Raw genomic sequence first — 72,089 nt, 5'->3', positions numbered from 1 at the left:
TCGGACTTCAGCCGAGGCCAAACGCAGCGATTGGCCACTAGCTTCTGTGTTGCCTTCACGCCGGGATGCGACAACGAATGAATGGCATCAAAAAGCGGCCTTCGTAGCGCCATCGGAACGAATGGGCGATGCGTTCCTGTGGACGTGTCGCAGACGATGGTGATGCATCCTGGGAACTCAACATCCTCTAGCTGGAGAGAGTTGTTTGATGTGCGGAGCTGCTGTAGCTCCTCGTCGGATGCCTGATGACGAGCCAGCAACGTGATGTCGAGTTGCGGAGCAGGCGAAGGTACGGCGTCAATTCGGCTCAGTACATCAGCGGGACGTTTGATTTCCCTTTGATATACCGGATGTCCGTCGTAAACTCCGACAAGAATGCCAGCTGGCGGATCTCTCGAGGGGTATAGACAGAGCTTTAGTTGCGGATGGCGTAGGTGAGTGGTTTATGGTCCGTCCAGATGACGAAGGGGCGACCTTCGACAAAGTGTCGAAAGTGCCGGACGGCCAAGTACGCTGCGAGCAGTTCTCTTCCAAAGACGCTGTAGCGGGTCTGGGCGGGCTTTAACTTCTTGGAAAAGAAAGCTAGGGGCTGCCATTCACCGTCCACCTGTTGTTGTAGGACCGCCCCAACAGCCGTAGCTGAAGCATCTGTCATGATCGAGGTTCTGGCATCGTGTTGTGGATGTCGCAGAAGTACAGCGTCTGCAAGTACACTCTTTACTTCACAGAAGGCTTGCTCCGCGTCTTCACCCCAAGGCAGGTTGGTAGTGGCACGTGCAGTCTTTGCTAGTAGAAAATCAAGAGGCTGGAGTAGCCTCGCGCAGTTCGGAATGAACCGGCGGTAAAAATTTACCAGGCCGAGGAACTGGCGAAGCTTTGTGATCGAGCTAGGTCTTGGAAAGTCCCTGATCACTTGCACTTTCGACGGCAAAGGTCTGATGCCGTGTCGGTCCAGTCGATGTCCCAGAAACTCGAGTTCTGATCTGCCAAACTCACAATTGCGGCGTTGATGATGATGCCGTGGTCTGAGAGTCTTTGGAAAAGAAGACGGAGGTGGTTGGCGTGCTCCTCCGTTGTCGAGCTAGCGACCAACATGTCTTCAACGTAGGCAAATACGAAGGGAAGCCCGCGCGTGACGGCGTCGATGAATCTCTGGAATGTTTGAGCCGCATTACTGAGGCCAAAGGGCATGCGGAGAAACTCAAACAGACCAAACGGAGTTGTAATAGCTGTCTTTGGGATATCTTCGTCAGCGACGGGGATCTCGTGGTACGCGCGGGTAAGGTCAACCTTCGAAAAAATGGTCGCGCCTTGGAGGTTGACAGTAAAGTCCTGAATGTTTGGGAGGGGGTATCTATCGGGCACTGTGCTCTTGTTCAGTGCGCGATAGTCGCCACACGGTCTCCAATCTCCGTTCTTCTTGGACACCATGTGTAGGGGAGACGCCCAGCTGCTTGACGAAGGTCGGATAATTCCAAGCTCGAGCATGTGCTCAAATTCTTCGCGAGCGATGCGGAGTTTCTCTGGAGCCAGACGACGGGGTCGGAAGTGAACCGGTGCGCCCGTTGTTTCGATGTGATGGTGGACATCGTGCGAAACCGGTCTGGTCCAGTCAGGAGCTCGCGTGAGGCTTGGAAAATCCTGGAGAGGAGGTCGGAATAGCCCGTCGATGCTAGAGCAGACTGACGCGATTCCTGCGGTGTCAGTTGTTGAGACGCCTTGCACGGAGAGCCGCGTTGTGGAGTCGAGCAGACGTCTCTTTTTGACGTCTACAAGGAGGCTGAGGTGTTGTAGGAAGTCAGCGCCAATGATCGCGTTGCCTACGTCTGCGACCAGGAATACCCATCGGTAGACTCGTCTGAGGCCAAGATTTATGGTGATGGACCGTTCCTTGTAGACGGGGATCGACGAGTTGTTCACAGCCCGAAGGTAGTAGATGGGCGTCTGTGATCGATCCGCGCGTTTTGCAGGAACAGCGCTTACCTACGCCCCGGTATCGACGAGATAACGATTTCCCGTAGTCCTGTTGGCGATGTAAAATAGGCGACTTCCTGGTAGGTTCTGACTACTCGTTGCCTCTATCGGTTTGCTCCAGGAGCAGGGACGAAGGCAGTGCCAGGCGTCGGAGCCAAAGCGACGATGGTATATGCAGACGTCCGCTGAACTTGCGGAGTGGGAACGGTCAGCATTTCTGCAACGAGATGTTGAACGTCCACGTTGTTGTTGAGTGCGTGGACGATCTCGCCGGTGAGTTGCCGCGGTAACACTCTCTTCCAACCGCTGGCAAAGCCGCTCGAGGTTGCCGTCAAACGATGGAGTGCATGGCGGGGCAGGCATAGCTTCACTTCCGTCTTCTGCCGCCGATGTAACGCTGGCGACGAGTGGAGTGGCAACTTCAATAACGGCGTCTGCCAGGGCTGCGAGGCCTGTGAGGTCGAGAGCCGTAGCGGTGGCCAACACCATCTGGACGTTGGTTGGGAGGCGCTGAATAAATAGCTCCCGCAGCAGAGCGTCGCCAATCGTGTTGGCGCGATCTCCAAGGAGCTGAGTCATTCGCCTTAGCAGCTGAGACGGACGTCGATCGCCGAGTTCTTCCGCCGATCGCCGAGTTCTTCCACCTTTCGTGAAACACCCTGTATATATCTCCCCGCCAAATCAACACTATGAGCTTTCCTATGGAGCAGCACTTGCTTGAAGGTAACTTAGCGTTGTATCGGCACTGTTCAATGACCTAGCGCAAAGTCAGCGCCGTCTCATGGCGAGGTCAGCTGTATTAACAACGCTGTTTGATGGCGCTGAAATCGAGCTGGGCGAGGCACGTGTCAGCGGATCTTTAGTTTTAAACGGCGGCAATATACAAGCCACCCTTTAAACCAAAGCCCAAGAAACGCGGTTTTGACTTGTGATCCTGCGTATCAATACTTTGAAAATATAGAATGCGTTATGTTTCCCTGTGGGAAAGGGTGCAATATTGAAATTGGTCGGTTAAAAATATATATAGACTACGATTAACAAAAAAATTAGGAAATTACATTTATTCTATTTAAATTACAGTAGCTACAAAATAGTCATTGTTTACCACTAAATAATTTTTTTATCATAGCAGGTTGATTAATCCGTCGGATCACTGATAGCAATGCGGAAGAAAACATTTCTGTAAATTTAAAGTACAGTTTAATTCACAATTTTTTATTAATTTAACCTTTGTCAGAATAGAACCAGATCAGCGTTATTTTTTTCCTTACATATGATTTTTCTTTCATTCTTTTTCGAGTTTTGATTCGATGCCAACATATTACTTTTCTAGTTCTAGTTTCTTTGTGCTGCGTTGTTATTTGGTGGCAATGTGACTTTAACCCTTTACCGCATCATGGGTCATATATGCGCTCCGTGCGGGAACCATAGAAGCCGCTTTGAAAAACGCGCGTAGCGCCACTAGCGGAGCAGCTGGCGTTCGACAGTGAGGCGCGTTCAGCAGCCTGCGGCGCCTTTTCGCATGCCAAGCTGTGGCGGCGGAAGCGCGCACGGACGAAACTTTTGCTTTTTGAGCCGATATGTTGAGGGTGACGTTACATGAGTGCTGGGGCAGAAGGGCATTTAGCTGTTCTCCACTTCTTATATATTGAGTTTGAATCGTTATTAGGGGTAATTTTTCTAGTTGCGGCCGAAAAAGGAGTTGGAGCAATTTTCCGAAAAGGAAGACGGCCGCCACCATAATTGCTCTGAGTGGGAAATTTATTTCGCTCGTCACTTAAGCGTAGGACTGTTGGAACGATGCTATTTGGAGGCAAGTGAGATGTTCACTAAGTTTGTGCGCGAAGAGTGCCAAGTCTCATTAAGGCAGCAGGTGTGAAAGTTATGTTTATAACGATTAAAGAAATAAAGCTGTACGGGATATCCAATATTGGACCCACAATGTTGTGTTATAACCAGGCTGTGCGCCAAACTGAAGATTTGGGCAAACAGGTGCTTGGACTTGATAGTAACATTACACAGCACGTATTATACCAAAAAGAGGTGGTTAGAGAAACCAGGTGGAAATTTGGTTTGGGTGGCGTAACTCAATGGAAACTGTTTTTGACCATGAAAGGGCTGTCAAGAGAATACCACTGGTCGTGGGAGGTGGAAACTTTACAGGTAGGAAGGGTCTAGTGGACTGCACTTCCAATTGAAACAACCTTACGAAAGGTGGTTCCAAAGTCAAGAAAACAAACTTGTCGTCCAACACACGGTTTGACCGTCAAGGCTTTTGCGGTCAGCTGTTGTGTATTAACCAGTTGCGCGAGGGCTGATTTTGGGCGCACAGGTACTTGGACATGACCGTAACTTGACACAACACTTATTATACTCAAAAGAGGTGGCATAGCGAAACCAGGTGGAAATTTAGTTTGGGCGGCGTAACTAAATGGGAACTGGTTTTGACCGTGTAAGGCTGTCAAGATAATACCACTCATCGTGGGAGGTGCACACTTTACAGGTAGGAAGGGACCAGTGGAAGGTACTTCCAGTTCGAACCTCTTTGCGATAGGTGGCTCTAAAACCGAGAAAAACAAATTGTTGTCTACAGAACTCGGGGTGTCAGCGTTTCCACATTCAAAAGGAGGCTGATCAAGAAAAAAAGCACACCACATAAACTTCCATACTCAAACGTCGATTCTCCAGTGTTTCCGTGTTTCATCGTACTGTTCCTTAGATTCATATTTGTCACTTTTTTTTTATTTTTACCGTTCGAATCTTTCTTGTCATACTTGTCCGGAAATATCATCGACACGTACGATGGGGACGAAACTTCTTTGGAGGGCATTCCTCCAACGAAATCGGCACTGCGTACCCGCGAGTGTGGGATGGCATTTCAGTTCGTCCCATCGGCGTTAACACATGTAGGCGTAACTGGTACGAAAACCAACGCAGAGCACAAAGTGGCAGTGTAGAATATGTCAGCCGTGCCGACACAGTGGCAGACATGATCCGGAGACCAAATTTCTCGCGTCGCACGGCACGGGTCCATCGTTGTCGCTGTCCCACAAAACATCGGCGAGGTGAAAACCTGTGAAACTTGGTCCCCACGATATACGATGCATAACTATTGAATCACTTAATGACGCAGCACAGGCAGCACTTTGTGCTGTGAACCAAGCGGAACCGCACCGCTCCGACTTCAATGCGTACCAACGTACGCGGCGTGGTTTCGGTTTCGTTTTCTCTGGGGTTCTCACTGCCTACCTTCGGTACCGGCCGCGCGGCGGCGCGCCAGTCACGTCGCACGGAGTGTATAGAACACACCTTTAACATTATACCGGGTGATTTTGCGAAGTCTTTCAAAAATCCTAAAAATCAGGGCGCTAAAAAAAAGAAACTGTCCTTGGGAACACACTAGCAGCCACGGCAGACGCCAGGAATTGCCAAAAACATACTAATTAGCCAGCTAATTAATAAGCATTTGTTAATTATCATTTCAATTGGTGGAAGTGGACATATGGTTTCAATTAGAAATTTGGTGAGCGTTATCGAAAACCACAAATTCAGCCAATTTCCGAAAGACGTTGAGCCCGTGAGAAGAGTAGTAGCGCACTAAAGTTACCACTCGTGGAGCAGGTACAAGGCTGGGGTTAGTTAAAAGGCGGAAAAATCCCGCGGGCGTCTTACCGCAACCGCTATCCTTGTACCTGCTCCACGAGTGGTAACTTTAGTGCTCTACTACTCTTCTCATGCGCTCAAATTCTTTCTGAAAATGACTGATTTAGTGATTTCCGATAACACTCGGCAACTTTCTAATCGGAACCATATGTCTATTTCCACGCATTAAACATTTAATTAAATTTTTTTATTAATTAGCTGACTAATTATTATATTTTCGGAAATTCCTGACGTCCGTCGTGGCTGATAGTTTGTTCCCGAAGTAAGTTTCTTTTTTTTTTTTTTCAAACGCCCTAATTTTTAGGATGTTCAAAATTCTTCGCAAATTTCACGGCATTTCATTTCAAGGCTGCCCTATTCTTCATAGCACCATCCATTTTCTTCTTCTTTTACCCTGTATGATATATTGCAGCTTTGGCTTGTGCTCAAAGTGCATGCGGATCCAGATACGGCACATACCTCCGCCTTGTATGCCAAGCTAGTAGTGCCATCTGTCGGTGACGTTTTGAACTGACAGCCGCATGGTTTCGGCTTTTCAACCTTCCGTGCAGGTTGGTTTGTTCTTTCGAAGTCATCGCACATACGGTACGTTCTTGACATGTGACTTCATTGAGTAATTCAGAAGTTGTTTCTAATCTGTTTAGCATACCCTAGACTCACGGACCTCATATTTTGTTTGGAAGACATGCTTTTAAGTTTGTGCCAGATGTGACACAACAAGCAGTCTGCTGTAGCGACAGTGAATATTGTAATTGAAGTATGTACGTGGTTTACGCTTCTTAGACCAATGGATTATCAAAACGTGTATGGCAAGGGACCATCTGGAAATGGATGTTAAAACGGGGGAAGTGAGCTGTCTGATGATGAAGACGACATTTACGTGCCACCAGGAAAATAAACTGTACCCCTGTCTGACCTCTCATCATCTGAGGCAGAGTCGGTCGATGATCCTGAGCTCCTGCCAGCCTCAAGAATTAAAAAGCAGAAGACTAACACCCCAACTTGGAAGAACAAAAAATCGTCTTCTATGATCCTGACGCCGGGAAATTTTCTGGTGATACCAAACTTCCACGAGGTGTTCCACCAGAAGTCACAGAAACCGAGACATCTCTTCAATACTTCGGATATTTTATTAGACCTGAGATTGTGGAGCACATAGTCGATCAGACAAACCTGTACTCAGTGTAGTGTTAACCAAACAAGACAGTGTAACTGGAGCAGAACTTGAACAGTTCTTTGGAACAATTCTTTTTATGTCCATTTTTAAGCTCTCAACGACGAGACTTTATTGAAGCAGTCGATAGGGGCAGCACGCTATCTCGGATATTTTATCGTGTAACCATTGGGAGAAGCTCATGCGTTTCCTCCATGTCAACGACAATACCAGATGTTTCCCCATTGGTGACCCATCTCACTACAAGCTGCACAAAATCAGACCACTTCTGGTCATGCTGAACGCGCGGCTGTACTTAATTCCAAAAGAGGGTATCTTACGGTATATTAGCGAACAATGCCGACAAAAGCAAGATGATCAATTAAACAGTATAACGCCAAAATCCGCACAAGTGGGGACATAAAGAATTTGTACTGAGTGGAATACCCGGATTCAGTTATGACACTGATGTGTTTGCTCTCACTCGGAACAACACCGTACTGGTTGGATGTCCGGACCTCGGCGCTAGCAGCAACGTAGTCTTGCGATTGTGCAAGACTGTTCCTCTACAAAGGAACCAGAAATTATTTTTGACAACTGCTTCCCCCCCCCCCCCCCCCCCCCCCCCCCCCCCCAGCAGGGTGCCACTTAGTTCAACACGCCAAGAAGGGCTTGCTTCCTTCTTGAGGAAGTGAAAGCAAACAGTGAGAGCAAACAGATTGCCTGGGTGCAACCTACCGAAAGAAGCAGAGCTGAAAGCCAACGAACGAGGCAGCTCGTAGGAGCTTCAACCGTCGACGGTGCCGATGTGTGTGTCGTGGCGTGGTGTGACAAAAAGGCGATGACCACGCTTACTAGCTAATTTGGAAGTGACCCAGTGGTTCAAGCTGAGAGGTATGACAGAAGAAAGGAACACACCCGATGGTTCCGTGACCGCAGTCGGTGAAAGTATACAACAGCAACGTGTGGGGTAAGGATCTGCTGGACTCAACGCAAGGGCTTTACAGAAATCAATTCAGATAAAAAAAATGGTATCTCAAGATATTTTTATGTGCTTGATTTGGCAGTAGAAAACTCTTGGCTCAAACGAAGGCGAAGGAACGGAAGGGGAATGCCGCTCGCTCACTTCAAGTCTGTAGCTGAAGGTCTCTGCAAAGCTAGAAAGCCTGCCGAGAAGAAACAAGGGCGATCGAGCAGGGAAGTAGAGGCTCAACTCATCGAGAAAAGGAGACGTGGCCCTGCAGCTGCAGTACCCTCGCAGGACGATCACCTCGACAAGACGGACCACTCTCCTCCTCTGGATGGAGACACTGGCAAGTTGCGTGTTGCGAAGTTGCCAGTCACAATCCTTCGTGTCATGCTAGAAATGTAATGTTCTTCTCTCTTTCAACAAAGAGATGAACTGTTTCTTGAAGTTTCACAAGTCTTAAATTTGTATGTATGTTTTGACACAAATCTGTCGAGAAATGTTTTTTCTAAGCAATAAATATTCTTTAATATATTGCCACAATTAGTATTGTCAAAATATGTTAAATAAAATGTTATCGTGGTATCAATAAAAATTACACATACTGCATACTGTGCCATATATCTAACAAAGCTAATTAAAAAAATCTCACATGTTTATATTATTTTTTTCAATATTTTATATAATAGTTTCATTTTCACCAGCTGCATGAAACGTATTTTTGTTAGAAAGGATTATACACGTAAAGACAGGGGATGGGACAACACAATACAGCACATCCCCTGTCTTTATGTATATAACTCTTTCTAAACTGACTTCATTACCAACGCGCTTACTAACAAGTATATTTTTCTTGTCGACGTAAAAAGAGTCATTCGGTAAATGTTTACCTAATTCCCAAATGAAGTGAAATCAAGGTGAACGCTTTGATTTGGTTGAAGAAGAACTTATGTTTGTTCATGTTCAGTCTTATATGAGCGTTGTTTGCTCATCTTTGATTTAAATAAAAAACAAATGCGCTGAAAAGAGAATAAAATGATATACTCATCGTAGTAAATATATTTGGTGATCGTTTTTTGGGAAAGGTTTTATTTAAATTATTAGAATGAGAGTGTCCCGATTTATGTAAATCATAATTTAAATCAGGAATTAATTGTCGATTTATATCATCTCGAGTTTTCTTCTCCCCTCTAATTCGAATGCAGTTTTGTAGTGCTTCTCACCCCGCCAAATAATGTCGAGTACCGGGCCGTTCACGCATGCGCAGCGTGTGATACTTTCCCCCTGCTGCGCTTGCTCAGAACGCGCTCCGCTGTCGAGCTTACAAATATGGTAGCCTGGAGATGGCGATTATTGGTATGATCCATAGCGCATTTACCAATGTGTGGCAGCGCACCAAGCCTCTCATGCTTAATTTCTTTTGCTCTGGTATGTTCCGTTCGGGTGTTTCATGGCAGGCAAGATGTAGATATCATCAAACAGGTAGAAGTTCCCCATCCAATAGTGTCGCACGCCTACAGCTGTAGAGAGTTTGAATGCAGCCTTATTGTATATGTTCTTTCGGTAAAATATCTAGGTATGCACTTCGACGGTGATTTCTCTTGGTGCACCCACATGACACATTTATCAGTCAATCAACCAACCCGAGCTCTATTGTGTCCCAAACAGCTTTAGGGCCTTATGAGAGTTACACTTGCACGAACTGAGACGAAACTAAAATTTACATGCTACACAGCCATTCTTAGTATAATAGTTGTCTTGAACTTTCCAAAGGAAGCAAAAAGGTCCACATCAGAGATAGAAAACTTATCGTGTATGGGCATGATCCGTGCCAGCGGAGGACTAAATTCTAAGTAAGAAGAATAAAAAAACGCGTTGATAATTTGTTTGGCTGTGCGACATGAATTAAGATTCTACTCAATAGAATCTGTGAATCAATGACAGCATTGAGTAACTTTTATAAAAACACCGTGTCGCGACCTAGTCATCTGACCGAAAGAGGCGATAGACAAAGGGTGTCCAAAAGAAGCTCATAATTATAAAAAGACACTCAGTTAAATCTGAGTCCAATTCTCACAAGTCTCTGCATACGCTCCAACCTGCGCGTCTGACTGACACATGTAAAGCTCCTTCTGTAAAAAATTAAGAAGCTTTTATTCTCTCTCTACAATATAAATATGCTTATGCCGTTCTTCGTTTGAAGAACTGAAGGTACAAGCTCTTGCGTGTAGTTACATACGTTACGAAATAATATTTTAGAGCACAGCTCTTAGGCGCCCGTTTCAGGCTTGAGCGGCGTTGCCGTCGCCATCGGCGTAACCGCGCGGTGCATTATGGGTAAATTTCCGCGCTAAATTTAGCGGAAAAATTTCCCTGCTAAATCTAACAGAAAAATTTCCCCACTAAATCTAGCGGAAAAATTTCCCCGCTAGATCTAGCGGAAAAATTTCCCCGCTAGATGTAGCGGGAAAATTTACCCATAATGCACCGCGCGGTTACGCCGATGGCGACGGCAACGCCCCTCAAGCCGGAAACGGGCGCCTAAGAGCTGTGCACGGGGGGTCACGTGACCCCCGAGGTCACGTGACACCCCCCTGGTCAATTGACCCCCCTCCAAGGTCACGTGACCCCCCACGTGACCTCGTGGGGGTCACGTGACCCACCCCTCAGTACCCTTCCCTACTCCCCTTCAAGAGCTGCGCTCTAATTCGGCGTTACAGGGAGTTGTAAGCGACTTGCACTTTTTTTTATTGTTCTTTGCTTCGGTGTACCAGAGTCAACTCGCTCTCTCTTGAAAAGTTACTTTGAAAAGCATGGCGTTTCGTAGACCTGAAATGTCAAGTAATGCATATTTAGCGCACCTTATCTGCCTTAATGTTTTGGACTTTTTAAAGGAAAGGTCACACGTAAACAATTCTGGAACTCTGATTTTAAAACGCCGCACATTGTTAGCGGCCACTGAAACTTTCAATTCGATATGATGTTCCGCGAATCAGAACAAAAGAAGGCGAACGTAGGCGAATGTATTATGTTCCACGTTTTTTAATGGTCTCTTAGACATCTCTTTTTCTATCTAGGCAGAAGCCCAGGAAATCGTAAAAAAATTGAAAGCTACAGGATGTCGTTTTATTTACATTATTTTTATTCTCCTTTTTAATCGCTTTGGATCAAATATCTTGTTTCATTTTGATAGTTTCGCATTATCTTTTTGTTATAATTTTCAATCTACCGAATTTTCGCCATCTGTCGAACTAGGCACACGCGCCCTTGAGGCTTCCGCCAGCTCGGCATTCTACTGTACAATAAGTTGTATGTTGCAAATAAAACTGTTACATTTTATTCTATTTTTATTTTATCTTTCTATCGTAACACAGTACAAACCTTCAAGTTTTAACTACGAGTGAGTTCAATAGCAAGAACATATAACCTTGTAAATTACATGAAAAAAATACAAATGCGCTTTAATGCAAACACACTGATTCTACTTCATTTCAAGACATGAGAATGCAACGTTTTTGGGTATCCTTGAATGTACATGATATGATTCCTAATTTATCCAACGACGGCGGGTGGAATTTTCTTGGCCCACGCACGAATCCTTTTGCCCCTTTTTCCGATGCCGTATTCCGAAGCCTCGTCGCCGTTAAGTGTCACATCCAGAGTGTTGCCCTTCTCGAGTGCGATGGCCAGTTTCTCCAGTAGAGCGCCAATCTCCTTCAGGTCCTTCGGGCCGAAATCTTCAGCGTCGTCTTCGTGACCGTTCTCGGCAGTGTAAAAGCGCCCCCTTCACAGCGGCCGCTTGCCGATCTTCCCAAGTGCGAATAGAAGGTCCCAACTGGTACCTTCGATTGGATATGATCTTCCGAGAATCAGAACAAAGTAAGTCGAACGTACGTGCCTGTATTAGGTACCACGTGTTTTCACTGACCTCCCAGACAACGTTTTTTTTTATTGCTTCCAGACAGAAGCTCCGGAAATGATTAAAACGTTTGAAGCGGTAAAACGTAGTTTTAGTTACTTTGTTTTTATTTCCCTAACTAATCGCTTTTAATATTGTTTGGTTTTGATAGTTTTGCATGGCATTTTTGCGATGTATCTGAAATTTCAATCTCTAGGTATGTTACTTTGAATGCGAACGCTTTACATAATTATCTATAATTGCCAATCTGCCGAATTTTTGTCGCCTGTCCAACATGCCACATGCGCCCTTGAGGAATCCGCCAGCTTGTTATTGGACTGTAGAAGATATATGTTTAGAGTAAAAGTATTATATTATATTATAATTGTATACTATGTTGTCGTAATATAAAACAAATCTTGTAGTTTCAACTCCTACCGACTTTATTAGCAAGAGCATATATCCTTCTAAGATACATATGAACAAAAATACATATTCCGCTGCTACAAACACCCGGATCCTTCTTTTTTCAGGACATGAGAAGGAGATTGTTTGGGTATCCTTGAATGTACATAATACGATTTTCAATTCATCCACCCATGGCGGGCGGAATTTGCTTGGCCCATCCACGAATCCTTTTGGCCCATTTTCCGATGCCATATTCCAAAGCCTCGTCGCCGTCAAGTGCCGCATCCAGCGTCTTGCCCTCCTCGAATGCGACGGACAGTTTCCCCAGTACACCACCAATCTCCCTCAGGTCCTTGGGGCTAATATCTTCATCGTCGTCCCCGTCACCGTCCTCGGCAGTGTGAAACCGTCCCCTTCGCTGCAGCCACTTGCGGATTTTTCCAAGTGTGGCACCAACGGGTTTTTTCAAGCGGTAGCTATCAATGCCATCTGAAACAAAAATTGTTAGGCAGGCCGCCCGTTAAGTGCAGACCAAAGGTTTATGAATAATTATTCAAATATCCAGCTCCGTGCTACACAGAGGAGCTACCAAGCGGACTCAATATGTACGGGGTTTTACAGATGCTGCGAAACTCAATTACGCAGTTGAGATTAGCACAAATATTTTAACGTAGCAGGGTGATTTCCTCTTAAATCGTGCAAGAAAAACTGATGGGTCCTCAAGAATTCTGGAAAAAATGTGTGTTGGTGGAAAATGTGTGACTAGAACAAAACGCAAATTAGAAATGCGTAAATTCTTCTTTTGATGAGTTTTGGGCTTCGAAGAGGCAGAAGGTGGGCAATTTATTTTTAAAGTTTTCAGTAGGGACATATTCTAGGGTCTCGCAACGTTTAGATTATCGTTTTCACAATAGTTATAACTTTTTTACTGCTCTAATACTTAGTGTATATTTGTTTTATCTTATACACCAAACATTAGTGAATCTCGCACTTTTGACAATATTGAGGCAGTTTGAAACGAGCTTGCTTTCGGTGTACATTTATTTAAGGCCTAAGAGACGTATCAAATAAAAGCTTTTACATAAGCCAATTTAAAAATGAGAATATTGTTAATTTAAGTATAGTTTATATTAATAAACCACTTTAAACATAATGAGAAGAGCTAAAAGTAGAAAATACAACTTCAATATAAAAAAACGTATTTTTTTATTTTTTCACTTTCTGATATAAAAATCATTCTATGTGATCTTACAGATACTATACAATGTGTATTTATATAGGGTATCGTCATATTAAGCAGTGCGTTTGAAAAGAAGACATTTGAAGAAGACAAAGAAGATATTTATGCCTACTTTCTACGACGCATATCTTTGTAATTTCGTTTTCACTTAAATATTTGTTATTTTGTAACATGACCATAGTCTTTAATGGTTCTCCAGTCTACACACAGTTTGGCAAAGCTTAAACATAGGTAGTATTTATAGCATAATATGGTAAGAGGTTCTTCCGCACGTTAAGTTGCTTAGACAGTGCAGACATCGAAATACTCTTTTATAATACTTAGGCGTTGTTATACAAGATTAACAAACATGTATAGGACGTCTTAAAATTTTTCCGTGAGTGGGGAAAAAATATTTAAAAGCGACGGCCCGCGGAGCACGTCAATAAGCGTGTATGAACTTTTTTTCTTTATTCTAACAACTTTCTTTACACGATAACTAAGCTAGGCTTGTTGAAACCCCCCAATCTCCGCCTTTACTAATGTCCCTTTTATGATTGCGAAACCAAATGTACGTTAGAACTTTCTAAGAATGATATGAACTGAAACTATTAGTTCTGATAGCATCGCGCCGTTTCGGCGCTTGCTTTCGTTTTACTTTAATGTGCGCGTCTTCCTTTTTACCTTTTTGAGTCTACCATCCCCTTCTTAGATAGCTGTCGCGATTGTCTATTTAGTAAAAACAGGGTCACTATGAACATTAGTAAGGACTATCATATGACGATTCCTGAACGTGATAGAAAAGAAAAAGCTATAGACAACCTGTGATTACGAGGAGGCTCTACCACAGTTAAAGCTTATGTGCCTCGGCCTTAGAGAGTAGCAGCCTTTACTTTTCGCTTTGCTTCGCTGGAAGGTTGTATGGTGTCTACATATCAAGTACTTCATCTCACTTTCTTAGACACAGTTAACCAAAACCGAGAGTGGGAGCAAGGACTTTTTCCCCGACAGCAATATTAAACGTGGGCGACCAAGTGTTCAGTCTTGAAGATATTAAAATACTTTACATGTGTGGTAACCCAACTAACGAGTGCGTTTCGCTGACCTGTAAGGTGTTTCCAAAAAGAAAGGGATTAACCCTAGAATTGTTGCCAATTAAGGAAGACGAATAAATCGAAGTAGCTTTTTGAAAGTTTAGCGAACTGCTAAAGAAACAGATTGGAAGTAACGCATTGTGCAATGAGCTCAGAAAGTGTGCAACAGTGTACTTCCCCCATTAATTCATTCTACAGGCTCGGCGGGCTATAAGCTAAAAAAAATCGCACCTCAAGGCTCAGCCTTTTTAGTTTTGAAAAAAAAAATGGAGCGTCGCTCTTCCGGAAGCGGTACAATACTTTCATTGGAAGAACCATATCGTGTATATTTTCACATGCGCCACTAAACGAGCGCAAAGTCAACAGCTTCGAAGTTGTCAGTGACGACATCGCGCCGAATACAGCACACGCATTGTTCGCTCTGTGCAAAGTTGAACAGTGGCTAGAAGAAAACATCTCGATATTTACAAAGATTATCCATATCTCCCACCTAGAAGCTAGTCATTTCAAAACTAGGTTTACACTGTACGTGATGGCAAAAAGACAAGAGGTGACGAAATTGTTTTTTTAAGCTATGGCACACCGCAAAAGTACGTCTAATGGCGTGGGGACAGTCCTCACGCACGAAGCCCCTATAGTACCTGAGGTCGTCAGAACGGAAAACCTCTGGAAGTGCTGATGATTTTTCTTTTGTAGAGGCCCCGAAAGTGCCTGGAATTGTGTTTCTCAAAAGTGAAGCAGCATGCCTCGCCCAATGCCGCGACACATTAAACAAGAATGGAATGTTTTAAGTCTCGTGAAAAACATTCAAACCTGCTACATCTAGACGGAGGCTCGAAATAGACACGGGTCTTTCGGGGTTGTGATAAAAAATTAAAAGGTGAATCCTCAAGAGTAATGTTAACCCCACTCCGAATCAATTTGTTTCTTAACACTCGGCCCCCTAGGTTTCTTAAAATAACTTACCTCGCCCCTTCATTGCCTGGCAGAGTTTTGCGAAACTTAATTTTTATGTTGTTAAATAGGAAAATACGTTTCAATAACTTTACTTAAATAAAAAGTTGTGAATCTTAGGATTTTATGTGAACAGGACTAGTGCATGCACTTCTTTTCTAATTATAACATACCAGTCATCGACAAGTGCTGAGTGTTGGGCAAGTTGGTATGGTACGTTAGAAAGCATGATTGTGCTTTGAAGACGGGGACATAGGAAGGACAGACACCACAGAGCGCTCTGTGGTGTCTGTCCTTCCTATGTCCCCGTCTTCAAAGCGCAATCATAATTTCTAACATACCAGTCATGCGACATTTTTACTAAATGGTACATGATGTATATCCCTAATACTATGGTCACGTTACAAGCATATATATATATATATATATATATATATACATATAATTACGTAAAATATTTGGCAACGGCCCATATCTTTATCTTTGAATGGAGGTAAAAATGTCTTATTTTCAAACGCATTGCTTAATATGACAAAACTATATATGTCGAGGAAATTTTAATGCATATATAAAACACATAAAAATCTTTTCATATAAAAAATAAAATAATAATATTAATAATAATACACTACATTTTGTATTTTTAGCATTTAATTTATGTTTACGGTGTTGTTTATTCCATATGAACTATATCTAAATTAACATATTCTTAAATTGGCTTAGATACAAGCTTTCATTTCAAAAGTATTTTTATGCTTTAAATAATTGTACATCGAAAGCTTGATTGATTCAAACGTTCCCTATTATTGTGAAACGTACAAGATTCAATCATTTTTATTTTATGAAATAAAATAAAAAAGACAGACTTCCAGGGAACTTAACACTTCTATAGGAAGCCTCAAAGGAGTAAAAAAGTTATAACTTGTGAAAATAAGAATAAATATTTCAACACTCCAAGTGGTGTCGCTCGTGAAAACTGCAAAAATCACAAGACCGCAAAAATTTTTATTTTTTGTTTTTGTTTTGAGTTTTGGGTTTTAGGAGGGCAGAAAGTACATGTGCCGTTTTGAAACCCAAAACAAACAAAAATTGTAGTTATAATTCGCAGTTCTATTCTAGTCATACATTTTACATCGACATGTTTTTTTTTGTTTTTTTAGAACCCATAATTGTTTTTCCACGATTTGAGATGAAATTACTCAGTAATTGAATTGGCAGCTTTCTATCGAAGGCAGTTGACGGCATCAATATTAATAATACATCTCCCATTTAGTTTAGTAGAAACTTTATTTATCAAAGCAATTGTTATGTTTGAGGTAAAGGCACACAAAAGGCATTTCGGCGATGTAATTATTTTTCTTTGTGATTAGGAAATATAGGCTAACTTCATATACACAGCAAGTGCTAGCGTTCTTAAACTTTATATAAAACATTTGAATAAAACGGTTTTTGCCAACTTTAGCAAATGTTAAATATGGCACTTTAACATTTAACAAAATAAGCGAAGAACAATTTTCGCAAAACTTAGTTGTATAAATGCTTGCCATTCTAGTACCTTTCCCTCTAAATTTGGTTGCTGAAGTCTGTTGGTCATGACTTCTAAAGGTAAGTCCGGAAGCATTTCTTGCGATTTGCGTAAGTTAGTTATATATTTGGAAAAACTTCAATATGCAATACAAGCTAATCAAGCCCATAATGTAAATATCAAAGCAAACAAACTAATCAATTTAGGTACAAATCCGATTTTAAAGCAATATATTTTTATTTTATTTTTATGCACTTCATACAAAGGTGTATTAATCTGTTTTCTGGTACTTCAGTAGTTTGTACTACAACTAGAAAATACTAAATAAGGTATTTGATTTTCACTTTGGACATTATGCCTTGGGCATTGCACAATCATTTGCGAATTACTCTACTGTACCATCACAGCCTACCTTTAACTATCTCATGCGTATTGAAGTGTAATGTTAACTCACCTTCCTCCGCTGCAGTCACAGGCTCACTGAAAATATAAAATGCTTATTATTTTTTGCAGAAGAAACTGGGTGGCTCATTAAAATTTTCAAATATTGAAATAAATACAAGTATACTCACGCCACCCGGCCATCTGCGAAAATAACATGAAAAAAAGCATCCGTAAGTAATGTAAATGCATTAATTAGTTTTAGCCTTTGAGAAACTTTACTGTGTTACTCACAGGCGACGGCCGCAACGGCCAGAAGAAGCACGGGCACGAAGATTTGCATGGTGGCTGTATTGAAAAATACTCGATGAATTTAGCATCAAATGAAACATCACAAGTATAGCCCTGTACATCCGAGTTACATTACAATACAATCGTTTTAAAATGATTACCTACAACAGCGAATGTCGTCTGCAGTTTTTCAATGATAGGATATCCTTAAATGGTGAGCACGAACTAAACCTGCCATATGCATCTGTCGATGTTTATAGGATGGCATATTCAGAAAGACAGATGTGTATTTAGAGCAACGTTCTTGACTGGAGATGAATGTTTTGATAAGTATAACTTCTCAGGTCTAAATGAATAATGGTGTGCTAGTGCACACTACCTCGCATTATATGATGAACATGTTAACTCTAACCATCTCCTTATGTGACTCGATGTTGTAGCAGAGCTTATGTAGCATATTTTCACCGACTTTTAGTTATTTGTTGACCTTGTTTAGTAGAATATTGGATTTGATATATTTTTGCAGCTGTGATATTTGTTGTCGTTCACTCTTTTTTATTTAATAGATAAATAATTACCCTCGTTCTCAAAGTTATTCTTGAACCTATATATTTAAATCTATGTGGAGTCAGTCCATTTTTAAATACTATAGATATTATTATCAGACTCCGGTAAAAGTTTTATTGCGTGCATAATAATATTAAAAAATAAAGTTTTTGACAGGCAAACAATAGTAAAGTTGTACAGAGCTCTATCAAACTTCTTCGCGCAATGAAATCACCCGTCAAGAGTTTTTGTGAATGTTCTTTTTTTCAAAAAGGGCTGCTACAAGCCGAAATATACTTATATTAACTGCTATGTATAATAATGGGAATACACGAAAACAATGCAGCATCTTTGAAATGTTGTTTCAAAACGGTTGATTGAAATCGAGAGTTTGTCTCACCTGAAATAATAACTTGGATACTGTTGTGTCTACGTTCCTCATGGCAAGTTTCTTTTATACCCCTAAGTCCGAGTAGAATATTAAACGGAAAATCCCACATCTAGATAAGTTATCACTCGGCAGATACCAAAGCTTCTTACAAGTTTTTGTTTGTTTTTTCGTCTGCCGCAAATCAGGAGATGGCCCTACTTACCGGTGACATGTACGTCTCTCCACTTTCTGTATCGGAAATACCAGCAACTGAGACAAATTGTTTTCAAAACCCAGGGCCTGAGAGGAGCTATAGAACTACAGACGTCCAAATGCGTGCGATTACCCAGGAGTCGCAAGCCAGACCGATAAATCACTCTGTAGTGAGAAATTCTTGCCTGATGCCAGATTCCTTACCCGACGGAGCACGATAAAACAGTAGAATGAATGCTTCTGTCAACGGCCGATATCGCTGGTTGAATACTAAATTGCCTTTACATTCGCAAAAACGCACGCAGAAGATATTTATAGATGCATACATTGCAGAGGTATTTTCGACTTGGTTTAATAGTGAAATGTTTATGATATAGATATAACTGAAAAGTAAGAAGTTTACATATGACTGAAATCAATAAAATTTACATAAAACTGACACGTTTGAAATGTACATTATATAGTAACATTGAATTAACATTCAAATATCCTTAATTGTGCCATGTTCAAATTGTTTGTGTACACGTCCCTTGCGTTACTACAGACGTACTAGATTGTTATTAGCAGCGAAGTGGATCCAATATTGGCTGTCATAAAACTCTAACTCAAAACCATGCGTTAGCTCTCCTTTCATATAACAAGTGTTCACGATTGTTTTCCTGATATTCACGTTATATTGTTTTACTACTCAAGAATACACCATCTTCAGAACAAGATGTTTAAATATTGTTTGGCTGCGAAAGCAGAATATTTTTATTTGTGTGCTGTGCTCATTTCAAGCAGTTTAAATGTAGCAAACCTGTGCACGATATGGGTTTATTACAACAATGGCCTACTAGGCAATGCAGGGCAAACAGATAATTAAAAAAATTGGGGAATAGATTTTCTGAGGTTATTCATCAATTTATCTCAATATGCACTGTGTTGTTTATAGTCACAATGATAAACTAATATTTAAGGCAGGTTCAATTCGTTGGTTTGTATTTTTATTGGGCATCAATACCAAAACATAAAAATTTTCTATTAGACGCTAGCCATATTTTAGGTGTACTAATAATGCTAGCAATACATCAGATAAAGGAATGAATAGCAGGACCCAGTGTATGTTTCACATTTTTTAATATAATACCACAGAGTAAAGTGGCGCTAGCAAATATCGTCAAGATCAGCTGTTCACTGCACGCGGAATATATTCTGGGGTGAATATTTATCATTCACCCCAAAATTACTCTCGCACTAAAATTATTTGCGATGTAATATTTGACTGGAGTAGTATAAACTGCTTCGACTAACGAGGTTTTAATTAATCCACTCAAAAATTTTTATAGAAACTGAGGCGCCATAATCAGTTTGACCAAATAGCGAAGCCAGATTGGCACTGGGAGCGTCAGTGAGCACACCAAATGACGGCACAGCGGGAAAGGACCTGGTTGTCCTTTGAAGGCAGAAAGGCAATTAGTAAATTAAGTATAATTGTGCATGAAATCATTCAAACACATAATTATCCATCCGAACTTGAAACCCGCCCTTTTAAATACATATGAAATATTGATGACTTGAACAGACTTGTTCAGTAAAATATATAGTAACAAGAAGCGGAACCGAAAATTTGTTAGCTAAGAGTGCAAGAACATTCTGCAATGTGCAAGTCCCAAAAGCAGGAGATAATAAAGAAGCAGGTGTATGATAATCCACGACGAATCTGTTTATTGTTTCAGTGGAGAGAGGGAGTTATAAGTGCAAAGACACGTTGTGATAATTTTCGAAAGATATTTAAACTTTATTGTTTCTCTCCAGGGGAGAGAGGAAGGAAGAAACAAAAGCGGACTATTGTCGCTTGACAGAGTTTCTCCTCCCCACCAGCAACGAGAGAAACTATTTTACATAATAGTGACCCGTAGAACAAGGTTTACATAGGAGAAAAACACACAACATTAAACAGAAAAAAAATATCTGACATACATCACGAACATTTCTTGCAGGTCGGAGGTCCCATCGAGAATAGGCACAAATAACACAAGAGAAACAATGAACAAATATCCTTTCTGCTCAAACTCATCAAATTGGTCCGCAATCTATGTGTTTAGCTTATAACATTAGGCCACGAGTAACTCAAAATCTGTAGGCCGTAGCCTGTTCTCGAGCGAGGCGTTGACCAAGCGTCAATTCAACGGCCTGCATATGCAGGCGCCCTCCGCTTCATATTGGTGAAAGATAGAAAAACAAGTTGATGTTGCCTTACAGATGTTTGATATGTTAGAAGAAGTTTATAATTATAATGGCCTCTAATGGGAACTATATGAACGTTTTTTGAAAAGTTGTAACGTGTGAGCACTGAACTCCGCATTGCGCATAATTCGAATTATTCTCTTCTGGGGAACATGGAAGTGATGCATATTTGTAACCGTTGCGTTACCCCAAACAAGGAAGTAGTAATTACAGCAACAGTAAAAGAGGGAGTTACCAAGAAGGATTAAGACCGAAAGGGGTAATATACGGCGGGATTTATAAATAATGCCCACAACTTTCGAAAGTCTGCCTGCTATGCATTGTACTTCGGCGTCCCAGCTCATTCACTCTTTAAAAATCACACCAAGAACCCTCACATTTTGTACAAAATCAATATTTCGACCCTGGAGAGAGAGGCCTTGAGTAGATGAAAGCGCTGTAATTTTGTATCGAAAAAGTTTTGCTTTCGTTTTATCTACATTAATTACTAAAAAATCAGAGATTATCGAGTAACTTATCTTCTGCGAAACGCTATTTGCCGCGCATAAAACCCGGTGGACAACTTTCCTCGAAAAGAATAAACTGGTGTCGTCTGCTTAAACTATAAAATCTGCACTGTTGTCGATATTTACATAATAAATAATGTATACGTTAAACAGAAAGGGTCCAACGATGCTCCCCTGCGGCACCCCTGACGTCAGTTTCTTTAAGCTAGGGTGCTGACTATCGATTACGGCACACTAATGCCAATATTAAAAAAAAAAAAAAAAGTTCTGGATCATTGTTGAAGCTACTCTTCGCACACCGTATGCATTTAATTTTCGAAGCACAGTTTTTCTCTATGTTCCTATGTTCTGTATGCCATAATATTGAGGGGCTAGAACGTGTGGTATTGAAGTGCATGGGGCTTCGTCCTGCTCTCTGTGAAGGGCAAAGTGATTCGGCGGGAGTATTGGGTTTTGCTGGCGATTATGGAGGGATGGAGGAATGGAGGACTACGAGCATAATATTGAGGTTTGCAGATTGTTGTAAAAACGGTACGGAAAAGCGAGATAATAGGGAATTGTAGTAGACCGTTCCCGCAGCCCGCTAAGCACCCGGATAGCGCTCCGTAATCCGCCACAAGACCTTGAACTATGCAGAGAAGGCTGGCGGCGCGCATGCGCAGCTGCGGCGTTTTCTTCGGGTATACCGTAGCGGAGGAGAAAAACGATCTACTACAACTCCCTAATACAGAAGGTTGCTTGGGCAGATGATTTAACGGGACACGAAATTTATGTAAAGATTTAAGCGGATGGGTGTAAATGTGTCTAGGCTAGGTGGCGCCACATATCGCAACATACAAAAGTTATAATTAATACCTCAATCCATTAATTTAAGCTATGACGGAAGACCTACGCTTACTGAAAGTGCCCTGATCGTCTTCACACTGCCTTTTAAGGGTCGCACTTTTCGGAGAAGCAAAGGGGGAGAGCGGGCGCTTCACTGCGGCGCGATTTACAGGCCGACGTAGACTTCTCGCTTTCCCCTTTTTCTTGCCTCCCCCTTTGGTATATCCTCTCTACTTTGTATCTTGCCCCACCTTGGCTTCCACAGCAGCTAAGGAGAGGGGAGAGCTATGAAGATTTCTGCAGAAAACCGAGGCTGTAAGATCGCTTTAACCCTTCCCCCCCCCCCCCCCCCCCCCCCGCACACACTCACACACACCCTTTACGCCATTACGCCGTTTCGCGGCGACAGTCTCTCCGGATGGTCCATTAAAAAAATGTTAACCCACCTTGGCCACCCATACAAAGTCAATTCCGACTCTCAAGAAAAAAAAAAAACAGAATGAAGAGGATATCTATGAAGAGAGGTGGCGGCCCGTGTAGGCTCATGTAATCGTCACCCAAAGAGACGCCGGAAACGAGAGAGAGAGTTTGGATAGGAACAGAAAGTCAAAGTGGTCTCGTTCTGCCACGGTCCAGGGCTGAGCGACAAAACGAGGTCCCTCTCAATTTAATCGGTGCTATACAGGGTGTAGAATAAAAATCAAGTTTTTTTTACCTGGTGATTTTTATCGTGAGACGAATGGTGATTTAAATCGGACTACTTTGACTATCCCGATTCAGATCATAGCTTTCCCAGAAAAATCATATCGAAATGTTTTTATATCGTCTTTCTATCATTGGATACTTTCTACGTGTTCTTTTTTTTTTATTTGCGTCAAATATTCATCGAGCAAGAAAGAGTTATACCAGGCTAAACACGAGCAAAAAACAGTGCTTCTATGTGAGAACCTTAAGCTTAATTTTCACCTTCCACTTTTCTTGTCAGTCGCGTAACGTCCTATAGCGATTAAGTCAAAAAAGGAAATAATGAACAAACAAAGATCTTCGACTAATTAGTAAGATCTGCCTAGCTTTGCTCTAGTACGACGGGGAAAACATCAACAAATATTATTTGGCATAATTCGTTCTCCGTTTTTTCAGTCATTGTCCTGATTGATTAATTAATCTGTTATGTTTAAAATTACACATAGAGCAATAAAAACTACTAATTCATTGCTAAAGTGAACTAAATTACATAAATCTGATTTAAATCAAATTAATAAAACTTTCTGATCTTGTATAAAAAATGTCAGAATCCGAGATTTTTTCCTCTGAAAGTGAATTCCACTCTAAAAGTTTGAACAAAATATTATGAAGAAAATTGTTTTTACCGAACGTTTATAATTTTGTTATGTTCGCGCTTTTTAAACAGGCCGAATGGGTGTCGAAAGAAAATACAAAAAGCCGCAGAATATGTTTTAAACAGTCTTGCTTTCTTTCAAAATTTGAAAATTATCTCAACACTTTCGTTATCTTCCATGCCCGTCAACCGTTGTGAAATATGTGCACACAGCACGGCCGCTTGCTATATACAACGTACAAACATGTCACAATCGCCGCGCTAGCTGTATTAAAGTTTAGAGTTAAGGGTATAGGTTGAGGGTTGAGAGTTGAGGGTATAGTGACTACGACACGGAATTTTTGACAGAAAAACCTTATGCTCAAAGGTTTAGTACACCAGCTTTTTTATTTAATCGACCGGCATTGCCACCGAGGGAAAGGCAGAGATACTGTGCCACCGAAATTTGCGCTTTTGATCTGTGAATATTTTGCCGCCCTGACGGCACTAAAAAACTGAATCGTTAAAAACAATGTATGCTGTATACAGTCTTGTTCCCTCAGTTCTTTCTTTCTTGAAGCACAAAATGCAAGAAAGTTGGCGGACGTTGCTTGAAAATATGTTTTCTTGTGTGCCTGCTATTTTTGTCGAGTTCAGGAGTCAAAATGTGCATTATATTCGACGCGCTTAACTCAAGTGAATTTTGTTCGGCAGCCCGATCAGCAGTTTAAAAAAATCGTTGATCAAAACGGAAATGAATGTCACAACAGTTAATGTTGTTCCGGTAATCACGCTGTGTGCAGAAAGAAAAAAAAATCCCGTTTTGTTTCTATGTATGGTAGTTTAAAGCAAGAATATGTCGATGCGAAGTGACAGGAGCGGAATCCTCCAGCTTTGCCCGTGAGCCGCCATTCAGGCCACACACTTCAGACTCATTTGATTTCCAAGAATATACAATTTTGAACGAGAATATATGCTGCCGTTCTTCCTTTCGTTTAGATGCTACTCGACCCCTTGGTACGCGTTATCTGCTTCGCGTACTGAATTGAGTTGTAAACCGAACGAACAGAAAATAGGTCAGTTACGAAAATGCGCGGAGGTCTGCAACGCCGTCCATGACGTATCTCTGAGGTAATTTTTTTTTTATTACAAACGTTACTCCAGACGTGCAACTGTTTATATTAAAGCTGGTTCCATATTTTACCATTTTTAGACCACCTGAGACTGGGTGGAAGAAACATGACGACGTCTCAATCAGTCAGTGAGGGGTCAGTGGCAACCATTGATGAACGCAGGGTACGAGGGAGATTTCATAGGGATGCAAGTGATCTTAGCGAACCGGGAAAAGGAAAAGGCGGAGGAAAAATCGAGAAGCAGAATCGCAGTGATGCCGTATTTTCACATCGTGTCACAGAATATGAAAGCGTGTGCAAAACAAATTTGGCGTTAATGTAGTAGGGCCACAGGGAAAAGTATGTGCCTTGTGAAACTAGTGTCGTTTACGACATACCGATAACTTGCGCTTTTGGGTATATAGGGCAGACCTCAAGATGCTTGAACGATCGTCTGACAGAGCACAAAAGAAACGTGAAGATAAAATCGACTACTTCCGAAATTGCGACACATGTACAAGAATGCAGAAACTGCTCAGCCGAGTGGTCCTGTACAACGGTAGTAAGCAAAGAGGTGAATCACGTCAAAAGGGTTGTAAAAGAGACAGTAAAAATTAGGTCGATCGGTAATTGCATAAGCCAAGCGTCTATGCTTCTTGGTGATAGGGCGAAAGCTCGTCTGGGAGTATGAATTGAAGACGCCCTGTGTTTTTCGCTAGAGCGAGGTACCTCCATTGTCTTGATCTTGTTCTGTTTGTATGCGTCCGTAGAAAAAAAATGTGTAACAGGTTGATGGGTTCGAACTGCAGTCGGTTCCGGTGATTCGCTTCTTTGTTTTTTGTAAAGATAAGAGTGGCTGTGAGGTCAAACAATTGTTCCCTTCGGCCGAAGTGTTGATGTGTGTGTAGCTTTTGCTAGTTCAAAGTGGTTCGTTATTTTTATGAATATATATATTTTTTTAAAGATTATTGTGGCTGCGAAGTCGGGGGTGTCCCCTTGGTGCCTATGTTTGGAGTGTTTTTTATGGTGGCGATTTTGGGTTCAGATTGTATAAAAGGAGGGAGAACTGAATAAAGTGGTTAGCTGTGTTTGAGACGTCGTCGTGTTTCTTCCACCCAGTCTCAGATAGTCTAAAAATGGTAAACTTACACCAGCTCGCCTGCGCCCTAACTATTTTTTCATATCTTACTTTGTTTCCAATCGCAGCTGATGCTACAAGCTGGCGGAGCCAACTGAGCAGCGCCAAATGTTTGTAGTCCCCGCGCTCGTCGTCTTTGTGCGTTTGACATCGTGGACTGATCCAGTGAAGCGCAATGAATGCGCAGTTATCCTGCGCTTTCTTGTTCATGATTGGTCTAGCCCGTGATGGCAACACCACAAAGACACCAAGCGCCGTGACGTTGAAATTTTGGGGCGGATTGATTGGAACCATCGGATTCTAGCATCGACCTCAGTCGGCTTTATAGCATAATGTGTCCCCCCCCCCCCCCCCCAAAAAAAAAAAAAATATATATATATATATATATATTAAGGTTGATTTTTTTAACCGCGAAGTGAAACTATGCATGGCCGAACGCTCAATCGCCGCCGAAAGGTAGCGCTGGAAGTCCGAACCAGACGCCAAAGTTTCCGCACGAACACATATATCTTCATCCAAAAATACAAGTCATTTTCCAAAGATTTCAACGTGAAAATATGGCCCATTTTTGCCTGTTTTCGGTTTCCGGCGCGAAATAGGGCTCCATGTGATGGAGAACTCTATCGGCCGACATTTTGCCAACTAATTTTCAGAAAATCACCTATTACTTTTAAATAAAGAAATGGTTATTGCGATCATAAATGTGTTGCTTAAATCTGCAAACAGATATAACTAAAACACTTGTAGAGTTTGTTGTTTCTTCCGGGAAGGGGGGGGGGGGGGGGGCAGGGCGAGGGATACTATGTATATAGTGTTGTCCGCTAAGCGTTGCCAGTAGTGCAGATAGCAGTCGGAAGCATGGGAGTGTCTTAATATCTATCCTCCCCAAAACACGAACATTTTAAGGTCATGTCCGGTATGCAAACGCGCGGGCATGCGACCTCTATAAAGTTGCTTGTTCTTTTCTCTTGTTTTTTTAGACCACTTACTTCTTATGCACGTATAATATTAAAACTAGAAAATTCAGTTAAATTTTTATAATTATGAATAATCCTCAAATATACCGTTGATAAAGGGCGATGCGATTATTAAATATTCAAGAAACAAGGCGCTAAGCCATCGGGTGAAACGATTTTTTATTCTCAGTAAAGCACGCGCATCACTATTGCGAGGCTCTTGTTTGCAGCATAATCTAGGTACTTCATTGTAGTTTGAAACAGGACATAACGAAAAATAACATTTCTAAATTCTGGGTTAGATCCTATGTACATTGGTATAGCCTAACAATCAACAAAAATGGAGATAAGAGTTCCAGTTCATATATATATATATACATGAAGTCTCAATACGCCATAGACAGTATCAGGTAGTTTATACACTTTGATGTCTATGCACTCACTTGCCTATTACTTATCAAAGTGATACAACTGATGAGCATGTGCTCGGTTTTTCCGACTTTACTAGACCGGGTATTTTCCCAACAAGTAAACGAAATGATACGTATATCGGAGTTCTCGTGATAGCAAGTAGGCGAATGCTGCATCTTCCGAAAGGTTTTCATTCTAAAGATAATGTACCAATGATTTATATAGATATCCGATTGATTAATTCTACTGGACCTTAAGCATTCGGATTTCACATATATAAGGAAAGAAAAGTTGTACACGATCAGTGCCATCTCCAACAATCCCGAGGTAAGTTGCCTCACCTGCAAGACTATTTTATATTCAGCAGATTAAACCTCCAACTGTTGATTTAAAAGGGCAGCATTTCATTTTATTGACTTCCGAAGCGAAAAATTTAGCACTATGTTTTGAAATTTGTAAATGTGTGTTCTTATTTTTATCCTCCAACGCCCGAAATAGCAGCTGTAAAAAAAAAAAATTGTTAAGTTGGTGTTGAGTAAACAGAGCAATATGACATATTTTAAATTACCTTCAATTTCGAGCTCACCCTCCCTTTTTATTTGATATACCTGGAACACTGTATTTTGTACGGATAATAGAATGGTGGGCTTCACCCACAACAGGTGAAACTCAAGCGCACATTCCTACTAATATCTGCCCTTACGTAAAGACCGCTTTTATCTTAAGAATCACCGCATTTTGCTCATAAGAATCCACTTTTTTCTCGCAGCGGCATCAAAATGAGGTTCTCTGCCCCACTCCTGGTACTTGCTTTGTCAACTTTGGCATGTGAGTAATAATGCTAAAATATTTTAACCCTTTTTCACGATGATCAAGAAGCACACCTCACAGAAGACTTTTTAACAATGGCATCTAACAAAATTAAATAAAATATTTGCTGCAGGACGCCCTATACTTTACAAATATTATTTAAAATCATCAGCGCAGATACTGCAGCTACAGCTCTCTCTCGCGTAATCACAGTTTTTGCTGCTGTTATTGATTTGTGCTATTATTCATGCCTGTTTCTTATATAATAACATGTCGATCTACCTACACTCTTTTGTAAACTAGCGTTTTGTAGTTTAAATATTCATGTTTAATGAAATTCTTTGTGGTAGACCTCATACCATTGAATATTTGTTGAGAGAAGAAATACTAAATACATGATTGAAATATTCTAAACTTATACGTTTCTTGTCCTTCCTTCATTTAAGTTAATTTGCTTCTGACTCCGGATACCATACTAACCAACAACGTTTCGACAACCCCGTATATTACCATAAGTGTGCGACTTCAGTTTGTATTGTGATATAGTATCAAAACTGTTGAAAATAGCTGCACGCTCAATGCAGGTGAACTTCTTACTTAGTACAATATTTCACGTTTTTGCTTCCCCTCTTAATATTAATTTACATGCTTACCGTTTTATTTAAATCTAATAGGCGCACTGTCTGGAAAACCTGGCCAAATTCTCTGATTAGAAATAAACTAATGCCGTCGAAGTGACAACACAACAATCATTAAGATTATTACATTTTGTTTCTTCTTTTTCTTATTGCAGATGCTGCCTCTGTGTAAGTATGGCGAAATTTAATATCGAAACGTCTTACGCACAATTCGAAAGTGCGACTAAATTAAATCTGGCAAAAGGTGGAATTTTATATGATTATATTCTTTTTTCAGCGAAAAGGTAAAAGAAACCGACAAGAATTCTGTCACAGAAGAAGGTAAGAACCCAGCTCTGCGTGTGGAAACTGAAGCACGGGGCAGGGTTCTATATTTGTACCTCGCGTTTTAATCAATTGTATATTAAGATAACATTTAAAGTGATTGTAGTTGTTTTAGAGCATTTAGATGTAAATAATCTTACATGTGTTGCATGAAGGAAGCACCAGGTATTTTTAACTATTTTACAATTGTGACGAAGATGAACGCACATAATTTATACCTATGTGAATACGTTAGTGAGCGGCAGAAATGCTAGTCGGTATAAGTACGAAGCACTAAAGAAGTCATTGATCAAATAACTGAGTCAGGCAAGGCTACCTGTGTATGTAAAAATCCGGAATAATTGCCGAACGTAAGTTGTTTGGTCACACGCTATTACTCCAATCAACAGTTCTGTAATTTTTCTTCAACAAGAAACCCATTTTACATTTTCCTAATCCCACATGTGTTTAATTGATATATAAAACATCTCGTATATGTAAGTAAAATAACTTCGCCGTCATAACTCGGAAAGACGCGATCTAATGCTATTTTCGGCAACGTGCCTTATATCAGTTTAACGAGTAAAATGATCCGTCTCATTTCTCGAACGACACGCACATTGTCGTTAACAATTTTATTAAAAAGAATGCAATATATAAAAAATAATCGTCTTTGGATCCTCATGTTTATTCATTCTTATTTGTACAGCATTGAAGACTGCTTCGCACTGTTGCGGAGCCGGAATAAAATGCCGAGCAAATTAATATATTTACTGTACGCCTACCAAAACATAGCGAGATCGCATCTTCAAGCCAAATGAATTCCCCCACCTTAGGCTTCATAACGTAGGTAGAAGGAATGCATAAGGACTTGCACGCAATGAAAGTCAATTATCATCCTTGTTCTTTTATATCTAGCAGCATGGGAACAGCCTGGTTTGACAAAGGACAAAGACAAGTGCACAGTAACAGCACAGTGTCTGTTCACTTCTTGTATCTTGTCCTTTGCCAAATTGTGATATTCTCACCTTATATGATGTTAAACAAGCTCGCAGAGCTTTCTGCCTTGTTGAACTTCATTTAGTTTGACTTTAGTAGCCTAACCACTAGCTGAAAACAAAAATTAGGACAAATATGTGTTCCGTTAAAAGCAGCGTGTGTGGAATATTTTTTAAAGGTACTTATTAGAAGTAAAATAATATTTAAACCCTTGTTTTTAGGTGATGAGTCCACATGGATGACAAAAGTGGGAAGAAAGCTTGAGAAAGTAGGAAAATGGCTACAAGGCAAATACTCGGCTGACACTGAGGAAGAAGAGAAGGAGTTTGCGTTGCTGAATGCTGAGCTGAAAGAATTGGCGGTCGACGTGGCCGAGGAACTTGCCCAAGAAACAGGAAGTTTTGATGAATACGACGACGAAGCAGCTGCTTACGGCTGGGCGAAGTGGAGGAACAAGATTACCGGTGCAGCCAAGAAGGTCGCCAAGGTGGTTATAATCAACAAGGTTGCTGGCATTGTCGGTGGTGCACTCGGCTAATAACAGTTGACACAGTAATTGAACACAGCCCTCGGGCATGTATTTTTGCAACAAAATAAATGAGTATGAATTATTGCATCACTTTTTGTTGTGATATTAATTTGACGCAGTGTTATTTCAAAAAAGCATTTTTACACGTCACCTCTACAAAGCAGCTACGCGCATATTTCGAACAATTGCTGAGTTCTAAACTACATTTCTAGCGAAACATATTTCAGAGATGGCCTTATGTGAGCTAATTTTTATTTATTTTATATAATGCTGAACTCTAAAACATATAAAATCTGAAGGTTTTTATTTGGTTAATTCTTTATGTGTAAATACACGCTTAAGTTTTCTTTATGTATAAACTGCTGGTGTGAGTATTTCTCGCAGATTAGACGAATAACTAGGTTTCAATGAAGTTACCAAAAACTTTTTTCTGGACAATTTCATTTAGTGAAAAATAAAGTAGTTCTCCCAACATTTTTTTGTTCACAAAGCTTATTCTTAGCGGCAGTGGGACAAGCTGTGACACATTTGAAATATTTCGTGGAAAATAATAAAAAAGTAAAATTAATGAAATTCCTTTTTGGCCACAAGATGTCTCGCAGGAACCCTCCTGTGACCCATCGGGTGAATTCTCGAACACCCGAGGCACGCGAAGACGCACGAGTTGGCTATGCTACTTTTGCATCTATGAAGATGCATTTTCTTTAATATTAAACAATTCATTGCGACGTTTTTTGCTAGCTTTTGTAGTTAATATGGGATCTCTAAGACACTTTCGATGAACTCATTTCTTGAAAGGTTCAATCTCTATGCTTATTTTTGATATGCAGCTTGAATCAAGACGTAAACACCGGTACAACAGCAATGCCCCTCCTCCCCTTTGTGATATTACGGTAATGCCCCAAACTGCAAAAATATTAATTAAAGGAAAACCGTTGTTGTCTTACAAATGTTCCGCATGCGAGCAAAAGAAGGGAAGAATGGTAATATGCCGCTTCTCAGGTCCTGGTACCACACTGAGATAAAAGATGGTAGAAACAGGGGGTTGAAGAGAGTAAAAATTTTAAAAAAGCTTGTACTGCCGGATGTACATCGGAAAAAAGAAATATCTACTTCCATCAAACAGTCCTTTGTGCATGCTAGGAAAATCCATGGTTTATTCAACAAAAGTGCTGAGAAGGTGACGTTTGGGTATTTTGTGACAGGCTAAAAGAAACAAGGTTTTCTCCATTAAGATATCGCGATTTTTTTGCTCGCTAGTCATATATGTGCATAAAGATAACGCGTTCATGCATGGCAACACCAAGCGTTCGTGACGCAGATAATGAAACTTTATCGGGGGAAGTCCGCACGCCTGTTTCTTTACTCCAGCATAAACGACTGTGTATAAATATCAGACGTCCTGTTTTAAGCAAACCACTTTTGTGCAGGAATTATTCCAGGTGAGTGCTGCATTGAGCGGTTGTGCTGAATATCTAACGTAAACCGACAATTTTATTAAAAGTATTAATATTGACTTACTGGCCAAAACAAACTGTAATATATTTCGCCATTTTATTAGATATTTTGAATTTTTTTTTTGCCTTCACCTAAACAAGCTCATTTTATTGGCTCAGTTAAGCTGTTTTGTTATAAAGTAAACGAAATGCTTTAAAGTCTTAAAAATTTTACATAATTATAGCAACAAGCAACACAGAGGAGATGAAAAACATGACGACCGAAGAAACTGGGATTTCGATGAAATACGTACTAAAGCAATTTTCGATTTCAGGAGTAAATACGGTTGCTTTCATTGGTACTTGAGATTGTTTTGAACCTGTCCCTAATGTTTTAAAAGGAAGCCTCAAAATATAATAAATAAATTAAATTATTGACGCCCTTAAAATTTTGGACGTCTATTTCATTCCTTTTAGTTGTTTGTGGAAATATCGTATGTTCACTCATATTTTATTCTTCACTGATGCAGACCCGTCAAGATGAAGCTGTCTCTCCCACTGTTACTGCTAGCTTTTTCGGCACTGGCATGTGAGTGTTTTGTTTTAAGGCAACTTTAATTGCACCTTTTTATTTTGTCTTGTAATCGTCTCGTCGTCAAAGGGTATTATACTAATATTATTGTAGAACGCTAGACTAGGTTAATCACTGGGTCCCCGAAATACGATTTCAGTAGTATTTTGAAGGCCTCTAATTTTATTCATCCCTCTGCTCGCTCTCAGCGCGTGTGATTGTAAATGACACGACCGTATGGTGAGGTGTGTGCTTTCAAATATAAAGTATGATGTAATACAAAGTTAAAGTGTACTTTATAATTTCTAGTAGGCAAGCCGTGTACACTATGTGGCATTTCAAGTGCTTGTAGGTTATTTTCATAGATATAATAATTTGATGCAATAGGCATAACGTCAGCGCAAAATTCCGTTCTTCATTTTTGACAAGTGCTAATCAAACTTCAAGCGTTAGAAACTATAATTTTACGGGGGTGATGGTACCTTCGACACTAAATCTCGTTAAATTCTCGAGAACTATTACATTTGGAAACACCAGAAACTTACTTAAAATTAAAAATTAAACAAAGTTTACGTCCTCCGGTTTTCAGAATTTATATTTCTGATTTTTAATGCGTGACAGATGTTTGATTTGCAACTCCCACAAAGTAACACTTTCGTTTGCATATGAGAGATACATATGGAGAGTATGTGTCGCTTACAATTTGTTTTTCTTCCTTTTTTATGTCGAACAGTCGGTGCCGTAATGTAAGCCCAAACTTTTATGCATTGATCCCGTAATGCTGTTTTGATATCTAAATTCACCTTTCTGTTCTGATATACATTTTCTATTTATGTTACAGCGAAAAAGTTGAAGATCGTGACATAAACCGCGTAACTGAAGAAGGTGCGTAAACGGTGGAATGCATTCGTAACATGGTCGTAATGCAAGCGCAATTGTCTCGGGAAAAAGCGCAACTGAATTATATTTATACAAGCAGTGAAAGCTACACTAGTGCGGGCTGTGCAGGTGAGTTATACGGAAACGGGACAGTCTGGGGAATAACTGTAACAGTCAGTGGGGAAATTAATTAAACTATTGTTATTAATGCATAATTTTTAAAAATTAGTCCATGGTTCTCATAAAAAGCTTGCTGCGCGTCATCGCGAACCACTAAATCAATTTATATTAGGAAGACTTGGAACATGTGGAAAGCACGGTGGAGCGCTAATGTTAACACTCCTGGAGCAGGAGCAAGTTTACCGGAGTGACAACACGCCCGCGTTGGTTTTCCGTCTCTTAACATTGCCCCAACCTTGTTCCCCTTGCAGGAATGGTAACTTTATCACACTACTGAGAATCTCACGCGCACAAGTATATTTAAATATACTCAGTTAGTGATTCTCGATGACGCGCAGGAAATATATAATTGACGCTGCTGTTACCACTCGTGGAGCAGGAGCAAGGCTACTGGTGCGATAACATGCCCACGCGGATTTTCACTAACTAAACTGTTAATTTAAAAAAAGGTTTTCGGTATTGAATTATCCTTATGGTTAGCCTTGTATATTGCGTCCCACTGATTGCAAGAGCCAGCTGCACAAACCGCATTATTGTAGATTTCACTTTTTGCATAAGTTTGTTTAGCTTCAAATGAGCCGTTCTTATAGATACGTGATTCTTTCATTATTTATTCTGTTTGCGCAGGTGAGGTATACGGCCAGGGGACAGTATAGGGTTTTATTGCAAGAATCAGTCGGCTAATTAACTAAAATATTGCAATTACCGCTTAAGTGTTAAAATTAAACACATGGTTTGATCAGAACCTTGGTCAGTATCATCTAAAACCCACAAATCAATCTATATTGGAAAGACTTGGAGCACGTGGAAAGCATCGTGTAGCGCTACTGTTACCACTCGTGGAGCAGGAGCAGGGCTACTGGTGCGATAACACGCCCACACGGCTTTTCCGACTTTTACCTTAACCCCAGCCTTATGTCCTGGCACGAATGGTAACCTTATCACACTACTGCTCTTCTCGCGTGCTCAGTCTATTCAAATATACTCATTTCGTGATTCTCAATGACGCTTAGGAAATTTATAAATAAATAATAATAATAATAATAATAATAAATTGTTTTATTTTTCTCGTGTCCACAAACAACCTCTCGGTTTACAGTGTGGTGCACTAAACATACATAGAGTAAAACCTAAAAATATAGGAAACAAGAAAGTTGTATTAATAAAAGTCATGCAACATTATCGTAATGCAAAAATCGATTATTGATTAATCACAAACATCCAGTCACGAATATTTAACATAAACTCCTGGGTTTATAAAAAGATGTCGTGGTTAAATTTCTTTGAATCAAAAGCAATTTGTAGCCTTGACAATGGGTTTACAGCGGACATGCAAGGTGGATAAAAAGTTGAAAAGTTTCGACTCGGGCGAGCGGGAACACGAAACTCAATAGTTTGTAATAAAGCCGTCGAGTTTACACTGTCATGAACAGCTATGTGAAGGATTAGAAATCTCTGTACTGCATTCTCAAGGCCAATTTATGCAGCGAAAATTTACGAAGCAAAGTTTCGTAGTGATAAAAACATCTCCTTCTAATGTAGCAGTGATATAAAATTCTTTTTATTTGTTTTTGCACATTTTTAATAGCCAGCTCTTGCGACAGAGTCAATGAATTCCAAATGACTGAGGCAAATTCCAGTCGTGATCGAACTAGAGACTTAAATAAGAGTAGCAAGCAACGGTGAGTTGAAAATTGACAAAAAATTCTTGAAATCATTCCTAACGTCCTCCACGCTGCATTTACGGTAGCGGAGACATGATTGTTGAAAGAAGGTGAGCTGTCAATATACACTCCAAGGTCCCTGATAAAGGAGAGAGAAGGAACTAATACGCCATCCAGGTAATATTCAAAACAAATAACATCACGCTTCCTAGATAATACCATTGATTTGGATTTCAAGGGGTTAAGGAACAAGCTGTTTTCTAAACAACATCTATAAACACGACTTAGATCTGCTTGGAGAACAGAACAGCCAGATAGTGACTTCACACTTAGAAATAACTTAACATTGTCAGCAAACAGAAGGATGTTAGCATTGCTGACACAATAAGCAATGTCATTTACAAACAACAGGAACAAAAGCGGGCCAGGAGTTGAGCCCTGCGGCAAGCCAGACGTTGAAATAAACTGTACAGAAAAGATGCCATTGACACGAACAGAATTGCGACGATCACGCAAGTAGCTTGTAATTTGCAAAATATGATTCACTCGGAATAATTAGAAAGTTAATTAAGAAACTTTACTTTAATATTAGAAATATCGTGACGATTATCCCTGCGTATTATGTCCGTCTGACCGTAAAACTCCCTTGCTTAGAAGAGCTCTATTGTAGCTTTCACTTTTCTAAACTAGTCCGTCGAGATTAAAAATAAACATTCTGTATATACGTAATTCTTTTGATTTGTTTTACCTTCGAGTGCCAGAATTATTTATCAAAGTTATGACTCGATCGAGGTGTTATTACTTACTTTAATTCATCTAAAAATGTGCAGTACACAACTTCTTTTATTTCTAAATTTTAAGCAAAATAAACTGATATTGTTGAGCTAGGTTTATTAAGGCATATTTACAAGGCAAAGTGTATCGTACACTCGAAAAGGACTGTAGTAATAGAAATTAAAATGGTCATATTTGTAAGGAGCATAATGCTTCAATGTTAACTTTAAACAAAACTAATCAACAACATACGCTTTGTTATTTTTTGTTTATTGTTTATTTATTGAATATAAAATATTCTCTAGCCCAATCGTGTATGGAAGTCGCGAACAAGATTAGTTCATTGCTTGTGTGCTTGTGTCATTATTGCATTTCTTACCATTTTGAAACTTACAATCAAGCCAGCTTTGAAGACTATATAAATAATTCAACAGTAGGCAAAAAAAGAAAGAAGTGCAAATTGTTTAGCTACCTGCTGAATAATGTTTTGGTTCAGTATATTATATGTATCATAGATATTGTCAGGGGTGGTGACCAAAAAACAATAAATAAACGGGAAGAAATAAATGTTTAATATGGCGAACTTGTGATAAAAATCAAAGGGTACAAACTATAATAACAGAGCGTCGCGGGCGTCGGAGCCGGCGAAACCGCAGGATCGAGCGCTGGGGCGACACTGGCTCCGGCATGCCACGGGAAGCTCCTTTTGTTCACGTGTGGGCTTCTGGAACATTCGGCCTAGAACGTTCGGCTCGTAGAACATTCGTAACTGGATCGGACGAGAAGGTTCTCAAACTTACGAGAACGCCACGTAGAACGAATTAGAAACAGAAGATTTTTAAGGCAGGGGTTTGAGATATAAATTTATATATAATTTATTCGAAAACAGCCAGTCTCATTCGATAACCGACCTTCTACGTCCTTAGATGTTTTAGTGTCCTTTGCAAGTCGAGATCAGTGCTGCGACCGAAATGTATGTTTTCTGCTTTGCGTTGCGATCTGTTCAATACAAAATTTTCGCGTGTTGCAGCAAATGGTTTTTAGACTCGCTCATTGCCCTGAATTTAAATAAAGGTTTTGCGGCGGAATATTAAACAGTCAAAAGCGTTATGTTGTAGCCCTTGACAGCTTATAAAAATGGAGAGCATGGCGAGTACAGAACATTTGAATTGATGTTCAGCTGTCAGATATTTCCGGAACAGCCGGTAAGAATGGCTTAGGACAAATTACGAAGCAAGTAGCGTAAACATAACAATACTAATACGTCATAATAATAAAGCTCTTCTTCTTAAGCTGTTGGTGATTATCGTGCACAATCATGCTTTATCAAGAAGCGAATATAAAACGTACTATTTGCGATCGTGCTCCTCCTTGACGTGCAGGTGAGGAAGACCTCTGGAAGCAGGACGTGGGCAGAGACCTCGAGAAAGTCGGCCAGTGGCTACAGGGAAGATATGCAGCCAAGACGGAAGAAGAGCGCGAAGAGCTCGAAACGCTGAATGCTCGTCTGAAGGAACTGGCGGCAGACGTTGCCGAAGAAGTCTACGGAGAGGACAGGCACGAAGGCGACGGAGAAGCTGCCGCTTATGGATGGGGCAAATGGAGGAGGAGGATCACCGGAGCTTTCAAGAAGGTCGCTCAGGCCGTCGTGGTCAACAAAGTCGCCGGTGCCGTCGGCGGTGCCATCGGCTAACTTTGAGATGGAGGGACGGCAAGCATTTTTGCTTCCCTAAATGATTTGACGGTGTCAAAAATAAATTGATTCGATGCAAAAACTGACTGCATGTGTATTTGGCGGGTGGTGAGGCGGCATTTCAATTATTTCCGCAGTGAATAACAAGGCTACTGTTGCTGATTGCTGAAAAAATGCGGGAGGTGGCTTAATTTCTTTACGCGTTTTGCCTTGTGATTCGCTGCTCAGCGTTATTATCAGCAAATACCGCAGTATCATTAGCTGCAGTGTGATAGTAAGATATTTCAGATACGCCATGCCTTGAATTTTTTGAGATATCAGTAATTATTTAAAAAAAAAGAAAAAAAAACTTCCCGGCTTTGTTGATCCTGTTTTAAATAAAGGTTCGGAAATAGAACTAGTTAAGTGAATTGAAAGATTATAAATTGCGCCGCATTGCTACCGGATTGTGGAAACGAGCTCTCCACTTGCGATCGACTTAAAGTTGTACTCGTACCGTGAACTGAAAACGAGTCTCACCAATGAAAATTCGCAAGTGTAGACATTTTCCTTTTTTAAATATTTCTAGAGGACCATTTATTAAGTGCCTAACCAGCATAATTCCAAAAAGAAAATTTAAAATTGATTTCGGGAGTTTTCACGCTTATACAAGCACCGGATATAAAACCTTATCGACTCACGAAAGTAAGCTTAAACACATTTTATGTACATGTAAAGATGCAAAACACGAGGCATTTGTAAGGCATGTGTTTTTTTGTTTTTTTTCAGCTTAGGAACCGCAGGATTTTTTCTACATCATGCAGAAGAGTTATACTTATCACGTGGACCCGAGGTAATATAGGCATACGCTGCTACACACTCGATATTATATCAAAGATAACAAATCCATTTCGTGGAAACTTATCAGGCTGTTCTTTTCCGAACTAATAATTGTGTATAAAATGAAAGGCAACGCGGGCAATGAGCACTTTTTCTGAGGTTGACTATATGTAAGTCTCTTTGAACCGTCATCTGTGTCACTATACAATTCTTATTGTGTCTGTTTCAATATTAATATGGACACTTTTTTAGGTTAGTGTTTAATTAAGTCAAACTCAGCAGAGAAATACTGCATAATAAGCCTGCTGCATAGGTTTTCTGCAAAAAACATGTACTTTGGAAGATATCTCGAAAATGACTTGGAGTTTTTTATAAGGTCATGATTGCTTCGAAGGAGACCCCCATCTTCAGCTGTAAAAATAGAAAGGAAAGCATGTTTTCAATAATTATGAACCTTCAATAATTTATCTGAAAGAAATATTAGAAAATATAATGATGCTTGCTATGATGTCGAAGAAGTAAGGCACCACAACTCGATTATTCGGTCTTATTTTTATAGACAGAAACGCAATTGCAAAACTTTTCTCAACGACGCAGTTTTTTGAAAATGAAGCTCTATATCCTGCTGTCCCTGGCTTTGGCAGCGAATGCATGAGAGTAATAGATTTTTATATAATTTCAAGTCCCTTTGCATCATTTGTAGCAGTTTGCACAATCAGCAATTCATGTCTTAAACGCGTTAGGCTCATGTGAACATGCGGGCACCTACAAAAATATTTTATGAAAACTTTTTTCCGATATAGGCAAAGAAGATCTGATCTTGAGATGTGTTGTATCTTAAGATATGTAGGCTTGTCTTTTTTCCTAGCTCAAATTAAATCATTAGCCTTAGGTTATTTGGTTCTCAAGGTGTTTAAAACTGGTATGCTGTGAATTCTTGAGAGGGTACATTAAAGAAGAATGAAACTACATTCTGAACGCTTTAAAATGCCGAAGTTTTGCATATAATACTTCTCACAATAGTTTTTTTTAATGTCTTAGTTTGAACCAATGTTTGAATGGCATGTACAATTTGCGTGAGCAAGATCAAATCATTTTATTTATATCAAACTAATTGGCACATTCAGAAACCTTTGTTCCCCTTGTTACTATTCAACTATAACTTTGTGTTGTACATGGCCCACCAGAAATAACATAGAAAGGTTTTGTTGGCGCTGGAGTTGAGGCAACAATTATATGAATGACTTGAGTAAATAATCACGTGTTCTCCTTTTGGTTCTCTGCAGACGAAGCGGCTCTGTAAACACATTGTTTGATTCCATAACACATTTATGTTTTTATGTCGGTCTATAAACCAACACGCGGCACCTCTCTGTTTACCAAAAAGCCAGGAAGGCCGCGCATGCGGAGAAGCTATGTGGGCAGAAGCGGCCAGGCTTTCCGTGTTTCGCCATGGGGTTGCGTGGCGTGCGCTCGTCGTTGACGTTGTAGAGACGCTTCTAGGTTTATTGTTGCGTCGTATTTTCTTCCAAGGTATGTCGTGCGTTATGCCCTACTATTTGAGCTCCCTATTGTGAAGTTCTTTTCACCGACGTCAATGGCTTACGCCGTCGTTTATTTAGTTTTTTCCGCCGGGACAGTTCACGGCCGACACGGTGCAGGCGCACAAGTCTCTCGAGGCGGTTTTCACGCTACCGGCGGAATCAGCAGGCTGTGGGTCTGCGGAAGTGTATTTATTAATTAATTTAATATACACATCGTCAGTCAGTCAAAGTACGACATTTTTCTTGCCCTCATGACCACAAGGCACGAAACAAAGGTAACGTTTTGTCCATTTGACCGCCAATCTCTTTCCGCCTGGTAGCACGGGCGTTGCAAGCCACCTATCCAGCGCTTGGTTGGTGCTTTTTGCGCGAACAACGTGGGAACGAAATGTGGGTAAACTTGAAACAGATGTCGGTCTCCCTGCTGATAAGCAAGCCTCGGGATGGAGATTGAAATGGAAGCCACACTTGCCTTCAAGAAAGTGCTTGCCACACAAGCGGTTGTCCGCGCGAGCCGACCATTCTTTTCGACGCACGGACATTATCTACCTTCAGCGCTTTCAGAGACCACCGAGAAGTTGTGGAAACACATTCCGCTACTTTTGCTTTATTTTTCGGGGCAATTAACCGCTGCGCGCCTGTGCGGCATACTGCAATGCTATGACAGCCATGAAGAACGCTCGCCCTTCTGCCCACACCAACCAGCTCCTGAGCGATCGCAGCGCCGCCGCAACTCCGTGACGTCAAGCCCGCGTGTCGGTCTATATGTTGTCAGCATGGTATATAAGAAACCAGCATATAAATATATATATATATATATATATATATATATATATATATATATATATATTGTTATCCTAGCGACAAAGCAGACAACCCCATCCCACAGGATGTAGCCGATGAAGGTATGAAACTACTTAGCTATTGTTCTCAAAAATGTATAGGGCAAACTAACATATACATACATTATGATAATATATGTTTCTTATTGATTACGCTGTTTATTCAGCTGTATACAATATGTAATCCACAGAGGCTTGACTGGGGCACTATTTTTCAGGTCTGGCGATTTGAGATCTACGTAAAAAGAGTCAATATACTTTTAAAACAATAATTAAATCCATATTCTGTTGTTAAGGTCATAAGAACAAAAGTCGATTTGCATAGTATAAACTTTCATATGTATATTTTATTATGATTGACCTAGGTTTCTCAGTTTGATAGTTACATTTTAGTCCATTAATGTGTTTATTATTCACAGATTCACTTGAGCATTAGAAACAGAATATTCTTTTTAAAGCAACGGGTTTTGTTATTCAGGGTATCTTGAGTCTGAGCGGTAGAATATTGATGTAAAATATAAGCGTTCTTGTAAAAAAGCAAAAAACTACGAGTTCTTTAGTGCAGTACAGTTTATGTGAATTCTCTAAGGACACATTTCGGAAATTAATAAACCAACAGCGAGTACGAGTTTTTTATAAATGAATTGTAAGGGCATGAATGGGAAGTGCAAATGTGGTGCTTTTTACTTTAGGCGAGGAATACCGGTGGAAGCAGCCTTGGCAAGGCTTTTGAGAATGTCGGCCAGTGTTTGTAAGGAAAATATACCTCCGAAACAGAAGAACGTAAGAAGCTTGAATTGCTGAACTCCTAGCTAGAAGCTGTAACCGCCAATGCTGCCGAAGAAGACATCTTAGACGAACTCTACGACGAAGCTGCCGGCTATGGCTGGCGTCAAGGGACCACTAACGCTGGGGAGAACATCGCGAAGCGAGTGTTGATTAACAAGATAGCTAGCATTATTGTAGGTGCCATGGGATAGACATCGACTGAACTTCAGCCTGGACGGTTTTCCTAAAATGAATACATCTAGCAAAATAAAAGCTCTGTCAAAAGGTCTGAATATTTTAAGTATCTAGGACTGTATTTACTCATGTATTTAAGCGTACTCTCAGGAGACGGTGAATACTATTTTTGTACTAAAGGCTGTAAACCCATATTTTCATGACATCTCTCACAACCTGAAGGCATGTGCGAGGCAGTTTGGAGTAAACACGGTCTTTAGTTCAGATTTCAGACTAAGTAAACTGACGCCATTTCAAACAGATATGACTGAGTGCAAAAATGTTCTCAGGAAAAATCTTGGTAATTTGTAATTGTAATAATTACTTTCGGCTAAAAGAAATGGTAATCGTAATTTAATAACTTTTTAGCGTCAGTAATTGCAAATTTTCAGGCACAATGACCATTACTTTTTCAAGGCTGTGGAGCCAACGGAACCTCCCTAAAAGCCTCTACACTTGAGCCAGCGGCCTAGCGTTCGGTGACACACTCACACACGTAGCCACGCACGCACATACATGCACAACAAAAATAAAAGTGCGTTGTTTGTTGTTTTTTTTGCTTATACTGCGGACTGAGAGACAATCTTCTTTGGAGTCTACTTCAACGGCGCCGTGTGGCGCCGTCTGGGAGCGAGCAGAAAACAATAACATAAACATGCAAAAATATTGAAACAAAAAAAAATCGAGCTAAAGCTTTCAGCCGAGCTTGAAAACTTTAATTGTTTATTAAGTTTTTTTTCATTTTTATTACGTTTTTTTAGTACTTTCGCATAATTTTATCTTTGTATTATTTTCAAGTTTATTTCCTTTTGGTTTTACTTCAAATATTATTTGCATAATCATTCTGGAGACTGACCTCGCACCTATGAATATTGTCACCACTGACTCGAAGCCCCGATTTGGTTCTTGTATATTTCTGATCCATTATAATTTCAACTCAGTGTAAATAATTTACAATACCATGATGTCTGTATGTGAATGCGGTCGTATTAACGTGTGTGGATTTTAGTTTTATATTAATGGTTGTAAAATATTAATATACGACTAAATGTCGCATATTTATTTGCCGGGCTAACAAAGGTCTGTCAACCCAATGTTTTCTTTAGCGGTCTGGCGTCTTCCAGCATAGGAACAAATTTATTATTATTGATTAATAATGTAAGAACGTAGTACTTCATTGCCTCAAACTGTCAAGTTCTATCATGAATTTAACAAAATTCATAAAAGGAAAGTACAATATGTGACATTTATGCAGCGATGCTTAAGCCTCTTTAAACATTGGGGCAACGAATAGACAAATACGTCGTGTTCTATACAACTCGTTTAAAGTTATATGACCCAAGTCGGGTCGCTCTCAGAAATAAGTAATTGTAAAGTAATTGTATTACTTTTTAAAAGTAATTTGTAATTGTAATTAATTACTTTTTACGTAGTAGTAACTGTTATTGTAGTTAAACTACTTTTGAAGAAAAGTAATTGTAACAGTAATAAAATTACATTTTAAAAGTACTTTACCCATGTATGGTAAGAGATACCATTGGCAGGAGTTAGGCTTCACTCTTCGATCACTCGGATGTCACCTCAAATCTTTGGCTTCAGTATGGTTCTTTGGTGCTCTTGTGGTGAATCAGACAAAAGCCAAATTTTGGGATGACAGAAATATTTAAGCTAGGTACTACTTAAGGTAAGTTGCTTAGATCGATTTGTAGCAAAACCAAAGAGGTCCAGTCTAGGTCCCTTGGATTGCCAAACGTGGCCAAGTTAGGTTTCGCTAACGCGCTGTCTAAATAGCCATTTTTTTATAATATTCGCTTGTGTTTCCGTTGAACGATTTCTATATAAACATTGTAGTTCGTGTACCTATTTTTTGAAATTAAACATACTGTTTGTTCTGTTTCTTATTTTCTGAATTATTCATAATGTAATCTTTCGGAAGTTCCGCCCCGGAAATAACGTTACCTTATCATATAAAACGCAGTGTTTTTGTTTTAATTTGTTTTCACTTCGTCAAGCGATATCGCGGTTACTAAAAGAAAATACCTGGAGCCAGGGATCCCAGTACATTTTAACTTCGGTGCACATACAAGTCCGTTCAACATAAGCCGAGAAAACTAAGGGTCTGAGTTAAGACACATGTACCTGAAAACGTAGATGTCAATTTAAATTCACCATTGCAGTGTGGCAGTGCTTCATGAAGCAGCTAAGCTTTTAATTAATATGCCCTAAAAACACACCACTTTGGTGAAATGTTCGCTCCTAACAAAAAAGTACACTCGTGCATACATACATGCAAAGTATAAAAACAGGACGTCACTAATTGTTGCTGGGTATTTTTATATCCATACTATTGCGGAAACATAGTCAGTGATAACCCTAATTATGTCCTCTACGTGATTTTGTTTATCTCTGAAGTTATCACACTTCATTATTAGTTTTGAAGTTATTTTGAGAAGTTTCTTATTAAGATCGCCTCAATTTGCGTTTTTTTTATTCTCGATATTTTTCCTTTTTGATAATTTGTTATGTTTACTGCAATAACAATAAAAAAGTGTAGAAAAAAGTCGCAATTTTAGATAACTAAACACGTAAGGACAACTTGGAGAAGAAAATTAAAACTGAAGATGAGCACACGCGGCGACTGATTGAGGGGCAATGCTTTATAATAGGCTAATATTTATATTCAACCTCAACATTGCGAAGGAAATTATTTTTTTTTGTGAATTTATTTATTTATTAATTTATTTATTTGATCAGACAAAGGGACATTTTGTTATTTGTTGACCCTGAATTTATTTTCTTATTAGCTGAGGTCCAAGCAATAAGCTTAACGTGTTCGCAAACAGTCTTATCTCGCGCGTATATGGGAAGAGTGAGGCTTTGATCATAAAACGGAGCTTTTTCGTGTACCAAAGTCACATGTCCAATATACCCAACTGGCATGATGTGAATTGACATATTTTCCAAGAACGCTTCAGGCAGTGAGAAGTTAACTTGTGACGAGGCGGAGAATATGAAATAAAATGGCCACAGTGACGCCAGTAAAATATTCCTAGAGCTCCAACCTCGCGATGTATTGATGGCATGTGATCTCATCAATTCATTAATTGGGGTACGACAATACTCAATAGGTTAGTTAGCACGCGGGAATCATTCTGAAATGTACGGAACTTGAAAAACAGGATAGCCGCGACGCGGCAGCTCCAATAATTTATGTATCCCAGAAGGCAATCCCTTCCGAGTCTCTCAACTGCGGCTTGAGGCCAACAAATCCATCGTGCCATTACATCCATCGAGCAATTACGCACATATCCGTGCTGTTACATCCACCGTGCCCGTACATTCATATTGCAGCACATTCATCGTGCCATTATCTCTATTTATGGCCAGTTCGTCCAACGTGCCATTACATCCATCATGCAGTTACATCCATCGTGTCATTACGTCCATCGTGTCATCGCATCCATCAAGCGGCTTCGTCCAAAAGCGTGCCATTACATTCATCAATCAAGCAGGTTTACTTCTTCGCTTAACTATGCTGCATAATAGTTCACATTATTTTGAAGAGTTATATGCTAAATTGAAGCTACAAAAGCAAGTAAAAGGATCCTTTGTGCGTCATGCACTTTCTACGGCCCTCGGCATCTTCGAAGTAAAACACGCATCGTTGGCTCGTTGTTTGTTGTTTCCGCATGATCAAACTTTAGTTACTGCTTTTTTCATTCTCAAAATTAGCTAACTATAAACTTATATAAACAAAATTAGCTAACTATAAACTCTATTATAGAATTAGAACGGTACAAATAATCACACCTTTTATTTCGCTCTGAGAAACAAAATCTGAATGCCTTATAGAATTTAATTATGTTATGCTAGAGTGCTGGGGCTTACAGTTTGCTACCTGTGGCTCCCGAATCCATGCTAAAAGCAAGTCGTCTGCTTCTTGCACAGGGGTTGCGGTGATGTCAGAAAGACGCCGAGCTTTGATTAATGGGTAGATTTCAAAGCAAGCTGTCTTGAGATCTACCCACTATCTTTCACTCAGAAGCAGCCACAGCTCGGCGTTCTGACGTCACCACAACCCCTGCAAAAGAATTAAACGAAATTGCTCTCCGCATAAGAATGTGAATAACACAAACAACCCAATGGCGGCCATCATGGTCTCTGGTCACGATGGATTTAATGGCACGCTAGGCGTAGTAACAGGAAGGATGAGCAGTTACATCCATCGAGCAACTGCGCCCATCGAGCAAGTGCACCCAACGAGCAGCTACATCCATACACGTTTCCACATATCCAACGAGCTAGTATATCCAGCGTGCTATAACATTCATTGATGGATGCAATGGCTCGGTGGATGTACTGGCGCGATGGATGTGTTAACACGTAATCCTCAGCTGCTACTGAGGCTTTCATAAAGAGCTTTAGTTTCATGGCGGTCTGCCAAATACTTGCCTCACCAAACGAATAAAATAATATTTCTAGCTGTAATTAAAGTGCCTGCGAGTTCCAATTCGGCGGTGTCTTTGTTCTTAGTGGTTCTTGGGTTTGTTTCTGTTATCAGTGAGCATAATAAATTTTAGACTATAAATAATGTGAATATAAGTAACGCCCCTCTAAAATTAAATACGTCCTAGTCTTACAACGTGATGTGATAAATGTTTTTTTCTGTTTTTTTTTCGGAAGTTCATCTGAAAATATGCTGTGGATTAGGTACAAAATAAACATATGAGAAGTAAACCACTACTATACTTTCGCGTTTTAGTATACTATTTATTGAAGCAAGGGTTCTGAATATTCGAAGAAAAAGTGGCTAATCACGTTACATAAAATTCAAATAATATGAATTCAACTGCACTTATATTAAGAACATAAGTTTCACGAAAGTTCGTAAGAAAACTCTTTTATAACGCTTGATTGAGATTAATAGTTTTGTCTCTCCTGAACACGCACTTGCTGTGAACTGTTGTGTGAAAATTTTCTTACACATATTTATTTTGTGGCGGCTTATCAAAGAAAGCGAGACAAATCTTTCTCCTTAGAAGTTATTATTCAGTGGAACGCTCATTACTCACAGGTTGTTTGCTGCATGGAAACAATCAAGAAATATCTCGGCGTTTTAGTTTTTTTATTTATTTATTTATGCACATACCTACATCGCCCAGGGGGCATTATTGTAGGGGGGTTACATAAAAGAAAATACATGACAAATAAGTGAAATAACAAGAAAGCCTAAAGTAACATAAAAGTTCCAGATACCTATTGGAAACAAAAGTTTTGTAAAACTTTTGTTTTACGTGATGATCACCAAGCCACTCTCGTATAGAGATAATACCGTATAACTATGTTGGAAAAAATTTACAACCGTATATATTGTATATTATATTTAAAAAAGCTAGCCAAGGAAAAACACGAACTGAAATTTATTTCACGTGACGTGCAAATGTGTTGAAATATGAATAACAGAAATCCGTAATCGCTTTTGAGACTGCGGGTGCACCGACTGCTACAGTGCAATAATATCCGGGTTCTTGGAGCCATGGGGTTCCCTATATCCCTATGTAGGACTAGCTTTAAGCAGGCCGTGGGAGTCGTCGTCACCAAGGGCGGCGGCTACCCGGATACGAGGAACCGAGGCCGTGTTCCCCGAAGAGGAAGGCTTTTTCTGGCGCACGTAGGGTGAATGTGCCGCAGGCGCACCATTGGAAGTGATTGTGGACGCGACCCGTTCTCGGATGACCTATTACCGGCCTCCCCGGGCGCGCCCACATTCCGGCAAGCTACATAAGCCGGCCCGGAAGGAGGGCCGGGGGCTCTCGTCGGCAAAGTCCCTGGCTTTACCAAGCTCGGATTTTTTTTTTTTTTTTTTTTGTGGGTTTCCGACTTTTCGTGAATCTGTCTATTACGGCAGCGCGGGATACCGGCCGGGTGATACTGGCAATTGAGTCAGCGCCAAGACTTTTTGTGTCTAACAACAAAGCGTGTTGTCGTTTGAGTCAATTAACACGTGGGAAATGGACTCAATGCGTTAGTGTTGTCCCTCGTCCAGCGGTTCCCAAAAAAGGCAGTCAAGTGACGGATCTGGCCGCAGCCGCGCAAGGAGCGGACTACAGAGTCAGAATTTACCTCAATGAGGACTTTGGGATAAAGTTGGCAAACCCACAGGGTTTAAACATTCAGGGCACAATAAGGTAAACTCCCATCGTCGAGCATATTTAGGTCTGGGTATTATTTCGAGGGAAACACAGCAGCGCTGAAAAACCTAGAAGTTATATACGTGAAACTAAACTTTGATTGAATATTTGAACACGGTGAACGTGAACCACTTTCGAAATTGTGACGTTGTGCAGTGAACAGTACAATTCAAGATGTGGCAGTACCGTGAAAGCTCTGGAGTTATCAGAGAGTTTTAGGAAACCATTTTTGGCTCATCCGATACGATACGATGTGCACCTAGGTACGCACTGCGCATGTGTGTCTTCTGCGGTAGTACAACCTCAGTTCGTACCGGAAGGGTTATCGTGCAGTATGAGATGTGCAATAACGGTTCCCTTAAACTAGAGAGTTTTCGTAGGCCGCGTTTCCTCCTCCGCTAAGCCATTCGCAACGAAGAAGTCGCTACTCCGCCTGCGCGCCGATGGCCTTCACTGTAGAGTTCTGGGTATCGTAGTGGGTTGTGGAGAGCATTGCGGGAAATAGGAAATGTTATACGAAAACTCCCTACTATCTATCACCTTGGCGTATCACGGCTACTGCGGCAAATACAAACAGTTCCCTGGAGGGCACAACCGTATTCACTGGCCTCTCCTGGAATGGAAAAGTAGTACCTACTGAGCATGCTGTTATCGCTCTTGAACCAGTGAAGGTGCGGCATTAGCCAAGAAGAGCGCCGAAGAAAGTATCTAGAGGTAATAAGCTTGAAAATAATAAACCATTCCAGTTGTGAGTAACCGTAGAACAACATTATGGCGTCATTATTCATTGGAAGCTCAAAGTGCCTAACTCCGTTTGAAATTACACAAAAGTGTTCTCTTCTCGAATAGCTAAAGCGCTTCATGTGGAGTGGTGTAATCAGTCGCTTATCACTGCATAAAGATGACACTCGTTCGAGTTGACCTAAAGATATCGAAGCTCCATTGAAACCATCATGCGATATTCCCAAGGGAAAACACAGTACTGTCTCCGCGATATTTCGCAAGAAATGATGCATTTAATGTGCACCGCTTATGCTGAGAACCGCCATATCGTATATAAAATAGATCAAGAACACAGATGTACGTATGTCTCGTCGTTTTAGACATTTACTTCGTAATTTGGGCAGCACCTGAATTTAGTTCTTTCTAATATTTATGCTGATGATTGCTTTTGCTCGATAAGATTTGGGTGACATTTTTTTTTCTTACATTTTGACGCTGCAATGAAGCATGTCTGATTAATGTTTTATGTGACTATAGTTGCATCCTTACCTCAGTAGACAAAGCATGCCAAGTTTAACAAAATTTTTAAATGTATACACCCGTATTCACTGGGCGCGAGTAGCGCTGTTTAACCACTGACTACTGACGTCATTGACTAAAATGATCACGTGGCGAGCGATGGTAACCGCTAAGTGAGTGCTTGGTATTCACCGGTCGTGTTTAGGGCCTAGTCGCTCCGCGCGACTAAGAAGTCGACTAACAAATCTTAGTCATGTGGTAGGGATAGTTTAGCCGGTGTTTAGCGGGTGACTAGCGGCTCAGCGCCATGGCCAACTCGTATCACCGCTGACCGCCAGCGCTAACGAAGCACCCACTAGGGAGTTTTCGTGGATCGCTTTCGCCGTCCCGCAACGCTCTCCGCAACCCGCTACGATACTCAGAACTCTACAGTCAAGGCCATCGGCGCGCAGGCGCAGTAGCGGCTTTTTCGTTGCGGAGGGCTTAGCGGCGGGGGAAACGCGGTCTACCAAAACTCCCTACTGTCTCGGAACACTGGGGGAGACATCTAGAAAGAATTAAAGGTGCAAACATTGTGTAAATAACCATGTTCAACGGTCACAGATACCGCTAAAGAGATTTCAGGAGGCTGCTGGACGACGAGAAAAAACACATTTCCAGGCGCTTCCATATTTGTTTATGTCGCTGGCAATGCGTCTTCCGTGTTTCTCCATTGAGTTGTTTTTGAATTTGCCTTTGTAAAACTCTGTCGCACACAATTAGGCTCTCATTGTAACTTTTTTTTTCGTGATTCAAATTTAAATCTTAGTTTTTATACGATAAATACCCAGGTACGCAGTGGCGTTTAAATATGAGTATGCGTGACCTACCTTTTTACGTCACTTCCGCTTCTTAGTTCTGGCTAGATAGTCACCCGCTCTCGCGCTCGTGAATACCGCAGAACTACTCGGTACTTAGTCGCTGATTTTTGCTCTTAGTTCGCTACTATTTAGACGCGATACTAGTTTTAAAACAGCGCTAGTTAGTCACGACTGGTGAATACAGCTGATAGGGTTCAAAAAATGTTAATATAAATATAAGTTAGTGCTGTTGCCAATGTGGTCAGAATTGTTTTACTATGGCTAGGTTGTTTAGGGTTACAATGATCAAGTTGTGGTAGTTTTAATGCTGCATGCCTGTTCAATAATTCGTTTTTATTTGTAATAGTGTACATAGAGCAGCAATCAGTTGAGATGTGTATAACGAATTAAGCTGTCTAATTTTAAAACGTAAGATTTCTTCTTTGACTCCAGAATGAAAGCTTCAAATAGTTGCCTGCACATAAAAAATATGCCAAAGCACCAAATTTTACTGACTATTTAATAATAAATATGAAATATACTATTACTTGTTCGGCATTGCAAATTTGTGTTGGTGGCTAAATCTGACTAACGGAATACTCGAAGCGTTGATGCTAAATACCTGGGGTCTCAAACACGCGGCCCGCTGGCCGCATTCTGCCCACGACAATCTAGGATGCGGCCCGCAAACATCCCGCGGTTGCAAGCACCCGTTGCCATGCTACGAGCGCCGCATGCGCTATAAAAAGTAGTTTTATATGTTCGATTCATTATCGTCAAAAACGAAGTCTGCTCTCTTCACGCATTTCGCACTATTTTGTTTTTATTTCTTTAACCATGTATTCCTTGGTGAAAATACTTGCTTCTCAGCCCTTTTCCTTGTAAATCAACCGGAATGACATTACCAGTAGTAGTGTATACAAGTGTGAGCTCTTTGCTCAAGAAGGCACCTCGGCGGCGTAAACTTTTTCACAGCAGGAGCAACTGCCAAAGAAAAAGCTATGAGCTCGGGTTTCTAGCTGTCAGAGAATACCTTTAATAAGAAAGTATTTTGCTAAGATGCCTATATAAAACTTTAAAAAAAAAACTCACGCGTGAAGACATGTTTTTATACCTGTTGATCCTAGAGAATTGTGCTACAGGGCAAGGGTAGTTTGACTGCTGAATTATATTCAAAACTGCCAGTGTACTCTATTATGGTAGCGTTTTAAATCTTTTTATAACATGAGGTGTGGGCCCAAAGTAGTCGCGTGTGCAAATAAGCGCTAGAAACGGCAAAACGATGTGCTTACAATAAGCATAAAGTTCCTTGTAAAAAAAAACCAAAAAACTCCGGGGTGTTGCTGAAACAGTCAGCTGCTTTGACACGTGAAACACCAATGTTCTTTGTTGTTTACCTGTTTGTCCCAAAATAGCAAATGTTGGCCCCCTCCTCTGCTGGACCTCGTCCCTTCTGAGGTTGGCTGTCTTGTCGCCACACTCGAAGGAGTTTCAGATCCCTGGTATATACCCTCCAAGGCAAAGAGTTATCACCGTGCGAAACGTACTGTCAAAACAACAGACCACAAAGTCGAAGCAGAGGGCAGAAACCACGTGGTATATAGATGCGATCAGAATTTTGAAGGTATACGCCATGTGGTTCTGACTGACTCCTAGTTGGACGTGGCGTCCCATAGTTTTGGTTGTAGTCAATGCTAGGGTGAGGAGAAGTATAATCAATTTTTTTACTAGTGTTATTATGTTTCACAGATATTCAAGCTAATTGATTTGTAGATTATTTTCTTCTAAAGGTGTTTGTGTTGGTCGCTCTTGTCTCACGTATTTGTATATCAAATCATAAATACATTTCTGGGAAACAAGATTACATCTTCTAATGAGGCCACTTAGAAACGGTATGGTTAGTTAAACTTTATCCGGGTTCCCTTTAAAAGGTTGACAACTAAAACCTCATTTGAATATATATTCCTTAGACCATTTTAATTTGTCTCAGAACCCTCGTCTTTTCTTAATACGCGTTACATAGTGAAAAAATTGCAAGTAATGTAATAACAATTGTATAAAAATAATACTATATAATCGCACTCTAAATATGTAAATTGGAAGTCTTGTTTTGTGGAACTAACCTCTAATTTAGATGGTACGCATATTGTTAAGGAAGTAAAAAAAAATATTTCTACTATCTTGACTGTACGGGTATAGACAAGAAAGCAAAGCTTTCAGCAATGTTCCACGAGAGAGTAAGAGCAGTGACACAGGGCACAATGGCTAAGCACCTGCTTGCAGGCACTTACTTTCGATTTGTTGATTTTGATTTGTTGTTTTGTTTTAATTTTAGTTAGTATTGATTTTTATTTGTTGATCTAAGCGTAATAACTATTTAAAACCAATTTTTTGAAGATCTACCATATATACGCACAAATTATTATTTCCTATACTAGAACACGAATTTGATTTGTTTCATTTCGAGTGTTGGAATTTTCAATGTTGACGCCTTGTTCTATCATGCACAAGCCTCATTCTATATTTGGTGCCTAAATTAGGGTCTATAATTGCTGAAAGTCAAACATATGTAATGAGTGATAGGAATGTACAACGCAATGATGATTATTTTGTCTTGGTCTTCCAGCTACAGCACTTCTATTATGCAAACCAGCAAGCCACTCATACTGCTCTTATTAGGAGCGTGGGCATGTAAGTATGAATGTATAAACTCTAAAGTTAATTTTTTTATGTTTATAGTGAGGGACATCCTAAGCAACGCAGCGCCTTATTAGACTATAAGAGTGCCAAGGAGCAAATCACGAAGCATGTAGTTTGAGCATACAAGCCGTATGTTTTGTTTCTACTCCTAGTGAGAAATGGCATCACCAGACCACTCGGTACACACATAAAAATTGTTCTGATGTCGCCGAATGACGGTGTATGTTCAGCCTCTCCTGCTGTTACCGGTTCGCAACACACTCCACAGTATGCATAAATAATAAACCACGGCATGCTTGTACTAGTCGTATTCGATTGGGACGATTATATCTGCATATATGCACTATATAAGCACTAAAACAAAAAGTTGATAAGTGAGGCGCATGAATTGCTTGGAATTTGCATCAAGCCTAAAATTTGGAGGAACAATATTCGCTTGGTATTCAGCGAAGTTACGCCCAGTTCAGACAGCAATCAAGAAAGCCCCTTTAAAAGAGGGCAAGCTTAGTAAGCGCACGCAAGGCAATACTAGGCTGTTTTGAACGTTCTGAACTTCCCCAATACATGTCTAGATAAAGAGAGATAATCGCATGCAGACTATTTATATATAGAGTGAGAGAGTAACGTTAATGTCTCCGCTTATAAATATTTTCAAAATACCTTGGAAGTACACGAAAAGTCATAATATGTAAGGTGTTTTTGTAGACTTACCGCATATGTTTCAAACCGCCGTGAAAGATACACAATGCGGTCCACGTTGGTGAGTTACACGCCAAGGCAGACATTATATTTGCCTAATCATCACGCTAAGTGAAATCACGAACTAAAATTTGGTAATTCGCTTTTTCATAAGTCAATGGAAACATATGGTTTTCATTACAAACTTGCACTACACACAGAAAACGTACACAAAAAAAAATCATAGTATATAGGGTGTTTATGTAGACTTAACGCATATGTTTTGAACCGCCGTGAAAGATACACTAATGCGGTCGGCGTTGGTGAGTTATACGCCAAGGGAGACATATTATATTTGCCTAATCATCACGATAAGTAAAGTCATGAACTAAAATTTGGTAATTAGCTCTTTCATTAGTAAAAGGAAACATATGGTTTTCATTGCAATCTTGCACTAAATGAATAATATCTGAATGGCCGTTTAACTTTAAATTATAGAGGCATTTTGGAATAGCCGTATTCGCGGAAATGTCTATTAGAAGCCACAGCAATTTAAGGCTTTTCCGAAAAGGTAGTGGTGTTATGGCTAATATTCAATCATTTTTTTTATTTTCTCCTACAATATAAAAATTGCGCCCCAAGAGAGCGCCGCAAGCCTTGCCGACACTGCACCAATTAATGATGACATGATTGAAATACCTACGTCACCCTTTCACGCGTGATTGTGGGAAGGGCTAGCTCCACTCGGTTCGAGTGCAATTGTCTAATAATGAAAAAAATCGCAGCTATAGAACAATTAATATCTAAAAAAAAACCTCCTGTTTTTCGGTTGTTTTAAATTGTTCTGGCCAGTAATAGTTATCACCGTCGATAATTAAATTCTAACATGATCCCTAATTATGATATTTAAGAAGATTATTTGCAGATTTGAGCGTATTATCCAACTTAACATGACGATTACCCCCGTATCTATGTTTGCCAAACGTGATAAATACACGGTGAAGATCACATTTGCCTAAGTTTCAAGCCCTTTTATATCGAAATCTGTTTGAATTTAAACCGAGCACCCTGTATATATGCCCTACTATTCATCAAGTCAAAAAAGTGTATTAAGAACACACTACTTTCATCTAATTTGTTTCTTTCCAATATACCAGTTTGGAAATACAACCCATTTATGCATTAACCACATTTTATGTTCACTTTTGTTTACCTTAGACAACAAATTAACGGAGCTCTTTGTACAACAACTCAGTCTAAGGTAACAATATATCTACATTCTAATTATAACAAAATATTGGAATGTATATGATACCAAAATTATTGAACTGATAACTTGTTTTTCAAGTTTTTAGCTTTTTGTACTTTTAATTCGTTCTTTTTTGTCATAAATGTTACTCCGTCCGCCTATGGGAATTTTCATTGTCCCTCCTTTCCTATCACTACATATTACAGGCTTCGCCTAAAAAAACAACTGAGGCACACATAGAAAAGGCTGAACATAAACGGTAATTTTTCATTTAAGAGAGCATTGAGTCAGAATATGCAACTTTAATGATTGATGTACATCGTGTGCATCTTTGTACGTCCCGGACTGCTCGACTGTCGATCTGATCAGATCGCTAGAGCGAGTGTATTAAAAGCAAATACAGATGCTCATAAGATAAGTCTCATACCGGGTGCTTGAACTATGACCAGGTGGCTGCATTTGTAGAATGCAATATCCGTCAGAAAACAAAAATGGTAACGAGAAGCAGAGATTATGGTGTTTTTGAGCTCATCTGGGAAGCAAGAGTGCGACGAGTGTTGTAAACTACCCAAAACTACGTAGGTGCAAATTGAAAACTTTGTACCTTATGAGTGATTAGGTTAGACATAAAGCTGCTTTCACTTAATTTCAGCTGTAACATTATATCAGGTAAGATTGCAAGTCACCTGCAACTTTAGATAATGTGTATGTATAATAAAATAAATTACAAAAACCTCAAAAGACACAAAGAGAAATTCCAATGGTGAACTGAAATTACGAAATGGAAAATGTGGCTTAGAGATTTATAAGAAAACTGCTTCTTTCATCCCCTAAGAGGCCAAAACAACAGAGCATAAGTTTCACACTGTTGTACCTCTTAGCACTCTTGCGTACAATGGCTGCCGCCGTAAGCGAGGAGTACACCAAGGTTGACCATTTTCACAAAAAAAATGTAGCTTATAAACAACCCTATTGTTAGTTGACCAAAATTAAAAAGTGCCCTAGACAAACGAGTTGTTGGTCTGCCGAGATGAATTTGAAATTACGAGATTTGTAATTTCATAACAATCTCAATGTTAGATCCTTTCGGATAAATCGGAATCAGCGCAACATTTACCAGAGTGATTCGTTTTCAGGGTTTGCTCAAAAACGCAGAATCGCACATATATGGTTCACTTAATGATCGCCACCCCTTCTCCTGTCATAATAGTCGTGGTAACACAAGCATCGCACTTAAAATACATTTCCAACGTTGACGTGTTGGAATAATGTAATAGTTGTCTTATAACATAATGTCTATCTGGCATATTGATTGAGCTTTACTATAACGCTACGAACTCTAAACATTAGGAGACAACGCCTCTTATTACCATTAACAACATGTGTATTCTACCGAGAATGGATGATAAATCTTTTATATTGTGATTTTTTAAAGATATAAGTGCCATCTTCAATCAAATATATCGCATTTTCAAAATGCCCTAATCCTATCTTTTTTACTGGCATTCTTCAGGTTGTGTGAACACGTGAGTATTCATCCTGACCTATTTTTTTATTAACACCTTAGAACGTGCACTCTTCATAAAGACACGACTATGCAACAAAGGAGTCTATCGTCGGTTCGTACAAAGGCAAGAATTTACGGAAATGTAATAGGGCGAAGTTTTTTTCTGAAAATCTTGCTTTTGTTTCAATTGAAGTATATTTATTTTGAATACCCAGAAACGCGACACAGTAGAAACAATCAGTAGAAAAACAAATTATGTTACTACCAGAATTAGCAAGTCTGTTTAATCATTAAGCGCGTCGAAATTGCAAGCTCATTGTTATGGAAACCTCACGATACATAAAAAGTTAAATTAAAAGGTGTTCTTGTTGTTTCAAATAGGATAGTGTTGAAACATTGCGCAGGGTACCACACAAAGAGAGCTGCATGATGTAGAACGTAAATAGTTAACAAGAGATATTGAAGCGAACTGGAGCTTGGGCGAAAACCTGCAGCACTTAATTTGAGTTTTGTGTACAAGGAGTGTGGTGTGATATAAGTCTTACTGTCATTTCAAATTCAATGGCGTGTAATACGAGTTTTTTCTTAAATTTTTATGTAGTCGTGGTTGCGTTCATAAAATGTAATAGTTAGAAACGAGGATTTTCAAATGCAAAAAATCGTCTAAAACTCAATCAAAATGCCATATCACGGTGCTTACTAAAAGCGAAAATAGAAACGAATCAAAGCTGCCATAATCTGTTTTCCTGCATCAAATGCATCGCTCTTGGTGTCTTTGCAAAGCAGTGCGTTGTAACTACACACTCGTATCGCTGATATTGTGACTGTGTATACAAAAAAAAAAAACGAACCGGTGAGTGGGATAGTTGTGTGGCCGTAATGAGCTTGTACTGGTTGCATTTCACTAATAATATGTTTGATTTGCTGATATGAGAGGGCGAGATATACAAACGTATTTTTCGTTCTACTTGATAAATGGACAACAAAGGTGTACAAAAATGATCTGTGGTGCTAGTTACCTCACTGTAATTACAATAAAAAAACGCGAAAGTATATTGACAGCCAAACCACACTAAAAGAAGTCGTAGAGTATTTGAAGTACGGTTTAGAGCATCCGAAATTATTGCTTAATCATATTGTCAACACCAATGCGATCAATTTATACTGTATATTTTATTGAAATCTTACATCTGGTGTTTGCGTATAAGAAGTAATGAAACCGCACAACCATTATTTTCAGCACGTTAACGCAACTCTCATTAAAACGAACGGAACACTACCTCATTGCTAAAAACCGGATGAAGATTCGAGCAAAATTTACAACATGAACGAAAAGGTCTAAGGATATAGTAAAGAGCTCAGTCGGATGTCACAGTGCTTCCATTGAAGCGCATGAAACCAATTTACTTAAAACTTCAGTGTTTAGGTGGTTGTAACTAATATTTCTAAGAAACTAGGACTTTGCATGGAAACCGACATCACTTAAAGGGTACAGATGGCACCATTTAAAACTGCGCTGTTGACTATTCTTATTACTCGTGGTGACAATGGCTTCTAAACAAAACCACTAAATAGTTTTCAAGTGGACTCTGCAAAAGTGTAAAATGGCTTTAAAATAGAACTTTTCCTTTTTTTCTTTTAAAGAGTTCAGTCAAAACATATAGGTGCTGACAGTGATCCCTCACAGGGTAGGTGCCATTTTTGCAAATATGACTAATACTATATTTATCTGGGGGAGCTGGAAAGCGAGAAGAACATCGTCTATTGCGCTTAACCGCATTTTAGTTCCACAGCTCACAAGCCTCCTTCAAATCTCAACGGAGCGTTCTCATTATTATTTTGATACAAATGTTGCGAAGGCTGAAGCTTGGGCGAGTTGGTTCGACATACTTAAAAAATAAAAACAGCGCGAAAAGACAACGGACTGGATGAAGGATGAGACAGAGAGAACGCTGTTTTTTGTTCTGTTTTGATTTTTTTAATTATTTTGACTCAAAAATAGTCTAAATGTCTTAGCTATGAGAAATACATTGATTGTGTTTGATTACAGATTTTTATTTTACACAGGTTACTTATAAACTGATCTTTCTAATGTAAACTACACTTTTAAAATACAATATTTGGTGTAATGCGTAAGTCCATAAATTAAGAAATTATCGTTTATCGGATTAACATCAATTCCCTACCTCTATCAGTTCAAATCATCTAGGTATGTACAAAAAAGAAGTAGTCGTTTTTGCTTGGACAAGGTGAGGTAATTCAGCATTTCAGGTGTGTTGCCACTGCTTGGAGCTGTAGATAAGAACTTTTACCAGTGCAGTACGACTGCTAGCATTGGGTTCTTAATGTGCATCACGCAGTAGTGATACAAAAGCGCACGCCGCTCCGACGCTCTTCCAGTTCAAAATTGGAATGGATGGGGGTTGAACACAGCGTTCCATGGATTATGCGGCTGAAGTTTTCGATATACGTGACCCGCGCTGGGGTGTGCTATCATATTCAATCCCCGATCATTCTCTAACCTAACCGTATTGACGCGTCCGGTACAGATATCGTGCAATCCTCGAATAACGAAATGGGCAACACCTTGGGCAACCACGGAGACTTCGAACGTGCAAGATATGCCCCAGAAAGTGAAGAGCAAGAAAAGGAGTCCAAATCATTTCCAGCTGCCAGGAGGGACCTACCATTGAGGGGCTTCAGCGAAGCGGACGATGACGGGTCGGAATACGGAACACAGGAGAAACTCCGTAGCTCAAAGAACAAGGCCGACAAGTTCGGACAGCTGATTGCACATGCGTTTATCACCAAACACAGTGAATAAAGGCACATTCTTGTTGTCAGAAATCTTAGTAATGTGTGTTGAGTAGTGTTATATATACTGAATTAGAAAAAGTCTTAAAGTCGAAGAAAAGTTTGTGGGCAACCTGGCGATTCCAAGCGGTTGGCCCAGGTTGCCCCTCCGGTAATCATATGTGGTCATCTTGACCACGAGGGGGCCAAGGGCAACTGGCCACGCGAGCGGCGCTCCGCCGCTGATAAAAGGCCGTCGCAGCGGATGCGCGGGGGCTGTTGGGATCGCGGCGCAGGCGATAGCGCTCATTAAATGTTTACGTGTTGTTGAACCGGTGTGCTGTGTCATTCTATGAGACGGGTAGCAGCAAGGGAAATCCCACACTGGCGCCCAGACGTGATATGCTGCTCGTCTGAAAGGATGACAGCAAACTGGGTTCCTTCTTACGTTTTATATAGTCAATTTTGCGTTCCTGAGTTTGCCCACAGTTGAGGGGGCGTTTCTTTGCAAGCCTAAGTTCATCCACCTGCGGACGTCTCCACTACAACACGATGCCGTCTACAGAGGACGCTGACAGAAACGTGAGTGAGGACGACCTTTTGACGCTCGGTGCACTCCCGGATAACGCCGCCAGCGACATAAAACCAGACGCTAAGCCTGCAGTCTCAGTCCCGGCAGGCGCATCATTAGAGGGTGGTCCAGCAGAACTAAGAGAGGCCATGACCATGCTTCTTAACATACAACGAGAGCAGATGTTGCGCTCAAGCCCCACTCCTGCTGGAAGCATGCCCCCCAGGGACTTCCTAAGGCTCTCGCTTAGCGTTCCGGTTTTTTCGGGGTACGCAGATAGAAAGTCAGTCGCGATGTTCGTCTCGGAACTGCGGGACTACCAAGCTGCGTCGGGAATTGACGACGAAACCATCCTCACCCGCCTTTTGCCGGTTGCACTGACAGACAGTGCAGCACTGTGGAGGCAAAGACAAACTAAATCTACAAGTATGTCAGATTTTAAGGCACGATTTAGAACGGAGTTCCTGCCTCCGGATTACAGCGTGCGGATTAAGGACGAGCTGCGCGCGCGCACACAGCACCCGGAAGAGTCACTTATTGAGTTTGTAAGGGCTCTCCAGGGCCTGTACAATATCGCCGACGCCGCGGCACCGGACGCGGAGAAAGTACAACGCGCCATCCGCCAAAGCCACCCACGTTTTCATCCCCATCTCAGGGGACAGACACTTTTCTATCGACCCTCGGTGGCCCTCCACCACTTTTTCTTCCTGATAACACTCTCCGTTGTGAGACTCCCGGCGTGTCCGATTTTGCATGGACACCGGGCGCCCAGCTCACAGCGTTCGCGGTGTTGAGACTCCCGGCGTGTCTGCTCTCGCATCGACAACCGGGCGGCCAGCTCACAACACTTTCCGTCATGAGACTCCCGGCGTGTCGGCGTTCGCTTTGACACCCGGGCGCCCAGCTCACACCGTTCGCGGTCTTGAGGCTCCCGGCGTGTCTGCTCTCGCATCGACAACCGGGCGGCCAGCTCATAACACTTTCACTCTTCGTTGTGAGACTCCCGGCGTGTCCGATTTTGCATGGACACCCGGGCGCCCAGCTCACACCGTTCGCGGTCTTGAGACTCCCGGCGTGTCTGCTCTCCCATCGACAACCGGGCGGCCTGCTCACAACACTTTCCGTCATGAGACTCCCGGCGTGTCGGCGTTCGCTTTGACACCCGGGCGCCCAGCTCACACCGTTCGCGGTCTTGAGGCTCCCGGCGTGTCTGCTCTCGCATCGACAACCGGGTGGCCAGCTCATAACACTTTCACTCTTCGTTGTGAGACTCCCGGCGTGTCCGATTTTGCATGGACACCCGGGCGCCCAGCTCACACCGTTCGCGGTCTTGAGACTCCCGGCGTGTCTGCTCTCCCATCGACAACCGGGCGGCCTGCTCACAACACTTTCCGTCATGAGACTCCCGGCGTGTCGGCGTTCGCTTTGACACCCGGGCGCCCAGCTCACACCGTTCGCGGTCTTGAGGCTCCCGGCGTGTCTGCTCTCGCATCGACAACCGGGCGGCCAGCTCATAACACTTTCACTCTTCGTTGTGAGACTCCCGGCGTGTCCGATTTTGCATGGACACCCGGGCGCCCAGCTCACACCGTTCGCGGTCTTGAGACTCCCGGCGTGTCTGCTCTCCCATCGACAACCGGGCGGCCTGCTCACAACACTTTCCGTCATGAGACTCCCGGCGTGTCGGCGTTCGCTTTGACACCCGGGCGCCCAGCTCACACCGTTCGCGGTCTTGAGGCTCCCGGCGTGTCTGCTCTCGCATCGACAACCGGGCGGCCAGCTCATAACACTTTCACTCTTCGTTGTGAGACTCCCGGCGTGTCCGATTTTGCATGGACACCCGGGCACCCAGCTCACACCGTTCGCGGTCTTGAGACTCCCGGCGTGTCTGCTCTCGCATCGACAACCGGGCGGCCAGCTCACAACACTTTCCGTCATGAGACTCCCGGCGTGTCGGCGTTCGCTTTGACACCCGGGCGCCCAGCTCACACCGTTCGCGGTCTTGAGGCTCCCGGCGTGTCTGCTCTCGCATCGACAACCGGGTGGCCAGCTCACAACACTTTTCGTCATGAGACTCCCGGCGTGTCGGCTTCCGCGCCGACACCCGGGCGCCCAGCTCACACCGTTCGCGGTCTTGAGACTCCCGGCGTGTCTGCTCTCCCATCGACAACCGGGCGGCCAGCTCACAACACTTTCCGTCATGAGACTCCCGGCGTGTCGGCGTTCGCTTTGACACCCGGGCGCCCAGCTCACACCGTTCGCGGTCTTGAGGCTCCCGGCGTGTCTGCTCTCGCATCGACAACCGGGCGGCCAGCTCATAACACTTTCACTCTTCGTTGTGAGACTCCCGGCGTGTCCGATTTTGCATGGACACCCGGGCACCCAGCTCACACCGTTCGCGGTCTTGAGACTCCCGGCGTGTCTGCTCTCGCATCGACAACCGGGCGGCCAGCTCACAACACTTTCCGTCATGAGACTCCCGGCGTGTCGGCGTTCGCTTTGACACCCGGGCGCCCAGCTCACACCGTTCGCGGTCTTGAGGCTCCCGGCGTGTCTGCTCTCGCATCGACAACCGGATGGCCAGCTCACAACACTTTTCGTCATGAGACTCCCGGCGTGTCGGCTTCCGCGCCGACACCCGGGCGCCCAGCTCACACCGTTCGCGGTCTTGAGACTCCCGGCGTGTCTGCTCTCCCATCGACAACCGGGCGGCCAGCTCACAACACTTTTCGTCATGAGACTCCCGGCGTGTCGGCTTCCGCGCCGACACCCGGGCGGCCAGCTCATTACACTTTCACTCTTCGTTGTGAGACTCCCGGCGTGTCGGCTTTGACACCGACACCCGGGCGCCCAGCTCACACCGTTCGCGGTCTTGAGACTCCCGGCGTGCCTGCTGTTGCAGTGACACTCGAGCGGCCAGCTCACAACACTATCCGTCATGAGACTCCCGGCGTGTCGGCTTTCACACCGACACCCGGGCGCCCAGCTCACACCGTTCGCGGTCTTGAGACTCCCGGCGTGCCTGCTGTTGCAGTGACACCCGGGCGGCCAGCTAACAACATTCTCGGTCATGAGACTCCCGGCGCGTCTGCCTTTGCACTGATCCCCGGGCGAACAGCTTCCACTGTTCCCGGTCCTACGCTACCCGAAGCAACTGCATTTGAGTTGGACCCTAATGCGATTCCCTTTTAGCCAAAGGCCGGCCCGATCCCCAGCGTCAGAGCCGCTTTGAAGTTCTCAACACCAAGGATGGTCGCTCTGGATACCCGGCCGCTAATGGACTCGCACCAGCCGACGGGGGTAGCAACAACCTCACTAAACGAGGAACCGACAGTGCTCCTCCCAGCTGTGAGTAGAATCGAATCTACACCCAAATATCTTGAACCTCGTATGACTGTGAATGTACTAGGTACACCAGTAGCCGCTCTTTTAGATACTGGGGCAAACATATCGCTTATTGGGGATGCTGTATTTGCTGAATGTAACAAGAGAAAGATACACCTTCGGTCAGCAAACGTGAAATTGCAAGTAGCATCGGGGTCCGTACTGCCTGCTGCCGGCGCAGTCAGGTTACGAATTTCCTTTCATGGTAGAAAACGAAGACAACGGTTCGTATACCTCCCGGAACTGCCGGGGCCCATGATCCTGGGTAGAGATTTTATTGCAGCGGAGCGGGTTTTTGCTCGACTTCGCCCAAGCTGGATATTGGTTGGGTGGCGAAACGAAATTAACGCCGTTTACCAGACGGCAGGATTGTATTCGCGGCCAAGCGTTCCCGTTAAACTTTGCCGGGCAGATGCCTTTACTTCCAGACAGCGTGCTCAAAGCCGTGCAAAAGTGTTCAGGTGAAGACAAACAGAAGCAGCTCCAGCAACCGCTGGAACCCTTCTCGCCGATGTACACGGAGAGACCTGGGAAAACCGATCTCCTACAGCACCGCATCGAAACCAAGGATGTACCTCCGCGGAGGTGCAATCCGAGACCCATAAGTGCTCACAAGCGCGAACTTCTTGATGCGGCGCTATTGGAAATGATCGACACAGGCGCAGTACGTCAGTCAAAAAGCCCGTGGGATTCCCCGGTGGTCCTTGCTCCAAAGAAGGACGGCACAGCAAGGCTTTGTGTTGATTACAGGCGCGTAAATGAATTATCAGTCAGAGACAGTTACCCGTTTCCTAGTATTTCCTCAGTAATGTATGCCCTTGGAAACGCGACTGTTTTCACAACCCTCGATTGCAGTTGCGGATTTCTTCAAATCTAAGTTCATCCGGCTGATGTAAAGGAGACCGCATTCATTTGCCATAGGGGGTTGTTCGAATTCACTCGCCTTCCCTTTGGTTTGTCCAACTCTCCCGCCAGCTTTCAAGGCCTAATGGACGTTGTCCTCGGTGACGCGAAGTACGAGTTTGCGATGGCGTACATGGATGACATAGTGGTCCTTTCACGAACATTCGAGGAGCATCTCGTGCACCTTCAGATCATACTCGAACGAATGCGTCAAGCCGGCCTTACGATTCTTCCAGGTAAAGTCCAGTTGACATCGCCTGTAATCAACCTTCTCGGATTTGTTGTGGATAACGGAACGCTGCGGCCGAATGGAGATAGGCTGCGCGCAATAATGGTGAACCCACCCCCTTATGACGTCAAAAGCCTACAGAGATATCTCGGGATGATTGCGTTTTATAGACATTTTATTCCGCAATGCCCTGAGATAACTGAACCTCTGAACCAATTGCTCCGCAAAAAAACGAAATGGTGCTGGGGGCAAGAGCCGCAAACCGCATTCGCGTGTCTTTCAAGGGCTGTGACTGAAAACGCGTTTTTAAACCTGCCCGACTTGAATCGTCCGTTCGTCTTGCAGACCGACGCAAGCGATGACGGATTAGGAGCAGCCCTTCTGCAGGAACATGACAGCGTTCTTCGTCCGTAGTTTTCGCCAGTCATACATTAACCGGAGCGGAGCGAAACTACTCAACAACCGAAAAAGAGTGCCTGGCAGTAATTTTTGCGCTTAAGAAGTTTGACATGTACCTTGACGGCGCTTCGTTTAGCATTCAAACTGACCACATGGCTCTCTCTAGGCTCAAAGGGCTTCAAAACCCTGCAGGACGACTCGCTCGATGAGCCCTTTCGCTCCAGCGCTACAAATACACAATCGAGTACAAGCGTGGAGCGGCTAACCACGTTGCAAATGCGTTTTCCCGTGCTCCACTTCTCGGGCAGGAAATGCAGGTGGATCCCGACTTGGTGGCACTGGCCAATGCGGCGCCCATCACACCAGAGTCGCGGTGGGGAACCCTGGTGAGGAGAGAGGAGCTCCGAGCGGCCCAGCTGTCCGATGGACTTTGTCAGAAGGTGATGCACCCGCTGGCAAAAGAAAACTCAGCCGACGCTGGGAATCCCAGAGACTTGGACTCATACCTGCTCAGCAACGACGGCATCCTGCTGCGATACATCCCCCAGGCGGACGATGGGTCCAGCGGCCCGCCCTTCCGGTCTGTAATACTACGTAAACTGCGTAAGTCATTTATAAGATATATGCATGATCCCGCCTTGGCAGGCCACAGCAGTGGGAGCAAAACTTACGAAAAGTTGTCCCAAATTGCAACGTGGCCAGGTATGAGGCAGGATGTGATGAGGTACGCAAGTAGCTGCCCGGTTTGTCAGAAGGCAAAACCCCGAGGTGGCCAACCACCAGGTTTAATGCAGTCGGTCGAAAGCAAGTACCCCTGTGAGTGTGTTGCCTGCGACGTTGTCGGTCCCTTTCCCCGTAGTCCACGCGGCAATCAGTATTTGCTAGTAGTGACCGACCATTTCACAAAATGGGTCGAAATGTTTCCTTTGCGCAAACTAGACTCTAGGAAAATCTGGGACTGTCTTCTCGAGACGTTCGCGCGCTTTGGCTTTGCCGCAACGCTTATTACAGACAACGCTTCCTATTTTGTTAGCAAGGTGTTCGTGGATGCGTGTAAGGCGCTAGGCATACGGCACAACCGGACTTCGCCATACCATCCACAGGCGAATATCACGGAAAGAGTGAACCGTAACCTGAAGCAGATGCTTGTATCGCATACCGAGCGACACAAAGACTGGGACGCGAAATTAGCAAAAATGTCATTCGCTACCCGCACAACAATCAACCGGTCCACGGGTTTTACTCCGGCCCAACTTAACTTTGGGAAAGAGCTCGTGTTTCCCCTGGGAAACGGCCTCCTTTGCACAGATCCTGCAAGCACGCAGCGCACAACCACGCAGTTCGCAGAAGATCTCCGGAAGCGTTTCACGGAGAACCTGCGTGAAGCTCGAGAGAGCCTCGACGTCTCGAGACTGCAGCAGGCAAACCAGTACAACAAGGGGAGGCGAAATCTGCAGTTCAAGGTAGGAGATTTGGTACTGAGGCGAACTCATCCGCTGAGTGATGCTGCTAGAGGCTTCACGGCCTCTTTAGCAAAGAGGTGGAATGGCCCCTACCGTGTTAGTAGCAAGCTCTCCAACCTGTCTTATGAGCTGGTGCATTGTGAATCTGGTGAAGTGTGCGGGTCTATTCATGTCGCCGACCTAAAAGCTTTCTATGAACCCGAGGAGGTTGATGTGTCGCAGGTTCCAGATGACGACTATCCGGACCACCTTTCGGAAGATTCCACACTGTCTCTACCGCGGTACAACTTGAGACGGCGGTGAGGACGACCGGGGGCAGCACGAGCTCTAAGTGCAATATGTTCATGCCCTCTTCGATTTTTTGGGGGGGAGAAGAGAAAGGGTCCGCGCTCCCGCATGCACAGTGGGGCAGGCATCTTTCGTGTGCGCGGCTACTTATTCTTACCGCGCTATGGCCTCATGTTGTTTTTAATTTCTAGTTCCTCGTGCAAGACAGCGGCGACGCAGCTCCCATCATCAGACCACCCCCCCACAGCTGCATCGGTACTGTCCGGAAGTACTGACGTCGGAAACGTGCTCGCCCATCTGAGAAGACCCCTGCTGACCCAGAAGGAAGCCCCCCCCCCCCCCCCCCCCCCCAAGACCATCTAAGACGTTCTCTGTTTTGGTTTTTGGAAAGGGGGAGATGTGTGGGCAACCTGGCGATTCCAAGCGGTTGGCCCAGGTTGCCCCTCCGGTAATCATAAGTGGTCATCTTGACCACGAGGGGGCCAAGGGCAACTGGCCACGCGAGCGGCGCTCCGCCGCTGATAAAAGGCCGTCGCAGCGGATGCGCGGGGGCTGTTGGGATCGCGGCGCAGCCGATAGCGCTCATTAAATGTTTACGTGTTGTTGAACCGGTGTGCTGTGTCATTCTCCGAGACGGGTAGCAGCAAGGGAAATCCCACAAGTTACGCAAAAATCAAGTTATAATCCAAATCTTGAGATTGGGAACCTTTTCTAATTCATTTTTTCTAATCATGGTTGTGCTGATTTTATCCTCTTGCAAGAAACAATTGGGACAAATGGCAACTTTTAGTGCATGTCTGCCCAGCTGTTTGCTGGGTCCTGGTGAGCTCAGTTGTTGGAGCGCTCGGCTGGTCTTGGAGAACTACGGGAAATAAAGACTGAAAAAGGCGAATTTTTGAAGTACCCACCAGTCTACTGGAGGGCGCATGTTACGCTCCATTTTAAATGGAAATATATATTATATTAATTTTACGTAGTATTGTATCAGACTTGGAGACGTAACATATCCACTACAGATACTTTATTTTGCGATGGATCTATTGGTGGTGTAATACACTGCAATGGAGCTATTAGCGAACATGGAAAGCACTTTTTCGTAAATAGAGGATTTCTTCGTGAGAAATTATAATTTATTTCCAAAACTATGAGTGAGGTGCCACGTAGAATGGACAGATCTATGGGATACCAAAACGAAGCGCCAAACAGAGGTGGCGCATTTCGCGAGGGCGGCATTCTCTGCCGCGATAAGGAGCCGTTTATTGGGAACTCACTCGTTTTTTTTTAATGCAAAGGGCATCGATAGTCATTTGATCCGCATTCCATAGTTGAAAGCGGGAATCTGCCACGTGGCCAATTACAAACTCGCTGTGGTAATCATGTATAGAAATATATTAATGGCTGCTCTAAGTAGAGTCGCGTAGTATCTTGGGCCCTTCCGCACGTACAGTGTCCAGCAACATAAACGATAAAACGAAAACGGCGACTGGGGAGTACGGACGACGCACTCTAGCCGGCAGCGAGCGAAGCGTCAGAACGGCAGTGGAGGTGCTCAAGTATTTTCGCTTCCCGCGCACGATACCTGGCGGCACAACACGACGCATGCGTGGCAGCCAACTCACCGCGTGTTCTATACACCGGCACTGTGTTTAGAGACAAGACCGCTTTGCAAGCACCAGGTGTGGGCACTGGGCGTCCGCATGAAGCGAATTTCGAAAGAGTGAATCGTTTGCGCATGCGCAGAACCGATAGCAGCGCCACCGCAGGGACTTGACGTCAGTGAGTTGAGTTAGTCCACATTGTCTAGTCGCCTTTTGCACAATCCATACTCCGTTTTGTGTCAGGTCCGATCGCAGCCGATTTTGCGATCCGTCAGAGCCAAAACAAACGACGCTAATGGCGCGTTCACACTGGAAACGGATCCGCGCGTTCTCAACCGCAAGGCGGCTAGGATCGAGCGGTTGGAGCGCGTTTTTGCCAACCGCTTCGGGACTGATTTCTCCCAACCGCTTTTACGAACCGCAAGGTGGCAACCAGTCACAGCGCGACGCTGACGTCAGTGACTTTCGAAACAAGATGGCACCTGTCGCTGGTGAGGCTTTCAAGGCGCTGTAGTCCTAGCGTTACAGCTGACAAATCAACGAATAAACGTGATGTTCACGTCCGTCACTTGAATCAGCCGCAAAAAGAATTGACTCGTAATTTTAACGGGCTTCGCAGCAGTGATTTGGTTCTAATTAGAGTTTCTTTATTATTCCGGATGCCACAGCCCGAAGCTACCTGCCTTGTTAGTCTCTGCCCGTAGAACGTCGAAACCCGCCCCTGATTGACCGAAATGTCAGCTTTTGTACCCACTAAGACAGTCGCGTGAACTATTGGAAGCTTTCGACACCGTGCATGACCATTACGAAAACCGATAGAGACGTCGTGAGCCCGATTGCGTAGCCAACGCACTGCCGCGGAGCGGGCATGATACCTGCGTTAGCTCGACCTGTAGGGTTTACAATAAACAATAAATAAAGAGAACCTACTCAAGGAATAAAGTGTACGTACCAGGCGATGCAGAGGTAACCCATACGGCGTTTATTTGAGCTTAATGTAAAACAAACAGTAGGCTTGACCAACGTGCGAGTGACGAGAGAATAGTCCGCCACCAACGAAGCCACAACCGGCTAGCGCCGAACACATTCCCCGCACCACGGTCTACCCCAACGCTCAACTCTTCGAAAAAGATGAGAGCGAACGAGGGGGGAAAATTGACCCTCTATCCCGAAAACGAGGTCAGCTATTCATGTGGTAAGGGTCCACTTCGAAGAAAAGGACGGGGGCATCCTGTTCTGAGTCAGCAATACGCTCCTAGCTGGGCTTTGCTTGTGGACGAATTCCGAGGGAATCACAGGCGAGTTCGGCGAGTCCATCCTTCTTTTTTCGCTGCCTAAACTCGTGATCATACCTCGGCCAACCTCACTCATGGGGCCCTCACTCACCCTCACTCACCCTCATCTTCACAGGTGAGGTGAGGGTGAGTGAGTTTCTGAACCAGAACAATTCATGAGTGTGAGGGTGAGAGGGCCGTAAGGGCTGTGAGGGCCGTGAGGACCGTGAATGCGTGAGGGTCGTGAGGGCGGTGAGTGCGTGAGTTGTGTGAAGGCCATGAGTGCTTTAGGGACGGGAGGGCGGTGAGTGGCGTGAGGGCCATGAGTGCGTGAGGAATATGAGGGCCGTGAGGGTGCTGATTCCGTGAGGGGTGTAAGGGCCATGAGTGCATGAGGGGCGTGAGGGCAGTGAGTGCGTGAGGCCCCCTTCAGACGGAGCAACTTTCTTAGCAGTTTTGATGTTGCTGGCGGGTTGTTTCTAGCTTTCCCTAAATCGACACAAATTGCTGAGATCGGGTACGGCTAGAAACAAGCAAGCAACTCGGAGAAATTCGAAAGAAGACGTTTAAAGCGGCTGCATTAAACCAGGGACGTGATATTTTCGCGTGATACCTCGTGCTGGTGATGATGACACTGAAAGACTTGGTTCTGGTTTTAAATTAATCGTTTTTGGAAATCAACTGCTTCAGAAAGATGCATTATTTTTCTCAACGAGACTTAAATGCATAAAAAACCTTTATAGCGCGTAATTGTGTGCCTAAATAATGCAATAAAAATAAAATTTTATGATGATGGTGGCAACTTACAGCAACTGGTTGCTGTGTGTGAACGCGGGCGGCCCGTGTTGCTGGTGCTGCGACGTAAAGTTCCTGGCCGCTGAAGCGGGCCTCAGTGGCTTGAGGGCCATGAGTGCGTGAGGGGCGTGAGGGCTATGAGTGCATGAAGGCAGTGAGGGGCGTGAGGGCTATGAGTGAGTGAGGGACGTGAGAGTGGTGAGTTGGGGCGTTAGGGCCATGAGTGCATGAAGGCCATGGGTGAGGGGGGGGGGCGTGAGGGCAGTGAGTGGCGTGAGGGGTATGAGTGCGTGAGGTTCTGTGAGGGGGAGTGAAGGGCTGAAGGTGAGTGTGACTGTGAGGATGAGGGTAGGTGATGGGCTGAAGGTGAGTGTAGCTGTGAGGGTGAGGGTGAGTAAGGGGCTTAGGTAAGTGTGTCTCTGAAGGGGGGGGGGGGGGGGGGGTAAGTGAGAGCGACCTAAAATGACGACCTCTGCTTGTCATGCGTGCGAACATCCCGGAGAAAATTTTCTGAGTGCCGAAATCGCAGCATTTTGGAGTGGATCGTCGATAAAATTGGTTTTTGGATTGTAAAACAGGGTTACCAAACTCGAGTGTCGAAAGATCACGCGTGATCGCCGAGAAACTGCCAACCGCCTCTGGGTGTCTGAACGGCGTCGCTCGCGAACCGCATCCGCAACCGCTTCGCAAACGCGGATTCGCTTCCAGTGTGAATGCGCCATAAAAATGCCATTGTTACCGTAAAGCAATCACGCACAGAAGTTCGAAGTCATGTCATAGTCTTCTATATACTGACAAATCATGGCAAATCGCCACGAGAAAGGGCCGCCGAAATGAAGAAGGTGGAGCCGCAGACAACGGATGAGAGGGCAGCGACGTGATTGGCGCCCCGCTACAGCCAGACGAGGGAGCACACTTCTTCGAGTGGACATGTGTGTTTCGGGTCCTCGCCGCTGCACAAGTTGTGCACTGACGTCCAGGTTCCCCGACAAATGGATGTTGGATACATGTGCTACCAGATCCCTGCGCTCCAGATCTGCGACCGGACAGTCTATGGTTCCGTCGTCGAGCCGACATGCTTTGTGAGTATAGAGGAGGCTATGGTCATGCGCATTCGCTTTGCGAGTATGATTTAGCCGAGAATCGCAGAGACGAAAGTACGACGAGTTCCCATGACAGTGCACTTTCGGCGCTGCTTAAATGGCTAAGTTGGACTGTGGCCTAGACTGCGCTGGGACTTGGGGAGAAACTGAGCGTAGCGCCTGTACCCTCTCACTGTAGAGTGCTGCATATATATACAAAGTGTCCCTAAAAGTTTGTTTTATTTTTTTCAACGTAAAAATAAACTACCCAAGCAGCACGGAATTTGGCCAAGCATTGGCCAATGACTGGCGACAGCCTTTTGGCCGGTGGCCAAAGAGTGGCCTTTCATCGGCTAATGCTCGACGGATGGCTGATGGCCAGTGGCCAGTGGCAAGTCGCCAGGGACAGGCCAGACATCAGCCAATGGCTGGCAACTGCCTGGTCACTGGCCAAAGGACAATTTTTAGCCATTGGCCAATGATTCACCAAATCTTTGCAAATTGGGCGCACGTAGCCGAACGCCCATTTTCCGCCCAAAGGTAGCGCTAGAGGTCGGAACAAGATGCCAAAGTTTCAGCCCGAATTAATACATTATTCAAAAGTTATAGCTGATTTTCTTAAATTTTCGATTGAAAAACAGAGCCGATTATCGGTCTTTTTCGGTTTCTGGTGCCATAGAGCTCAACAATTTTTAATGAGGCATCGGTTCGGGCAGAAACTTTGGAATCTGGTTTGGACCTTTCTACCACTACCTTTGGGTAGAAAATGAGCTCTGGGCGATGCGTAGTTTCTTTTAGCGGCTAAAAAGACCCTGTAAATTGTTTTCGTGGACCCCCTGCATATAACTTACCGCCAAACCAATACTATGAGCGCCGCTATAAAGCAGCGCTTAGATGAAGATAACTTGACGTTGTATCGGCACAGTGCAATGATATAGCGCGAAGTCAGCGCCGCCTCGTTTCGAAGTCAGCTTTAATTGCGCCGCTGTCTAATGGCGATGAAATTGGGCTGCGCGGCGGGCGTGAAAGACATTTAGTTTGAAACGGCGGTAATAATCTAGGCAACCCTT

At 42.6% G+C, this 72,089-nt stretch overlaps 2 protein-coding genes across 2 annotated transcripts; both read left to right on the top strand.

Annotated features, from left to right (window-relative positions):
* Positions 1–27,455: 27,455 nt before the first annotated feature.
* On the top strand, positions 27,456–30,439 carry LOC115327961. The gene is made up of 5 exons (XM_040222534.1): positions 27,456–27,478; positions 27,921–27,979; positions 28,755–28,767; positions 28,877–28,920; positions 30,123–30,439. Exons 2-5 carry the CDS (start codon positions 27,931–27,933, stop codon positions 30,437–30,439), a joined length of 423 nt encoding a protein of 140 aa, XP_040078468.1. The 5' UTR covers positions 27,456–27,478; positions 27,921–27,930.
* An 18,647-nt stretch (positions 30,440–49,086) lies between these two features.
* Positions 49,087–59,092, top strand: LOC8023068. The gene is made up of 5 exons (XM_029989031.2): positions 49,087–49,105; positions 52,733–52,797; positions 56,247–56,259; positions 57,885–57,928; positions 58,790–59,092. Exons 2-5 carry the CDS (start codon positions 52,749–52,751, stop codon positions 59,062–59,064), a joined length of 381 nt encoding a protein of 126 aa, XP_029844891.2. The 5' UTR covers positions 49,087–49,105; positions 52,733–52,748; the 3' UTR covers positions 59,065–59,092.
* The last annotated feature ends 12,997 nt before the right edge of the window (positions 59,093–72,089 follow it).

Source organism: Ixodes scapularis, unplaced genomic scaffold (assembly GCF_016920785.2).
Source record: "Ixodes scapularis isolate PalLabHiFi unplaced genomic scaffold, ASM1692078v2 PGA_scaffold5__190_contigs__length_132052651, whole genome shotgun sequence".
Lineage (NCBI taxonomy): Eukaryota > Metazoa > Arthropoda > Arachnida > Ixodida > Ixodidae > Ixodes > Ixodes scapularis.
Note: the sequence above shows the minus strand (reverse complement) of the source record. Positions and strands in the feature narration are given on the sequence as shown.

Bases quoted from the DNA above. Each gene is read 5' to 3' on its own strand.
- LOC115327961 (XM_040222534.1), top strand. From the start codon at position 27,931: ATGAGGTTCTCTGCCCCACTCCTGGTACTTGCTTTGTCAACTTTGGCA. The intron at 28,921-30,122 runs GTAAGAACCCAG...CCTTGTTTTTAG, and splicing joins GAATTCTGTCACAGAAGAAG to GTGATGAGTCCACATGGATG.
- LOC8023068 (XM_029989031.2), top strand. From the start codon at position 52,749: ATGCAAACCAGCAAGCCACTCATACTGCTCTTATTAGGAGCGTGGGCA. The intron at 57,929-58,789 runs GTAGGTGCCATT...CGTCCGGTACAG, and splicing joins TGACAGTGATCCCTCACAGG to ATATCGTGCAATCCTCGAAT.